This window comes from Rosa chinensis, chromosome 2 (assembly GCF_002994745.2).
Source record: "Rosa chinensis cultivar Old Blush chromosome 2, RchiOBHm-V2, whole genome shotgun sequence".
Classification (NCBI taxonomy): domain Eukaryota; kingdom Viridiplantae; phylum Streptophyta; class Magnoliopsida; order Rosales; family Rosaceae; genus Rosa; species Rosa chinensis.
In genome coordinates, this window is record NC_037089.1 from 74,528,849 (window position 1) to 74,595,365 (window position 66,517).

General features: G+C 36.2%; 3 protein-coding genes, 3 long non-coding RNA genes, 1 other non-coding gene and 1 pseudogene across 9 annotated transcripts in view; 5 read left to right on the plus strand and 3 right to left on the minus strand.

Annotated features, from left to right (window-relative positions):
• Positions 1-4,140: 4,140 nt before the first annotated feature.
• On the plus strand, positions 4,141-6,502 carry LOC112184984 (annotated as a pseudogene).
• Positions 6,503-12,702: 6,200 nt separating this feature from the next.
• On the plus strand, positions 12,703-14,669 carry LOC112189490 (palmitoyl-monogalactosyldiacylglycerol delta-7 desaturase, chloroplastic). Its single transcript, XM_024328830.2, has 5 exons — positions 12,703-12,979; positions 13,111-13,251; positions 13,665-13,811; positions 13,938-14,044; positions 14,323-14,669. The coding sequence occupies exons 1-5, from the start codon at positions 12,743-12,745 to the stop codon at positions 14,537-14,539; spliced, it is 849 nt and encodes a 282-aa protein (XP_024184598.1). The 5' UTR covers positions 12,703-12,742; the 3' UTR covers positions 14,540-14,669.
• Positions 14,670-16,512: 1,843 nt separating this feature from the next.
• Positions 16,513-17,313, plus strand: LOC121051450. The gene is made up of 3 exons (XR_005805760.1): positions 16,513-16,636; positions 16,983-17,072; positions 17,163-17,313. It is a non-coding gene; the product is annotated as an uncharacterized LOC121051450 (long non-coding RNA).
• Positions 17,314-20,836: 3,523 nt separating this feature from the next.
• On the minus strand, positions 20,837-22,435 carry LOC112190436. The gene is made up of 6 exons (XR_002932400.2): positions 22,367-22,435; positions 22,092-22,165; positions 21,892-21,986; positions 21,398-21,470; positions 21,107-21,193; positions 20,837-21,009 (listed from the first exon to the last, which is right to left on the minus strand). It is a non-coding gene; the product is annotated as an uncharacterized LOC112190436 (long non-coding RNA).
• Positions 22,436-44,999: 22,564 nt separating this feature from the next.
• On the minus strand, positions 45,000-49,106 carry LOC121051914. Of its 3 annotated transcripts, XR_005807439.1 has the most exons (8): positions 48,809-49,106; positions 48,340-48,395; positions 47,683-47,835; positions 47,473-47,601; positions 46,392-46,482; positions 46,144-46,266; positions 45,361-45,500; positions 45,000-45,223 (listed from the first exon to the last, which is right to left on the minus strand). It is a non-coding gene; the product is annotated as an uncharacterized LOC121051914 (long non-coding RNA). The 3 variants fall into 3 exon arrangements; XR_005807437.1 differs by lacking the exons at positions 48,340-48,395; positions 48,809-49,106 and having other exon boundaries at positions 47,683-48,278; XR_005807438.1 differs by lacking the exons at positions 45,361-45,500; positions 48,340-48,395; positions 48,809-49,106 and having other exon boundaries at positions 45,000-45,230; positions 47,683-48,278.
• Positions 49,107-52,384: 3,278 nt separating this feature from the next.
• Positions 52,385-57,359, minus strand: LOC112188746. The gene is made up of 12 exons (XM_040513583.1): positions 57,235-57,359; positions 56,663-56,750; positions 55,995-56,084; positions 55,844-55,891; positions 55,638-55,769; positions 54,983-55,150; positions 54,723-54,836; positions 54,573-54,611; positions 54,370-54,483; positions 53,714-53,764; positions 52,794-53,627; positions 52,385-52,410 (listed from the first exon to the last, which is right to left on the minus strand). Exons 3-12 carry the CDS (start codon positions 56,077-56,079, stop codon positions 52,385-52,387), a joined length of 1,611 nt encoding a protein of 536 aa, XP_040369517.1. The 5' UTR covers positions 56,080-56,084; positions 56,663-56,750; positions 57,235-57,359.
• A 951-nt stretch (positions 57,360-58,310) lies between these two features.
• Positions 58,311-58,454, plus strand: LOC112191096. Its single transcript, XR_002932815.1, has one exon. It is a non-coding gene; the product is annotated as a small nucleolar RNA snoR74 (small nucleolar RNA).
• A 7,518-nt stretch (positions 58,455-65,972) lies between these two features.
• Positions 65,973-66,517, plus strand: part of LOC112184985 (palmitoyl-monogalactosyldiacylglycerol delta-7 desaturase, chloroplastic) — a 1,904-nt gene continuing 1,359 nt past the window's right edge. The window contains exons 1-2 of the mRNA XM_024323204.2: positions 65,973-66,338; positions 66,465-66,517. The exon at positions 66,465-66,517 is cut by the window's right edge and continues 82 nt beyond it. Of these exons, the coding sequence (XP_024178972.1) occupies positions 66,114-66,338; positions 66,465-66,517 (278 nt within the window). The 5' untranslated portion in view covers positions 65,973-66,113. The remainder of the gene's footprint in view (positions 66,339-66,464) is intronic.

The following is a 66,517-nucleotide window of genomic DNA, read 5'->3' on the forward strand; positions in this document are numbered from 1 at the left end:
TGAAAGATGCTATAATTATCATATCAACTAATTAGATATTTATCTTTATCAAAATTGATTCCTAACCAAATGAGTGACATACCAAAGCCCATTAGGTGTCTAGGTAGATAATTCATATATTTCCCATTTATTGTAATAAGTTTAATCAGTTTGTTATTATTTAATGTAGATAATATAGAAAATTACTCATAAGTGTCATTATTAGCCATAAGGCCACCTAACTTTTTTTGTACACACAAGGCCACTTAGATGTTCAAATTATTTCATCTCTGACAATTTTACCCTTTCAACTGACAAAACCAATTGCATCATTACAGATCTCTCTGTCTCCTCTCTCTCTCTCTATCTCTTGTCGGCGATTCAGGAGCCGATGCCTTGGTGACTCGCGCTGGAACCGGAGCCTGAGCCTGACCTCTCCTCTTATCCTCCAGTGGCCGTGGCGAGGCCCCATGCGATGGCAAGCAGAGCTTGTTCGCGGCGAAATCGAAAACCCTCTCATTCGTCTTAATGATTTCATCTTCAATTTCTGAGTAATGGATTACAACTACCGGAAAACTTCATCCTATGGCGCAAAGATCCCGCCCTACCACCTGTCCTCGTCATCACAGCCGATGTACAGCCCTCTGCAGCCGTTGTCGTCGTTGTACTCCAAGTCAACACGATCAAATGTTGGTCGCTCCTCCGTCTCACGGCGGTGGACGTCACCGTCCCTTTCCTGTAAGTTGAACCTTCTTTTGTTTATTCTGAATTGATTGAAATTAGTGTTGATTTAGGGTTTCTAATTTGTAAAATTTGTGTTGCCAAAATTGCAGCAGGATTGGGCATTCAAGTTTCTATTGAGGCAGAGTATCGGATCACTCCTCCGGTAAGTTTTGGAGTTTCAATTATAGCAATTAGTGATGGAAAGGTTTCATTGTATTTTGGACAATTGAACTTAGAGTAGATTAGGTTATGTGGTTGAGGTATTTCAAGCTGGTCTCGAAGATCACATTATATATTTGCATTATTTTGTTGAGTTGGAATAACTCTAAATGTCTGATATGATTGGGTTTTGGTTTGGTTGGCGTTGGATGAGGAAACCATATGTCCCAGATCTGAGCTTACAACCCCAGTCACAGATGTTGCTTTTGGAGAAGGTCAGTTTCCTTAGCAATGCCTGGATTGAGTGTTGTTTCCTTTAACCCTTCAACTTGGCATTTTACATATTATTAATTCATTGTCGTCAATTTTGTCTAGAATGGAGCACTCCTATTTTTAATGTTCCACTATCACCAAAAAAGGTTGTCTGTGCTGCAATGCTGAAGAGTACTTTGTGGATACTATTCTGAAAGCTCAACAGAAAAGTCTACTTGATCAAGTAAGCTTCTCTTTTGATAAAAGATCATGCAAGTTCTGTTGGATGCATTAGTTTGCAGCATTTTAGATTAACTGCTTAGGATATTGTTTGCTCTTATACCATTGATTCGCTGAATATTGTTTCCTCATATGCAGGGTAATAGAAGTGATCTACTGAAGATGCAACAAGAAAAGGCGAGATTAGAGTGGAAACAGCGTGAAGGTGATCTAAACATGTCTTCTTCTTATTACGTTTTCCTTTTCTTTTCTCTAAGGACGGCTCTCCTTTAATTTTTGTTATTGAAATCTAGATAATATATGGCCAAAAAATGTTGCAACAAATGGGTGTGACACTCTGCTCCAATCCATTCATCTGCTTGATTATTGTCTTTGAAGGCGATTCTTCTAGACTATATTCTCCAGTATTTCTATGTCTATGTTAGTCTCTTTTTAAGATATTGTCAGTAGCTTCTGTTTTCATTTTAATTGATTTCAAGTCAATAGCTTTCTATAACTAGTGACTTTTCAACACAGTGATAGTAGCTTTCTATTTCTATGTTAGTATCTTTTCAATCTGATGTCAATAAATTTTTTGTTTTCATTTTTATTGATTTCAAGTCATTAGCTTTCTATAACTGTTTTAGTGGCTTTTTAACACAATGATAGTAGCTTTCTATCTCTATGTTAGTATATTTTCAATATGGTGTCAGTAACTTTTTTGTTTTCATTTTGATTGATTTCAAGTGCTCTTTTGTTAGTAGCTTATCAAATTAAAAAAGCATGATTCGAAATGAAATTTAATTTTTTTTTGTTATGATTTCATATCTCTAGCATTTCTGGTTTGGGATTTGTGTTACACTATCAACATGGATAATCAGTTGGTTTTGTGCAATCACTATCTATGTCAGTAGCTTTTTATTACTGATTCAGTAACTTTGTACATGTGTCATAGTAGCTTTCTGTATCTATGTTAGTAGAATTTTAGATTGCTTGTTTTTGATTATATGGTTAATAAAGAGTGCCACTTTGTAGTGCGGTGGCACACTGCTGTTTTTAGTATGTATTTCAAATACTAATATTTTGTTGTATCTTCTTGCATAATTCTTTCCTTTGCGTTTGCAGTAGTACATTTCGAAAATCATGTGAATTTGAGTACTGAAGCCTCCATTGACCAAGAGAACATCCAGCCAACCAAGAAATGTTGAAATGAAGTCTGATGCTGAAGGTGGCAAAATAATGTCTATGGTTAGCTAATGTGGTAGAGTTTGACAACAAGAAACATCAACGGTGGTCATTTGAAAAATGACAATATTACAACATTGATAGCAGTTTTATACAACTATTGTAATAAACTTCCACAACTATGGAAGTAGCTTTTACATGGTTATATCATTGTTGAATTCTGCATACTTTTTGTAGCATTGAATATGTTTTCATTTTTCAATTGCAGTAGCATTTTTATGTTGGTTGTATTCTTTACATTTCCATATCTTTGGAATAACTTTTTCAGTCTCTTAGAGTAGCTTTTGTTTTGCTTGGTTATTACTGTTAGCGTTGTTGATAGTAACTTTTGATGATGGTGAGAGTAGCTTTTGGTATTGGTGATAGTAGCTTTTGTTGGTGGGGATAGTAACTTATGGTTTTGGGGAGCGTAGCTTTTGTTGCTGGTGACAGTAGCTTTTGTTGTTGGTAACAGTAGTTTTTGTGACATCGTCGGAGGTTGCCGAAAATTTCATTAGAGTAGCTTTTATTGCTAGTGACAGTAGCTTTTGTTGCTAGTGATAGTAGCTTTTGTGACCTCGCCGGAGGTTGCCGGAAGTTTCATCATAGTAGCTTTTGTTGCTAGCTACAGTAGCTTTTGTTATTAGCTACAGTAGCTTTTGGTGCTAGTGATAGTAGTTTTTGTGGTTGCCGAAAGTTGGTCGGAAACTTGTTGGAGTTCGCCGGAAGTTGGCCGGAGACCCGCCGGAGTTGACCGGATGCCTCGCCGGAGAGGAGAGAGAGAATGATTGTTGACTTTTTACTCTAGTGGCATTTATGTAAATATGTTGGTTTTTAATATCTAAAATATAACACCATTTTTAATCTAGTGGCTTTATGAGGGAAAAAAACTAATTAATAAAAAACATTTAAATATGCACTTATATGTAATTAACTCTAGATAAATATTAGGTCCAAATAATATTTTACAAGTCTTAAACCATGGAGACACTCATACACTAAGCAATTTTGTGGCAATCCAATTCCATGCAATGTAAATGTCTATTTGTCTACCACGTTATGCAGCTATACAAAACCCTAAGACCAGCAAGAACCATGGCCCATTCGGCTTAGTCTCATTTGGGCTTTACAATATAAAACCACTTGTGTAACAAATTAACACATAGTGCTACTTTGAAAATCTGAAAATGCATTACAACCAAATCTTAATGCGGTTTCCTGCATGCGGAGCAAAGCTATCGTCAAATCACATCTCATATTTTAATTTACCGCCAACGGTTCAAACAAAGGCAGCGATACAAGCAACGCCTGATTACTTGATCTGCTTTTGTTTTTTATATATATACATCAAGCAACGCTTGATTACTTGATCTGCTTTTGTTTTTTATGTATATACATCAGATTCTCAAAATCAGTCTAGGAGAGGTCTTGGCAATAGGCGGCGGTCAGGTGCTCCGATTAATATGACAAGCCACACAAAACACATGTTGTATATACAAGTGAGTCTCCATAACATAAAACTTCTTCTTCATCTAAATTTAAATTTATCTCCCTCACTTCAAGAACAGCACCTTGGAAGAAAAAATGGGCGCCTCAAACACCAAGTTGTTCTTCCTGGCCATACATTGCCTTGCTCTTTTGGGGCCGTTTTATTTCAAGTGGTCTGCGTTTTGGCTGGCTGTGGGACTCTATTTCGTTACAGGTGTGGGTATAACTCTGTCTTTCCATAGAAACCTCGCTCACCACAGCTTCAAGCTTCCCAGATGGCTCGAGTACTCTTTTGCCTACCGCGCCGTCCTTTCGCTCCAGGTTTGTGAAACTGCACCCAAGGACGTACTGTTAATTAGCCCATCTACTTTGATCTGGCTAGCTTGATATATACTCTGAGGGATCATTAATCTATTGCATGCTCTAATTTGTATGGTTTATAGGGAAGTCCAATTGAATGGGTGAGCACACACAGAGTCCATCATCAGTTTACAGACACATGGGATGACCCTCACAGTCCCATTAGGGCATCTCCAACCCTTTAGTCAAAAGCCAAAGTCATTTGGAAAATTTGACACCCCTAATGTCATTACTATTCATTCATATTTTGCATCTCCAACCCCCTTTAGTCAAAAGTCATAGCCATCTCATAATTTTAATTATTTTAGATAATTATTTAATTACAATATGAATTTATATATCATACATAATATATCGTCGTTTAAAATTTTTTTAGAAATTTTTATTTTATTTTTTCAAGTTTTTCTCGTTTAAAACAAAATTACTCTATTATTAGCCGTTGAATTTAATTCATCGCATTTTTCTGACTGTCAGATTAGAAATTAAGTACTTATATATTTATCTTTTAATTTTTTGTATCAATTAATCTTGGCCTTCCATTTTTAATCGAATTCATGATGAGTGAATTAGAGTCGCTCATTTTGAAAGGCCCAGCCTTCTTTCCCTAAGCCATTTTGGCTTTCTACCTTCATTCCTTAGTCATTTTGACTCAAGATATGGCTCAAAAGCCATTTTGACACCCTTTTAATTTGGGTTGGAGATGGTGAAAAAAAACCCCTTAATCATTTTGGCTTTTGACTCCATTGTTGGAGATGCCCTTAAGGGATTTTGGTACAGTCATTTTGGTTGGATCGTTGACTATCATTCTCGGTTTGGAACTGTACGTATAAACATCTCTCTCTCTCTCTCTCTCTCTCTCTCTCTCAAACACAAATCCTAAATATACTTGAGATGCACACTACTATTGAGATTATGGTGTACATGCATATCAGCGTATTTATAGCATATATATGCAGTTACCTCTTGAGTCTTAAAACCCGAGTTGAAGACTTTATTATTCCTACGAAGACCTTACCCGGCCACGTGAATACAATGATTTTTTTTCTTGTGAAATGAGATAAAAGTTGCCTGAAAGAAAATACAGCTACGTACGTAATTGATCGTACTGGAATCATGCATGTAGGTATATATCGATCGGAAAATTAATGGATGTCTTCCCAATAATGTGTTTGTTGAATTTCTGTAGCCCGACGCTCGAGAATTCAAGAATGTCGGAGACTTAAAGAAGCAGTGGTACTATAGGTTTCTTCACTATACGTATCCTTGTCACTCTGTTGCTCTTGGAATTCTGCTATATGCTGGAGGAAGGCTACCATTCTTGGTTTGGGGAATGGTAAGCTTGCTCTTACTGATCATCACCTACCTTGTTCCACAAGAATGAGTCAATTATTTGGCTATGTACATATTAACTTTTCAATGAACCATATCTTACCAACTGACTATGACATATTGGTAAGTTATAATTCCAACACTGTAAAGGTTATGATGAGTTTAATTGTCACTAACATATGATGAGTTATAATTCCAACATAATGTAACGGTGGGGTGGGCTAAGGGTGTGTTTTTTTTTAAATGCTGATTAATTTTAATTACAATTCTTTGCAGGGTGTGAGGACTGTATTTTTTCTCCGCATTACCTTCTCAATAAACTCGATCTGCCACATATGGGGAAAAGCAAGTATGGAATACTGGTGATTTGTCTAGAAACAACTGGTATTAAATGATTGATATATAAATCATTTGGCTAATGAATTAATATGTAGTTATTGGCGTGATTATATATAATTTAAAGTTTGATTTTGACTATAGGTTGTTAGGTTTGCTCGCACATGGCGAAGGTTGGCACAATAATCATCATGCCTTTGAGTACTCAGCTCGACAAGGCTTGGAATGGTGGGAGATTGATACTACTTGGTATATAATAAGCTTCCTTGAAGCCATTGGTTTGGCTACAGACGTAAAACTCCCAACTGAAGCTCATAAGAGGCGAAAGGCTTTCTGCAAGAATAGCAATATCGAATTATTTTATTTGATCAGGAAAAGCTCAAAGTCGATCGGGGTCGTCTATGCAGCAATGTATAAAAAGTGTAATGAATAAGATCGACCGACCGTCTATTATATAGTTATGGTTACATGACTCAATGATGTTCAATTTCACTAATTTTATTTTTGAAGGTATAATTTTATTTGTGATACAAAATGACACATGTTTTGGTAAAATTGAAGTTCAGAAATTGGGCAAAAAATAATGAAATGCTTTTCCACATAGAAAATAGAATTTTCTGTGTTTAGAATGTTAATGATATAATTGATGTCATGAGCATGAAGAATACTATTCTACAGGTGTTTGCCAGACTTGGTTTTTTTTTTTTTTTTTTTTTGAGGTAGCTAGGGTCAAAACGGCTGCCCTTAAGCCTTAACCAATAATGAAAGTATGAAACCATAGAATACAAGGGGAGGACATAGAGCCTAAACCCCATATGACAATAAGCCTGAAAAAAAAGTCCCAAAATAATATCAGGAGTCTTAATTAATCATGTGTATTCTAACACACACTAATTAGCAAAGAATGCACGACTGACTACTCCATTTGCTTTACAATTTTGGCGACATACCAGAAAGACAATGCTCACGCGGAGCCATAATACACTAATGCTCCTATTATGTTGCCACCAAAAAATAAATTCAATGACACTTGGTTTCATTCTGCCACTTGGAGGTTGCAACTATTTGACGATGCAAGGAACTCGCCGCTGTCCTTGGCCGGACCCGGCACTCAAGGTGCACATACTGGGACACCGCCTACCTTGCCCTATTAACTTAGAATAGGACATTATTAAGGGCATGAAGCCACCTAAAGCTAAAAAACAAGCAAAATGCAAAAAAGAAAAAGCAAAATAATTGGTCCAGTAAAGAACTCCCTGGCCTAAATAACTTAAGGCCCAAATGGGGATCTCACTCAATCAGTCACCTAAAGGAGCATCCTCACCGTTGCACCTCGACACCACCACTTGAAGCGTCCTCCACCAGATCCCCCTCCACCCTGGCTGCCAAAACCCTACAACACCCGACCCCCCAAATGCAACTTTGAGATGGTTAGAAACTGGCGACAACCCCCAACACCTGTCACCACTAATCCATTGATCTACAATGCATTGGTCAGAGATCGGATCAGGTCGCGCCACTTATGCATTCAAACCCGCCGACCCAACTAACTGGTATGCTTCCTCCTTTATCGTTGTTGGCCAGAGATGGGAGACACTGCGATCGGGTTGTAGATCACGCAGCCCCACCGGTCTACCACCACCACTCCTCCTCTGCTTTCCCCTCACACCAAAGCTTCCAATTAAGCGGCAATGACAGGGCCTGATCTAGACACCCTGATGCCTTCAGCATGCAGCCCTCACTCTGACTACCAATGATTCATGAGGAACTTCCCACGGACAACCCGTCCTGTCTAGCCCGTCAGACGATGACGTCCCAAGGACGCGCTGCCAGACAAGGCATGAAGAATCGCTGGAGAAGAACAAACCTTGGGCACGTGCGGCGTGTTCTAACTCAACTTTTGTTATCGATTTTTTTGTTTTTTAACTAGCGACAAACTTGGTTCTTAATCCTAGGAAATTCGTTACTTCATTTCTTAGCTAATAATTAAGGGAAGATTAATTGGTGTGATTGATCTAAAATCCAAATACTAACCATAATGTTAGGGAATTTACCTTTGTATGAGCATGAAGATTACTATTCTACATGTGTTTGTGACGTTTCTTAGCTAATAATTAAGTGAAGATTAATTGATCGATGTGGTTGATATAAGTTGATATGTAGATAGAGAATGATCTAATAAATCTAGATCGAGTTTGATTTGATGGGTTCTTCATTTTCAAAAACTTGCTCTCATTGATCTAGCAAATGTAAATGGCTTAGCTCCCTCATTGGAACTTGAAAGCTCTTCAATTCCCATTGTAGAACTTGCAGTTCACCTTTCAAGGCGCATATATATAGGGCCCTTCCATTAAGGAAAATTTTTTTGGCTAATTTGAGGGATTGATTATCAAACCAACTTTTTGATCACATATCAACAAATTCACCATTTAGTATTTAGGTCTATATGAGTAGATCATTTCTGTAAATTTTCAGTCAAATTGGTGACCGTTAAAATATCGAACTAGATTAATTCAATGAGCGAACCAAATTTGTCAACATGAACCGTTTGTGTTCATGAACATCAATTTGGCTGAAAATTTGCATAATTGGTCTACTTATTGGGACCTAAAAACTTAACGGTAGAGATGGTGGTGTATAACCGAAATATTGGTCTAATAAGCTGTCACGCCCCGGACCTGGTGTAGGTGGATTTTAAGCACTGAACGCCGAATCCGAGGTGTGAGTGTTACAAAGTAGAATGTAAATAAACTATTCCTTCTAGGCTCGTCCAACCCACTTCGGCTCGTCAAAATCTAAGTACTTCTCTGCAAAAGGTACTAGAGATAGGTGGGTGAGCAAAACCACGCGCTCAGTGAGTAGATCATGTAATATGCCAATAAAGCCATCTCATTTTACACACGCTAGAAAGTAGTATATCGTATACACAATAATTCACATCAAATCATCACATCGCATCATTTTTTCTTATTGATTATCCTTCAATTTAGTTTACCCCACGGGAACCCTAATGGCTTTCTCTAGCCCTATACCACCGTGTAACACATCCTTACCTCGGCATAATCAATTAAGAAGTTCTTATGTTTCATGACTAGTCAAACAATGGATCCAACACATAATATATATAACTCTGCAAATTTTGCAAATAAACATGCTTCACTTGAAAATAGAGAGATATTTCGTAAATAGATAAAATCATGTTTTTCCATCATTTTTAAAGCAAATAAGAATATTTGAAACATATTATACAACCCACTCACTTCGACAATACAAATCGCCTCTCAGAACACCGATCGTAAACCGAGCCTCCTAAAACGAGCCTTCTAGGAATAACCGTTGGATCAACTCAAACTTCTATGGATAGAAAGAGGGAATCAAGACGAATCCGTAGCCTTTTGTGGATCTTGAATCAGAGTTCTGGATCAAAAGTTATGATCCACCGAAGTTTAAGATAGAGATACTAGAAAGAGAAAATGTAGAGAGAGAAACTTAGAAAGAGAGAGTCTCTTAGAAATTGGTACGGAATATATGGGGCTAAGTTACTATTTATAGGGAGAGAAGACCAATGATAACTTGCCATGTGTCAACATAAAAAACTTCCACCAACTTGAAACACTTGTCAACAAAAGAACAAAGTTTATGTCTCTTGTTGACAAGTGGCAGATGACTAGCCTTTTAGGATAACAGCAACATGGCTGTTGCTCTGTGGTCACTTTCAACCAATAATGAGGCGCCACATCACCAATAAAATTAAATTTCCACATAAATTTAAAAATGTCCTTAAAAATAGTTTGGGAATCCGAAAAATTCACCAAAAAATACTGAGAACTCATGGTTACATCTACTTTCCATTTCCAAACTCAAAAATAAAATTTGATTAACTTTAAAATTCAAAATCTCACATAAGCTATCCCTTAAATTGGCCAAAAAGGATCCCTCATTAGAATGGAGGATTAAGAGAGGACCTCCTTACTTTAAGAATTTGAGAATTTTTACTATTTTACACTAGTATAACATAATTCAATGATTTCAACTGTTGATCATTTACATTTTTATGCAATAATTGTGTATGCAAAAAATCAACCAAATTCATAATCATGTGGTCATTGAAAATTGTGTAAACAAATATAGTTCGTTATTTTAAATTAAAATGAACATTGCGCTAATCAAATGGTTAAATATTTTTCCGATGCTAATTTTTTGTAAGATTCATATATGTGTAGGTAAATAGAGAATGAATGGTTTTCATTATTAAAATACATACTAAAAATAAAAATATTTTCACTTTTCAAGTTTAAAGAGGTCCTCTCTTGATCATCCACACACACACGACCCTTCTAGTGAGAGATCCTATTTTTTTTGGTAATTTTAATGGTTCGCTTATTAGACTCACTTTTCGATCACATATCCACATCTCAATCATTTAGTTTTTAGGTCTATATGAGTAGATTAGCCCTTCAAATTTTCAGCCAAATTGATAATCATTAAAGCATTCATAACTGCGATTTACAATTATGAACACGAATGGTTCAGGTTGGTCAGATTCGGTTCGTCCATTGATTTAATCTTGTTCGATGCCTTAACAATTATCTATTTGCATAAGTGATATATATATATATATATATATATATATATATTATGACCTAAAAATTGAACTGCCGAGATGCCGAAATGAGATTAAAAAAAATGTGGGTCCCAAAAGAGATTTCTTAATAGAAGAGCCATATATATATATAGTGTGTGTGTGTGTGTGTGTCCCCTTTGTAGCTCTCTTTTTCCTTTCAATATATGATATTTTAAAGCCAAATACACACACACACACACACACACACAAGCCTTCTATGCTAAGGAGGTCCTTAACTTAGCTTACGAAACAGATTTCCATATTTTGACCACTTTTCGATCGCATATTCACATCTTAACTGTTCTGTTTTTAGGTATATATAAGTAGATCACTTATGCAAATTTTCAGCCAAATTGATGATCGTTAAGACATCCAAAACTGCAATTCACACGAATGGTTCAGGTTTGACAGATTCAATTCGTTCGCGTAAATTGCATTTTTGGATGCATTAACGATCATCAATTTGACTGAAAATTTACAGAGATGATCTAACGATCATCAATATGGAAATCCATTCCTTAAGTTAAGTTAAAGACCTCCTTAGCAGAGCAAAATTATATATATATATATATATATATATATATATATATATATAGGGGCGGGTTCTGAAGCGGATGTCCGCACTTGGCTAAAGTGCGGATGGCGACGCAGCGGCGGCGTTCCAGGCTGCGACAGCGGCTCGGGGCTTGGCGGATGGAGGCAGGAGGCTTGGCGGATGGTTCTGGGCAGCGTTCGAGGTCGGAGGAGGTCGGAGTTGCAGGTTTCTGGGCAGCGAGCTCACCTGCAACTGCAGGTTTCTGGGCAAGGCTGCAACCACGTCGCCGGCGACTCCACCGACTGCAGACCCGTCCGTCTGACCCGTGGCGTCCGTCCGGCAAGCTCCGCAGCTCCGTCGCACCCCGAGCCGAGCTGCAGCAGCGCCGTCCGCACTTTGACGAAAGTGCGGACGTCCTCTTTAGAACGCGTCCGTATATATATATATATATATATATATATATATATATAATTTAGTAATTAACCAATTCATTAGCTTTATTATACTAGTGACTGTTCCTATGATTAAACGTTATGTGCAGTTTTCGAGTATTAATCTTCAAGGGAAATTTTGCTCGTGTGAAGCAAGCTGTAGTGCTTCAAAAGTAAAAGGGTCAAATTTTCGTATTTGGAGAGATATACCAATGAGTCGTTGGCTTCTCTGATAAGAATAATTGACTACCGACAAGAGAACTGCAGGGGTCTCTTCATGAAGTTTTATTTGGCAGGGTGAGAGGCGGAGAGCTAACCTAATCTTCTCAACACTTTTGCCTGTGAACAAAGCTATCATTCAACGTGATTTACTTTTCATCGATCATCTCAAACATTTTAATATAATTGAATCAAATATATAACTGCACAAGCTAATGCGTGATATCTGCTGCGTCCTTGAGCTTTCTGATGGCCAAGTCATCAAAGCGTGGTTCCGTTTTCCAGGAAGGTGGCCAGAGTTTACACAATCGGAAACCCCGGCCCCGGTGCTCTTCTGGAATCCTTGGTTGGCGTTATAGGTTTAGACGTATCAGAATATGACCTGCTCGATCTGAGGTGTTCAAGTGTTGCAAACGATTCCCTTATAGCTGACATTGCTTCTGAAAAACAGTGTTCGTATTCAGGCGCAGTCTTAAATACCAGGGAGACGCTTAGACACTTGCAATTTTGTGGGAAACCAATTCCATGCCATGTAAATGTCTACCACGTTATGGAGCATACAAACTAGACCAGCAAGAACGAATCTATTCTATTGGGCTTTATAATATAAAACGATGTGCAACGAATTAACGCATAGTGCTACTTTGAGAATCTGAAAATGCATTACAAGTTTACAACCAATCTTAATTAACACGGTTTCTTGCATGTGAAGCAAGCTATCAAATCATAGCCACACAAAAGACGTGTTAATGTTTACAAGTAATCGAGTCCAAATAATATAAAAGCTGCTTCTTCTTCTTCGTTTCAAATTAGACAGAAAAGTTTTTGCTTTTAATTTATCTCTCTCACTTCAGGAACATCACCATGGAAGAAAAAATGGACGCCTCAACAACCAAGTTTTTTTTCCTGGCCATACATTGCCTTGCTCTTTTGGGGCCGTTTTATTTCAACTGGTCTGCGTTTTGGCTGGCTGTGGCACTCTATTATGTTACAGGTGTGGGTATAACTCTGTCTTTCCATAGAAACCTCGCTCACCGCAGCTTCAAGCTTCCCAGATGGCTCGAGTACTCTTTTGCCTACTGCGCCGTCCTTTCGCTCCAGGTTTGTGAAACTGCATCCAAGGACATACTGTTAATTAATTAACCCATCTTCTTTGATCTGGCTAGCTTGATATGTACTTTAATTGAGGGATTATTAATCTGTTGCATGCTCTTAATTTGTATGGTTTATAGGGAAGTCCAATTGAATGGGTGAGCACACACAGAATCCATCATCAGTTTACAGACACATGGGATGATCCTCACAGTCCCATTAAGGGATTTTGGTACAGTCATATTGGTTGGGTTGTTGACTATCATTCTCGGTTTGGAACTGTACGTATAAGCCCGTCTCAATCTCTCTCTCTCTCTCTCTCTCTCTCTCTCTCTCTCAAAGACAATCCTAAATACCTGAGATACACACTGTGATTGAGATTATAGGATACGTGCATATCACCGTATTTGTAACGTAAATATGCAGTTACCTCTTGAATATCAAAACCCGAGTGTAAGACTTTATGATTTACTCCTACGTACAAAGACCTTACCTACCTGAATACAATGTTTTTTTTTTTTCTTGTGAAATGAGATAAAAGTTACATAAAAAAATAGCTACGTATTTTTTTTTTTTTTTTTGAAATGAAACAGCTACATACTTGTTCGTACTGGAATCATGCATGTAGCATGTAGGTATCGATCGGAAAATTAATGCTCGTCTTCCCGATAATGTGTTTGTTGAATTTCTGTAGCCTGACACACTAGAATTCAAAAATGTCGGAGACTTAAAGAAACAGTGGTACTATAGGTTTATTCACTGTACGTATCCTTATCACTCTGTAGCTCTTGGAATTCTGCTATATGCTGGAGGAGGGCTACCATTCTTGGTTTGGGGAATGGTAAGCTTGTTCTTACTGATCATCACCTGCCTTGTTCCACAAGAATGAGTCCTATGTACATATCAATGGAACCATATCTTACTGAAATGATTGATTGGTTGTCTTTTTAATTCTAATTCTTTGCAGGGTGTGAGGACTGTATTTTTTCTCCACATTACCTTTTCAATAAACTCGATCTGCCACATATGGGGAAAGCAAGTATGGAATACTGGTGATTTGTCTAGAAACAACTGGTAAAAAATATTTATAAACCAATCGTTTGGTCAGTAGTGTTCACCTGGTCAGTTGTTGACCAAAAAATTTATGCTCAACAACCCTTAGATTTACATCCAAGAGTGGAAAACAAAACACCTCAACTTAATAATAATTCTCTCTGTAAATCCAAGGGTGGTTGAATATTATTTTCTTGGTCAGCAACTGACCAGGTGAACATTTTCGTCATTTGGTTAATGAATTAATATGTAGTTACTGGCCTGATTATATATAATTTAAAGTTTGACTTTGACTATAGGTTGTTGGGTTTGCTGGCACATGGCGAAGGTTGGCACAATAATCATCATGCCTTTGAGTACTCAGCTCGACAAGGCTTGGAATGGTGGGAGATTGACACTACTTGGTATATAATACGCTTCCTTGAAGCCATTGGTTTGGCTACAGACGTAAAACTCCCAAATGAAGCTCATAAGAAAAGAAAGGCATTCTGCAAGAATAGCAGTACTATCCAGTAATGTTGATAAGGAAAAGCTCAAAGTCGATCGGGATTTAAGCAACAACGTATAGAAAGTGTAATGAATATTGAATAAGATCGAGGTGTAATGAATAAGATGGACCAACATTATACAGTTACAGTTACAGTTAGATGACTCAATGATGTTCAATTTCGCTAATTTTATTTTTTACGATGTATTTTATTTGTGATTATTTTGTGTTTTCGTAAAATTGAAGTTAGGACATTGGGCAAAAAATGATGAATTAATTTTCCATATAGAAGGTTATAATAAAATTTTGAGTTGAAAATGTCAATGATATAATTGATGTCTAGAAATTTTTAAATTACAAAAAAATTTCTTTGTTTTCTTTCCCTTTGAATGAATGCTTCTATTTTTTTTTTTTATCAATGAATAACTTCATTAAAGAACGAAGATTACAATGATATTGAGTACAAAGAGCTCTAAAGAAGACTACTCTCCCCCTAATGCTTCTATTTTATTAGTATGAAATACAGTCGTCTACGTACTTTAAACTTTTGAGATCTCAAATCTAAAATCCTCTCATGACCCGCCATTTAATTATAAAACAATTTTATGACTTAATGATGCTCCGTGTCATGGATTAGTTCTTCAAAGAGATTGATAATCGTTCTACAAATCAAACATGCAAAATAATAGTAAGGAAAATAAAGAAACACACCAACCACTTATTGTATGCATATTTCTTGTCTAGTCATACAAGGGGACTTACCAATGTATCATACGCAATGGTACACAACACTCTAACCATTTATGTGTTGAAATTTATAATGTTTCAAAAAGTCACATCCCTTTCGGTATTTATTTGGCCACATTCCAAGGCAATTACTCAAAAAAAGTCAAACTTTTGATTTTGTTTGCTGTTGTACGGCATGATCAGGTGAGTTTCACATATTTAATTACTCGACACTTGCGTGTGATCAAATGTTATTGCTTATCATTGATTTTGATCTTCGATCTGGTGTGACCGGGTATCTACAATTTTCTGTTAATCTAACATACGTAGGTTCATTTTTTATTGACAAGAAGATACTTTATTAATCATGTGACTAGACTGGCTCATATAATAGAATGTCATTTTAACTTTTAAGGGTTTCGTCATTGAATTCACTTGTTAGGCACATCCCTGATTAATTATTGTGATCATCATGTATTGCATTGCGTAAACTGTTACTTGTTTATTTGCATTACTACAAGCAAAAGTAGGAACTCACACTGATTTTATACATACTGACTTTCACATTGATAAAATATCAGTGGGATTTAGTTTCTAGATACAGACATTAGTGTGAATTGATCAACTGGACCCTACATGAGCACATGTTCACACTATTATATACAGAAATCAGTGTGAGATAAAATTTCTCATAGATGTTCGTGTGTCCCACGTATTTAGCAGATATTGACATCTGTGAGAAATGTTATACACACGGATAATTGTGGGTAATAACAAAAATATTATTTGTTAAATAATTTTTTACTAACAGACATCAATGATAAAAGTTTTACACACAGATATTTGTGAGTGACAATAAAAATATAATTATTTACTAATTTTAAATTCATAGATATCCGTAACTATGATTTTGACACACAGATATCTGTGATTAATAACAAAATCATAATTTAAAAAATATATTAAACAATTTCATACTTATAGATATCTGTAACAATCATACTTCACACAGTCATCTGTCTGAATCTTTTCTAAAATCTTACGATAAGTTTTACCCTAATAAATGCAAAAACCAATCATACTGCTCGCCGTTTCCTTTCTTCACACAATCATACTTCTCGCCGTTTCCTACATCTGTTAGATGGGAAGCTCTTCTTCCACTTTGCAACTTCGATCTCTATGCCTAGGTAGTTGTTCAGAATAGCAGATCGACTCGTTCTCTCTCTCTCTCTCTCTCTCTCTCTCTCTCTCTCTCTCTCTCTCTCTCTCTCTCTCTCTCTCTCTCTCTCTCTCTCTCTCTCTCTCTCTCTCTCTCTCTCTCTCTCTCTCTCTCACACACACACACACACACATCTTTGAACCCAGATCTGATCTCGATTTAAGAAGTAGATCGATTCCAGGTTTGTTCTTTGATCCCTTATCCCAATTCTTTATGTTCAATTTGTTATTGGATCTTGAATTATTTTTCTTTTCTGTGGTTCTTTGCGGAGGTGAGAGAGCTCAGATGAAAACTTTGAGATTTATATAAATTGGGTACTTGGGTTTGCGGTGGTTTCGAATCAATTATTAGAGAAAATGAATTCAAAATCCTTATTTTCAAAATTTTTGCATTGTAAAATTATTTTATTTCTGGGTAATGGAATTATACCACCCCTGAAGTCTGAACCTTTATTAGGCTGCACCTTGTGATTTTTCTGGGTTGTGGGTTATATAAATGATAATCTGCAGAATCTTTGTCGTTCGTAGTAAGAAGTCGCATGGGTGAAATGGGTCTTCATCTATGTCCCGCGCGCTGGAGACAAAGTTTACTACTTCCCTCAAGGCCACACTGAACATGTTCTCTTCTCTTCTCCCCTTACATTTATTACTTGTTAATTATGCTTTCTTTGTTACCCCTTACTCTCTTTTGGTCTCCCGGAGATGCAGCAGACGAATGGGAAGATGAAGAGAAAGGGAAGATGGAGAAATGAAGACTAATTCTGGAGTGAACAACTATATTTTTTATATTGTATGAACAATTATATTTTGAAATGACAAAGAACCTTTCATTGTATTTAATGTTTCGGTTTGATAGGTTTGATTTTGCTTTGCTTGGGTAATTTGCTGTAAATTTGTATGATTACAGTACTATTTTTTTTTACTGTATTGTAAAGCTTTACACATATTTTGATTTATCTGTGTGATTATTGTAATTGTCAATCACACTGATGTGTTGAAGATAAATTTTTTATTAAATTTTAATTTTATCAATTCATCTCATGAGATAAGTGTGGATCCCATTAAAAGACTCACACTGATTTTTATATCAGTGGGGGAAGACCAAAGACAACCCCACCAAATGGAACAGACATAGCATCTGTGAGTGTAGGGTAGCCATTGAGCTTCCCACACAGATTTCAGTAGCTATTAGGTTTTATACACACTGATTTCCATTTCGTTTTTTTTAGGCTACGATATTTTAGATAACTTCCCTCAATATTTCGAAAATATCGCTATATTTCGCGATATTTTCAAAAATATGCGATATATCCGAAATTTTAGGGAATATTCGCGAATATTCCTCAAACAAAATATAAGGAAAACCTTGACAGAGACGGGATTCGAACCTGTCTCCTTCAGTATGAAGTTAAAAAGCACCCCAACCAACTCGACGGGGATTCAATTTAGTACTTCTATGCTTTTTTTATTTATTAATAGTCATTTTAATAGAATAAATTACTAATTTCTTTAGACAATTAATTTAAACCTCTAACTTCTAAGATATAGTTTTAGGCCTTTAGCAATTATAGATTTTTATTTTTTTGACTCACTACTAAAAAAAATTGCTTTTGTGACGGCAAATTGGGCTTTTGCGACGGAAAAAACTTTTCGCGACGGAAAATTGAGCCTTTTGCGACGGAAATGTTGGCGTTGCAATAGGTGGCGTCACAAAATCCATTTGCAACGGTAAAATGCCGTTGCAAAAAGTATTTGCGACGGAAAACTGTTGCCGTCGCAATGGCTAAACTATTTGCGACGGGTACTTTGCCGTCGCAAAAAGATATTTCATTTTTAAAAAAAAATGGGGTGAATTGGTTGCGACGGATACTTTGCCGTCGCAAAAAAAATATTTAATTTAAAAAAAAAAATGGTGTGAAATGCACAACAAAGCTAGTACCATCTATAGCAATTATTATGAACCGAAAAATATCAAATTACAATATGAAACCCATCATCTATAACCAAGCAGCAATCAAGAGTAAGCCAAAACAAACGCACTGCAGCACCTTCACTTCTAAAAGATGGCCAGACTATCAACCACAGCTGCTACCTAAGCATACTTTCAAATTTATATTAGGATCCACACCAGAACACTTCTACCTATGAAACAACTGACAGTGTGATTCACTACAACAAATAAAGGCATAACATGGAACACAAATATATACATCTTCTCTGCATGCTATAAATAAAAGGATCCCATGCAAATTACAATTTATCATTTAACCAAGTCTTTACCGGGAATTTTGTTTAGTAAAACATGCACTTTCTCTGCACGTTTCAAAGTAATATGAGCACATTTTCCTGCTGTATAGCGATTATCATCCTGAAAGCACACAACATGGAAGGACAATGAAGTTAGATTTATTCCTTGAAGATTTTAAGTGGTTAGTATTGACAAAGTGAAACAGAAAGGGCAATAATATGTGAAAAAGAAAAAATGAAAAAAAAAAGAGTAGAATTCTCAACCCTATTGTACTCCTCTAGCGAGGATTCTTCTTGACAAGCAGCCAACCACTTTTCTATCTTTTCTAGTATTTCTTTCCTGCTTAGAGCTTCCTCTTTTGCCCTTGCGATTTGAAGCTCAATTTGTTCCAACAAGCATACTAGGACTCATAGAAGTTGCAGAAAGCAATGCAGCCATTTTTAATGCACCAACACTATCAAACAATAACAAAATTCACCACAGTCAACTTTAGACCTTTTTGATGTCCTAGATCTGAAACTAGATTAAGGTTCTTTTACAATTTAATTTGAAGGGTGCAGATAGTGGACTTAACTTATAAGCAGTAGAAATTCACCAATATAAGTCAACATTGCCCACTTTTTAATGACCAATGGTATTAAGATGCTGTTAACAATGAAATATATATTCTTCCTGTACATGTATAATTCTTCATAAACAATACTGACAAGAATAAATTACAGAGGTTTAGCCATGTACATTTGAACCAATTTCCAAACTACATCTCTGTGACACAGTCTAAGCTCCTCGTTTTAACACTTGCAATCATAATATTTTTTGATAATATAAACAAGGATCAAGGAGCTACTGCAGAAACTTTAATATCTTTGATTGTATTCAAACAAACAAGCAAGTAGATATTCACATAATCACATGCAGGGTTTTACCAATAACTAGTGAAACTTGAGCACCACTTAACATATCAATGTAATGTCACTTTAAGGTAATATTTTAAAGATCAGAAATTGGGATGTACAGAACGATCTGGTTGAAATGAGCTTCAAGCCCTCTCAAATTGTAGAACTCTTCACCGCATTTTGGACATAGGTAATCTCATCAAGATTCAAAAGAGACCCTTTCCTGCAGAATTTAAAGAAGGTTTCAGCTTCAACATACTCTTGTATCTACAAAGACCCAAGAACAACTAGATAAGTAAATTAACTAGGGATAACACTTAATCGACAAATTGGGAAACCAAAATGAAACCCAGAAACTACATAGAATCAAAATTAAAGAAAATCAACCTCCATTAGGCTTCTTCAACATTTAAACTTACTCGAAGAAGCCTAAGATTCAAGGAAAGCAGTATTACCCCAGTCCTCCATATTGCAATTCCTTTCTGTTCTCACAGACAACTATCTGCATATTAAGACATCCATCATCAGAAATCCAAAAACCCACAAACAAATTGGATAAAAGTGGACTAAAACCCCACTACAAAACTAAAATACTTGCAATGCCAAGAAGTGGACTAAGAAAATATAGAGGTTCCCCTTACAAGTATCTAGCAATTGGATATGTCCAACAATTTGACGCCTGCCAATACTAACTGCTTAGGTTCAAATAATATGGTAACCAGATAAATCTTTCAAAAGAGAATACAACATATGAATTAAGAAAGAACAAGTGGCAATACATGCCATCTAATCATGGCTAATGCCTGGACAACAATTTTCAAAAAGCTGGCTTCTCTCCCTATACAAAGTTAGTAGTGCAGCAGAAAACCATAGAACTGAACAAATTAATCAGGCAAATGAGACTTCCATCAGTAATCAGTGAAGTTCATATTTGTAAACTAACCTGTGTGCATAAAAGTATGTACCGCTGCAATGCAATGGCATGGAAAAGCGGCTTCATTTCTACACTTCTGTTGATAAAATCATATCCAATATCATTGTAATTCACTGGAAAGGGAGCCTTCAACCCTGCATAAAATAAAAGGGAAAACTAATATTAAACCTCATAGCAGGTAAAACTAGAAACATATAAACAAACATATGGCTACAAAAACCAATTTGTTACAGTATCAAACATATATAGGCAAATAGCCAAACATCTAAAACTTGTGTAACTCAGCCTACCTTCCTGGCTAAAACCTCTGGTGTCATCAACCTGAGATGAAGTACCTTCAGAACTGTTGTCCACTTCAGATATACGAGATGTTGTAGAAGTGTGTGAGGTATCCAAATTGCAGTGTCCCACATCCAGTAGCACAATTTGCTCCTCACTAACTGAAGGTATTCTTTGTAATAATGCAAATGCACTTCCCTGGTCACTTATCTTAGTTAACTCAACTATGATGCAGAAAATCCATAGGTTCAAGAATTAAAAAGAAAAAAGAAAAGAAAATAATAAAGAAAATCACCTGCCAGAAAGAGTAGCAACCATCAACTAACTTATTAGTCCTCCCCTGAAATCCACATTCCTTCCCTTGTCGAAATACCAACCAATCCTAACACAAGAAAAAAGTTAAATTTAAGAAATTACAGAGCATGTTCATAGAAACCATCACAAGAGGAATGCAACAGTGAAATTATACACAGCAGAGTAAAAACAAATTAAAAAAATTACTTGAACAGATTTTTATATCTATATGTATATTATACAGTTAGTTATTATCCAATCTGAACCACACAAAGAAAAGAAAAAATCTTACAATTAGTCTAGGCAAGTCCAAACAATTGACCTCATTGATCAGAATCATTGTTGCCAGCCCACAAAAGGTGTACCTGATGAAAATATTGTCAGATCTATGTAAATGCATTGCTACAGGAATCCACAATGGGCACACATGACAGGTGAGCAGATGGGGGAAGGAAGCCAAAATACATTTCTCTCAAAGGCCACAAAGATAATTCATAATTGACCTTAGTAAGTTTTTCATTTCGCATATAGAATCTTCTCAACTAATTTTCCAAAGACGTGAAAAAAGGTAGAAGACAATTTGACATGTGAGTGAATGGAAGACAGGAAGCCAACAAGACATAGATATTCAACTTTGTCAGAGGATACCACCCTAAGAGTTTACAAAGATAATTCTATTAGTAAGTGTTTTTTCATGATAAGGTACATCTAATGTCGCATTATTACTCAGGAACAATAATGCTCAAGGACTTTTAAACTAGTTTAAACAGAAGAACCATTACTAACCTTGTATAAGGCTCTGGCCTGCACGCTGCATTGATTGTGATGACTCTACTAAGTTAACTTTCTCCAAGGAATTCGGCCAGACTTCTCATAGTGCCCTACAACATTTGATTTACATTATATCAAAATCACATTACATATAAACAGTAATCCCAAATCTTCACGTCATTCACAATCAAAAGATAACCAGATGAACTTCTCACCAGAAAGCCAAACCCATGCCAGCACCAAAATCCAACACTTCAGCGGGTGAAAAACCCGGCAACCTTCTACAAACCTGTCAAACAACAACAACGCAAACACACTGCTGAACATCAAAGATCAAAACTTCATCAAACTCTCAATCGATACACACCCGAAAAGAACAATAATTTCGCACTCAATTAAAAGCCTGATACTAAAATCAATCTAAGCACTTCATTTCTAGCATACAAAAACACATTTATCAAATTCACAACATAAATCCTTGAATCCATACCTCCTTGAGTACTCTGTGACAAGCAGGCAAGACAACTGGCATTCTGGAGGATTGTATCGATGTCTAAGAAAAAGATATCCATCTATTTACTAAACGTGAAGATTATCCAGGAGGATTGGCCACTAGTGCTCAAATTTGAAAGAAAGCCCAATTAGTTTCATATCAAAATTGAACTCCCAATCTAAATATTGACCTCTCATATACAATAAACTGTTTCTCTAGAATTAACGAGAGACAAATGGAAAGAACAATGGAATTTACCTTATAGATTCGTAAAGAAATTGATCTGTTGTGTCTGGGTAAAGGAGGAGTTGGTGTTACAGTTTATTTGGTGAAGGAGGAGCTGTTCGAAGTAAAGGAGGAGCTCGTCGGCCTCGGTGGAAGGTTCCGGTGCGCGGAGCTCGTCACGTCGGCGGAGGAGCTCGTTGGTGTCGGCGGTAGGTTGCGGTGCAGACCTCGTCGAGCTCGTCGGTTCCAGTTCTAGGGCGAGAGAGAGAGAGAGAGAGAGAGAGAGAGCGCGGGGGGGGGGGGGTGATGTTTGGGAAAAAAAAAAGGGAAAAAGAACTAGGGCTGTTTGTTAGTACGCAATTTGGCCAAAAAAAACAAAAGGAAAAAAAGAGGGAAAAATATTTGGGTTAGCGCCAAGAGCCCAAGAGTAATATGTGTTGCCACAGTTTTTTTATATATATAAAGTACATATACAAATAAGCTTTGCGACGGCAAGAGGAAAAAGCGTCGCAATTGAGTATAAAATTACGACGGCAGAGATTTTCCGTCGCAAATGATAAGGCTTAATCGCAACGGAACATTTTCCGTAGCGATAGGGTATCAATTGCGACGGCAACTGTTGCCGAAGTAAAAAGGCGAAGCAATTGCAATTTTTTTTAGTAGTGACTCTAACATTCCTAAATACTTTTGCCATGTTGTAGAAATATTAATTCATTTGTATTTATTGATTGAATAGCTTTACAACTTTATAAAATTTCTAATTAGAATTATATATTTTTAAAGTACTAAATATTATACGGGCAACTTCAAACATTTATTCTAAATTACTATAATTCACTATGAAATGAAGCTTGGTCACCGTTTGTTTTTTTTCTTTCTTCCCAATATAATAGATAATTGATCAAATAAGTAGTTCACAAAGTTTCACTTAAAATTTCAATGATATTCTCCTAATTTCCATCATTTTTTTCTAAAATTTATCGATATCAAAACTTTCTCGATATTTCCATCGAAATTTCCATTTTCCGAACCATCGATATTTCCTCGATACTCGATATTTTAGTCATTGCTGATTTAATCAATATGTGGGGGAGTGCTAGGCTCACACTCACCTTGAGCGTGGATGAGCCACAGTCACTCTCAGCTTGCCCTGTGTCAATAGACAAAGCTTATAGAAAATATGATACTTCTATTCCATTCTTTACCCCTTAAATTAAAAAAAAAAAAAAAAAAAATCCTTGTCTTCTACATTTTCATAACCAACGGACCAAATAACTCAAGAAACTCCTACTGAAGCTCCATCGACAAAAATGACTGTTTGTTGTTTTGGATATGTTTGCTTCAACAAAAAGTTCTTAGGAATCAACATATCACCAATTCCAGAACCATCTGAAATCTATCACCACATATTCAGAGCCAAGCCCTTGTTGTTTTGAGATCAGACTGAGTGAGTTTTTTTGGGCCAATTATGTTTTTGTGCGAGTGCTTCTATTGGAATCAACTCAGATTTATTCCCACCGGGGACTGAACCCTTCTCGCTGCCTGCTTTAGTTCCTCAATGGCCTCCAGGTGAAGGTTTTGCTTCTGGAAAAATAAGTATTGGAGAAACAGAGGTTTTCAAGATCACCAGATTTGAACAAATCTGGGCCTGCTCTCTGCCAGAGGACGTAAATAAAAATAAATAAAAAAATCCATTGACCAAACCCACCTCTCCAAATTAAAATCAAACCCCCAATTCTCCGACCCAATCCCAATAATCTCTCTCAATCTTTAACCATATCCACAACCTTGGATTTATGATCGAACCCGAAATCTGGTACTACCGATCGAGGAACATGTTGTTTTGAAGATTTCCAATGACTCGTCGAAAATTGGGGCCTCCGTGAGGAGGGCATCAAGGCGGCTTCGGTGGCCCCGGCGGAGAAGTCGACGGTCATGGTGTGCAGAATGGAATGGTAGGCTGTGGTAGCGTGGGAGATCGAGGGTGGTCGGAAGAGACCAGAGGAGGAGGATTGAATTCATGGTAATAAGGAAAGAAGGGAAATAGATCGAATTTAAAGTAGCTTCTTTTGTTTTTTTTTTGTTACAGCTTTTTCATCGGAAAAGTTTTTATTTTTTATTTTAACTTAAGGGGTAAATAATGGAATAGAAATATCATATTTTCTATAAGTTTTGTCTATTAACACGTGGCAAGCTGAGAGTGAGTGTGGCTCATCCACACTCAAGTTAAGTGTGAGCCTAGCACTCCCCCAATATGTATAGCTCTTTTTGCTAGTAGTTCGATCCATATATTATCTTATTTATTTATTTATTTTCTTGGCTTTTAATATTGGTTTTCTCAATGCAGGTGGGTCGCAAGGAGCTACTCTTGCAAGGTTGTTGTTGTTGTTGTTTTGTGATTTTGACGGTTATATTCCAACTTTGACCTTTCCTTTACTGATCTTCAGACTTAAGGTGAAGTGAGAATCATGGGTTTAATTTAATTTGCTATTCAAATAATTTGGTAGAATGTCCTACTGTTGTGGCAAAGGCACCTGTAGTAACAAGAATAGTGAGCCATCTGGTGGCGATGCTTCTTTTGATGAATCCCGGGCCAAAGCGTCAGTGGACCGTTATGAAAAAGTATAAGGATCGTCCGATTAATTTCCTTTTACATGCTGTAGTTTTAAATCTTCATATCCAACTACATACTTTGTTCTAGCTTTCTTGGTTGAAACTTTATCTTATGCATGTGTGAGCATGATTTGCAGGTTGCTTGACCTGTTGTGTAGACCTATGTGAATGCTTTTTTGTGTATTTGTATATAGCCTGATCAGACGGGTTGTTATCTTAGTTTGTTTTTGAACATTTGATTAGATGACCCTTGCTAGCTTGTTAGATTAGCTGTGGAGTTATTATCTGCTACAATAACGAAGAACCCAGAAATCCAAAAAACCTATAAACCAAGAACAAAGAAGCGAGACATCAAGAACAAAGAAACTTCTGCAGGAATTTTGCTCATACTATAATAGGACGCAAACTAAAATGCCTAAAAGTGAACGTGCCCAATTTTGGTACCGGGAGAATCCACTGCAGTTGTCTTCATGAAGTTTTGAGAGCATAACCACATGTTAAAGCCTTTTCTTGTGAAACAGTGTATTGCTAGGGCACAATTCCCAATATAATAGAATCAAATGTATTGCTGCACAAAGCCACAAACTAATGTTTTTCAAGTTCAGAACGTACAGAATCACATGTATTACTGGACAAACTCATGTTTTTCAAGTTCAATATGGGAAGTGTATGCAGAGGCTGCTGTGCTATATTACAATGCATAACCTGTTTCAATTTTCACATCAAAACATACATTGGCTCACAACAAAAGCCAGCTTTTAAGTAGCAGCCTTTTTAACTGAAGGAGGCCTTGACAATCTCTTATGGCTAGAGCCGTCCAGCTCACTTTCATCTTCTGCTTCTTGATGCTTGATATTCGTCCTTCTTGAGCTTTTGATAGACAAGTCATCAAAGCTTGGTTCGGTTTTCCAGGGAGGTGGAGTTACACAGTTGGAAAGCCCTGGTACTCTTCTGGAATCCTTGGCAGGTCTGATATAGGGATGGCATTTTAACCCATGGGTATGGGTACCTGTGGGTATTAATATGGGTATGGGTACCCATTTATGAAGTTTGGGTGTGGGTATGGGTATTTTATAAAATATCCATTATAGAAACGGGTGGGTATGGGTATTACCCATAGGTACATAAAATTTATCCAATACCCAAACTCTATTCACTTCTCTTCTCTCTCCGATTCTTCTCTACTCTCTCTCTGATTCTACTCTCTCCTTTCAACCCAGCAATGTAGCCGGAGATCGGCTACTCCGGCATCTCGGGTTGAGAACGTGGTGGATTTCGATATGTAGTTTCAATTGTTACGAAATGGAGTTTCGATATATTGGCATAAATGGGTTTTGATCTGTGAGGATCAAGTTGTCCGATCGACTTGTAGATTTGATATATTGATCGTAGAAGTGTTCCGATGACTTTGTGTGGTCTCGGATGAGGATCTGACCGTTGGATCGTATAAAGGCGATGGATGCTCCAACCGTTGGCTTTTGACGGAATTGCATTGAACGATCATTTGTGATTTTGGTTGTTTGAGAAGACGCAGTGGGATTTAGAGGTGAGTAAATCTCACATGGTTCATTTACGAACCGAATTTTATTATTTTACATTTAATCGCCAAGTTGTGAAAATTGTTTTATGGAAATAAATATTTATTTTAAACTTATTGCTTCCTTGTGACTAAACCAAAAATTTCCTTCTTAAACAATGTCTCAAGTATTTGAATTGACTATGAAAATAAAAAGAATAAAAAAAATTATTTTTGTCAAAAAAGGAAAGGAAAAAAAAACTGAAAAGATGATTTAAAAAAAAAAAAAAACTACCAATATTCAAAACGGGTAAACGGGTGGGTATGGGTTTACCCGTTTAGAAATGAGTTGGGTATTATTTGATGGGTATTACCCCTTGGATATTATCCACAAACTATTATTGGATGAGTATTATCCAGCAGGTATTACCTAATGGGTGTAAATGTCAACTCTAGTCTGATAGGAGAAGTGGTATCAGAATGACCTACTCCGAGATGCTGAAGTGTTGCAAACAACATTGCTTTGAAAAACTTGGTGCCTGATGCTAAGGCAACAGGAATTGGATGAAGGATTTCCTACATCAGTTGAAGAAAATAAAGATCTCTGATGAAATGCTTAAAGACCTCCTCGGCCGGGGCCTGGATCGGAAGGAAATGTAAAGGACACACTCACATGTGGTCTAAAAACATTATACAAATATGCTCGAAGTTTAACAAAAAAAGAAAAGAAAAAAAGGTTATGCTTTACTCAATCTGGATGAATAGAACAAATGAAATGTTTCTCCAAACATACTTTCCATACTGAAGGAGGCTCCTTAAATGTCTGGCTCCACTGGAAATCGGCAACTGAAGCTGTCAATTAATGCAGAACGGATGACAGCCCAATTCGAAGAGCAGTTGGATCGTGCAAAATGAGGAAAACGAAAACAACCCAAAAATAACTAGGAAAACCAAAACTCGAAAAAAAATAGAAAAACTTAGTTTTGAGGCCCTAAACGACCCCAAAAGCCCGAAAAACACCACAGTTCATGGCAAAGCGATGAGTTTTGTTTCTGGCGCGATTCCCTTTCCGGAAAGGTAAGGCACGTTAATGCTCTATAATCACTAGCAGCTGTTAATGCTCCATAATCACTAGCAGCCTTCATCAGTAATTCAGAGAATTGTTTCTACATAAACTAAGCAAACATGCCAAAACAAGCATTAAGAAAAGTCTTCTTCAACATAATGAGATTTCCAAGAAAATCATAGTCTTCATTGTCAGGAAATTATCCTTTAACTGTCTTCTAAGATAAATATTTCCCAAAATCTAAATAAATACTGTTCATATATTTCATGACTAGAGTTATGACATATAATTGATTTATTAGAACAGTAAATTTGATGAAAATACCCTCTAAGGAAGGATTTTGAACAAATTAAAGGCTGTTTAGACTGAACCAAATAAATAAGACTGATCCTGTATAATCGTAGTGAAGGATGTACAATACTGTAAAGAGTATAATTGGTAATGAAGAAAATGATCTAGAAGTGGACACTCGTTTCTTAAGTCTCTGTTGTTGTGACATTTTAATATTTTATTTATTATTGAAATTAAATTTGGGTGAATTTATTTTGTGTTTAAATTCTGAATTTATCTGTGTGTTTAAATTCCTAATTTATTTTGAATTTTAGTTTGTAACTCATGGTGTTTTATTTTGATTTATTTTGGGTTTTAATTCTTGTAACCTATGGCTTTTGGTTAATATCCTATTAATGGTAGGGAGTGTCCTAAGAGTCTATAAATAGCTCCATTTGTTGCATGTTCAAACATATCATTGCTTCTACGTAAGAGTTTTTCTATTAGAACCTCCAAATTTACTCACTTGACCTCCTTGCTTTTTACACCTCCTATCAAATTTTTAAATACTAAATTTACTCACTAAACCTCACTTAAGTTCCTGAAATAACCTCACTCATATCATTTGCAAACAAACTATTAATTACATATTCATTCCTTAACCATATTACATAAATCTCTTATCTAATAAAAAAGAAAGAGTTTTTCTATTGGAACCTCTAAATTTACTCACTTGACCTCTATGCTTTTTACACCTCCTATCAAATTTTCAAATACTAAATTTACTCATTAAACCTCACTAAAGTTCCTCAAATAACCTCACTCATATAATTTACAAACAAACTAAGATTTTTATAATAAAAAACTTAGTCATTTCAATGATTTAATTACATCTCTATTCCTTAATCAGAAAACATAAATCTCTTATCCAATAAAAAAAAAATCAAACACAAGGTATTGAGTTTTAAAAATTAACAAAAATAAAATAACATGAACTATTATGTGATTTTTTTATTTACTTTTTCTTTTTTAGCTGTGCAAAAAAAAAAAACAGATTAATCATTTTACTTAATGTTTCTCTATTTTCTGTACCTCATGATTAATTATTTAAATATTTTTTTTATTTATTTTTATTTTCTAGCTCTATTTTTTTTTCTTCTTTTTGCAAATATAATGGATAGATTTAGATTTAGGTCATAATACAATTTATTTTGTTCTCCCTGACCAATATGCGTTCAATATGCATATCATACATTTTTATCTTAATCATATTTTTATTTCTTATTAAATATATATGAATGCTTTAATGAGTATGTAGTGAAATTGGAAAATGAAAATAGATAGGGAAAATAATAAAAAATGCAATCTAATATTATTGAATTGGAAAGTCTAGAGAAAATAAATATAACAATTTTTTGGGTATAATTATTGTCCTTAATAGTCATTTTATAGTAGGTTATATATGTCATTTAATAATTCATAATAGAGTGAGGTCAAGTGAGCAGATTTGGAGGTCCCAATAGAAACTCTCTTTACGTAATACTATTACGATACACTACTATTCACCCATAAACTTTCTTTCCAAAATCCCCCAAAGTGTCTTGTGTGTTTTTTGGCCTAAGAAATGTGTTCTTTTGGTGGAGCTTTGGGTTCCTCCAATTTGTGCAGATTGGTGTGAGTCACACAACTTGTTGTTGGGCTGTTGTATTCTGGAGGGGACAAGTCAAGAGATTTCTGGTGCACCGGCATTGTTTCTCAGAGGGCTTGAATCTCCTTAAAGAGAGCGAGATACCCGCGCCTCAGCCTTTTGTCAACGAGTTTCTCAAGAGAAATTATAATTATTATTGTAATTTCACCAACAATTTTAAGGAGATACACCGAAGATGGAGTGTGCACAAGAGAAACCGTTAGACAATATGGGAGATCTCTACTTGAGAAAGATGAGTATAACTATTCTTTTTTATCTCTTGACTTATTTCTCATATAATGTTTATGACTATAATGAACTACTCATTGTTATTCAAATAAATATTGAGAAGTTTTGTAGATTAACTTGGAGAGTGTTCCAAAAATCCATGCGTCACAAACAAAATGAGATTTCCTTGGAGACCTTTCACATCCGCGTTGAGGAGGAAACAAGAGGTCAAGATATTCTTATGCAAGATACAAACAATGACACCTCCAAGGTAAATTTAGTATCTTCCAATAATAATATGCCCAATGGTCATTTTCATAAAAATTCTCTTATGCAGCCAAAGAAGAAAAATATGAAAAAAGTTGGTAAACCTCACCAACAGAGTAAAGCCAAACCAAGCTATGAGAATAAGAACCAATATCCTCCTTTAGAAAATAAGCAACAATATACTTGTTGTTATGTTTGTGGCAAAAGTGGGCATATTGCTCGAAATTGCAATTATCGAAAACGTGAGGCTATTCCTCAAGCTCACGTCATTGAAGAACCATATGTGGCAATGATAACTGATGTAAATATGGTTCAAAGTGTTGAAGGATGGTGGGCAGATTGTGGTGCTTATAGGCACATCTGCTATGATAAAGATTGGTTCAAGAAATACACTCCTTTTAAGGAGCCCAAAACGGTTATGCTTGGAGATTCACATACAACTCATGTGCTTGGAACTGGTGAGGTGGAACTCAAATTTACTTCTGGTAGGGTGCTAATTTTGAAAGATGTGTTGCATACACCCTCTATGAGAAAAAATTTGAAGTCTAGTTATCTTCTTAATAAGGCTGGTTTTAAACAAACTATGGAATCTGACCAATATGTGATCACCAAAAAAGGTGTATTTGTGGGTAAAGGTTATGCTTGTGATGACATGTTCAAATTGAATGTTGAGAATAATAATAAAGCATCTACTTCAGTTTATATGCTCTCTTCTTTGAATTTTTGGCATGCACGTAAATAGTAGATATGTGGGAATCATGAGTAGCTTGGGTTTAATTCCTTCAATGCAAAAGATTTTGAAAAATGTGAGACTTGCAGTAAAGCAAAAATTATTAGAAGGCCTCACAAAAATGTTGAAAGGCATACCGAGCTATTGGAATTAATTCATACAGACTTGTGTGAATTTGAGGGAGTTTTAACTCGTGGAGGTAACAGGTATTTTATTACTTTTATTGATGATTGTTCTAAATATGCTTATGTCTATTTGTTGAAAAATAAAAGTGATGATTTTGCCAAATTTAAAGAGTTCCTCCTTGAGGTTGAAAGTCAATTTGGTAGAAAAATTAAAAGGCTCCGAAGTGATAGAGGGAGAGAATATGATTCTTCTGAATTCAATTCTTTTGTTCAATCTTTAGGAGTGATTCATGAAGTTACTCCACCTTATTCACCTGCATCTAATGGTGTGGCAGAAAGAAAAAATAGAACTTTGATTGAGTTAACAAATGTCATGTTGATTGATTCAGGTGCTCCCTCTAATCTTTGGGGTGAAGCAATTTTAACTGCTTGTTATGTGTTGAATAAAGTGCCACATAAAAATACAAAAATTACACATTTTGAGGTGTGGAAGGGGGGTATAAACCAAATTTGGGTTATCTTAGAGTTTGGAGTTGTCTAGCCTTTGTGAGGTTAACTGACCCTAAAAGACCAAAATTGGCTGCTAGAGCTACTACTTGTGTTTTCGTTGGATATGCTTTAAATCGTATAGCCTATAGATTTCTTGATGTTGAAAATCATGTTGTGATTGAATCTGGTGATGCAATTTTTCATGAAGAAAAATTTCCTTTTAAATCGAAAAATAGTGGGGGTCAAGAATCTAGAGAAAATATTTTTACACAACCTAGTTCTTCTTCTTATAATTTGCATATACAAGAAACTAATGAAAATGAACCTAGAAGAAGTAAGAGAGCTAGAGTTGAGCAGAGCGTGTTGATAACCCTTAAGGATGTCTATGGGTTTACAGGCTCCTTTTTGACATACTTCTTCTCTTCGTCTCTGGGGTCCTCGAAGATATTTGGCACCGCTGCATGATTTCCCAATGTTAAGATTTCATGGCGGCGTGCTGATCGTGCCACGGTTGTGGAATAGCATTCTCGTGCCAATTGTTGGCTTCCCCTCACACAGCCTGTTCTGTTGGGAGTGAGAAACTTCATGAGGAGCATGTACCCGACGATGATGCACTTGAGTTTGTTAAGTGCCAGTCGACCGATGATGGCATTGTATGAGCTAAAACATTCCACGATGATGAATTCTGTATGGATCTCAGTCGTTCGTGGATTGGCGCCGATAACTAGTCGCATATAGTCAGAGCCCAATGGCTGTGTAACGTCACCGGAGAAGCTAAGCAATGGCTCATGATCCTGTAGTAGTTTTCTGTTCCGCCGGAGTTTGTCGTAGCACCTGTTGAAGATGACATTTACAGCGAACCCACTATCGACAAGGATCCTTCCCACTGACCATCTATCGAGTATGGCGTCGATCAAGAATGGATCGTCGTGGGGCAGATGTACTCCTCGTTCCTCCTCCTTTGAGAAGGTAATGGGCTCCCAACCAGATTTGGGGAGCTTGGCGGATCTCTCATAGTGGATATTACATACCTCCTTGGGGTGGTTGACACATGTGTAACGCTTCTTTGCCCTGTAAGACATATTGGTGATTGGAGCACCACCGTTGATGGTGTTGATGCGGCCCAAGGGCTCGATGTTAGCGATCACAGGTGGTGGCTGGTATACCCTGAATTGCTCCATTTTACCGTCTCGGTATAAGGTTTCAATGGCTGTTTTGAGGGCGTTACAATTGCTGGTGTTGTGGCCGCTGTCCTCTTGATATTTGCACCACTTGCCGGTGTTTTTGGGTTTTCCCACCCGTGAGTGTTTTCTTGGGGTGGTGGCAGAATCAGGTCCTTGCACTAGTCGTATATTTTCTCGTATGAGGCCTTAAGGACAGTGAACACTGCGTACCGCTGGGATGACTCCGTTGGTTTATTACGGTTATCTCCCTGGAATGAGCGGTTACCCTTGGTGTAATGTTGATCCTTCTGCCGCTTCCTATGGTGGCTGCTCTATTGCTATTCCCTCTTCTTATCAGTTGGCGGAGCAGCAGAGGTTTTGTTGGCGGTTTCCTGATGGCTGGAGGAGGGTTGGGTGGATTTTACAGGTGTTGGTGGTGATGGGGGGGTTTCTCCATATGTGATGAATTATGCCTGTGCATGGATGACGGCCTCGCTCATGACATGGTCGTAAGCGGCATTGGGATGATTGTAATTGAGGTGATAGAGAAATGACCCCTTGAGGTGTCCCTGCTTGAAAGCTGCCAGCGCCATTGTCTTGTCGAGATCGCGGCATTGGGATGTTGCCGCTCGCCACCTGGTGACAAACTCCTTCAGTGTTTCCACTGCCCCCTGCTTGAGGCTGAAAAGTTAAGTTGTATTGTGGTGGCCGGCAACCAATAGGATGAACCGCGAAAGGAAAGCATTTGATAAGGCATGAAATGAGTCAATGGATCCCAACGGGCACTCAAAAAACCAACTCATCGCCTCACTATCAAGCGTTTCGCTGAACAAGTGGCAGAGGGTGGCATCATCGAACCCCTTGTTATTGGTGACTTTTTTGAAGGTGTTCATATGGACAAAGTGGTCAGTCATGTCGCAGTAATGTGACATCTTTGGTATTTTTGCGTGTGCCGGGTGGATGGCATGCAGGATCCTAGCGGTGAGTGGTCCTGGTCTGGACGCAAAGAGTGGATTTGGTATTGGCGCTGGGGCGCCTGCCTCGGCCTGGATTAGCCTTTATTCTAATTGCTGCATCTGCTCCAGTATTATGGCGGTTGTGTCTCCATCGGGTCCCTTCTGGATGCCCCGCTGAACTAGCTCTCGCCTAGGGACAGGCATATTACCCTAGGTTCTGGCCCTGATTGTTGAGCGGTTGGCATGTGGTTGTGACTCTGCCTTATGCTCCAACATTATTCAGGGTTTAGGAGGTGGTCCCATTCCCCGTAGCTTTAGTGGGTTCAACGGTACTTGCATCTGTATGATTGGTCCGTGTACCAATTCGCTGGTGGTGGGTTGACTACGCCTAATGCTCTGCGACTGCTCCCTTTGCGCTGGGCTAGCGTTCTCTTCCAGCGCCTTCTTCAGTTCGTCAAATTTTGACATTAGCGTGGCTACTTGTTTTTGGGCCTCGGCCTTTTCTCTGCTCTCCTACTCCCGCTCTCTATTTGCCTTGTGAAGTTCCGCTAGTGCCAGCTCATACATAGTGGTGAGGTCCTGCATCGGGGGGCGGCTGCCGCTCGGCTGAGCCTCCGCTGTAGTTTGACCAGTGTGCTGAATAGTGCACGGTTAACGTTACCGCTGGATTAACGTTGGTCGTGGGGTTGGGGTGGGGATTGGTGGGTTGATCCGCCTGCTCTTCAGCGTTTCCCCTGCTACCTTTAGTCATGGTGGATGTGGTGGGATGGCCTTTTGTTCAAGGATTCCCATAGATGGCGCCAATGTTAATGTTTAAAGTTCAGTGGTAGCTAAATCTTTACTAACGCTGGTCCGATGGGCGGACCGCTATCAACAATACTCAGAGTTCCCGCTACCTATCAAGTAAACTACAAGGGGGCGTCAGAGATTTATGTTGACAAAGTAACAGTAGGTAAGTATTAATTGCGTAATCAATGAGGAGAGAGGAGAGAGGAGAGAACCTTTTATATGTGAGGAGGGAACTGATCTTCTCCATATTTTCGATGTGGGACTGATGTGCTTCAGTCCCCAGCTTATGAAGCTACTGATGCCAACTTGGCGTGGCGCGTGGCGGCGTGTCAGCAGCGATCTGGCAATGAGCAGGGACTCAGGCGATAGCCTGTTTGGCTGTGTTTCTGTGGATCACTCCTTTGGTGAGAGTTGGTACCGCTAGTGGTAGCATGAGCGTGGCTCATTATAGCTAATTATGCTTGTGAATGCCTATGTAAGTACATTAAACATGTTTTTTCTTATAGTGCAAGCTGAAGAGATCATAAGGCCCTTCATATTTTTGTTAATTAGATTGCCAAAACAAAACCTCCAGATTCTAGCTTTCCATTCATCTCTGATCTTTTCCAATCAACCAGACAATAAGACCTCAAAACCATTCAACAATGCACAAATATAACATAGAATGATAAAGAGTGAGAGATATGGATATAGTATGTTTGCCACCGCCAAGGGCCTTGTGAATTGGCTTTTCCCTGCCGAAGATCTTGAAAACGTTGGACTTGATAGAATCGTGAAAGGACAGCTTGTCATCGTCCTTAACCTTGTGCTTGACGGCATTGGCCTTCATGCATTAGTCGCTTCAGAAGAGAGGTTATTCTTCCGTTTAGATTTCATATGTTGCTCAAGGGTGAACATATGAAACCTTGAGAGTTCAAAATTCCATTTTAATATCATACATTAACTATGTTGATATCAACCAAATGGCTGAGAAGGTTATTTTTCAATCAGACAACTCTGACGATGCATGCACTAATGAAAGAACAAAAATTATGCCACATGGCTAAGACGTTTATCTTTCTTAAGGCTTCATTGTATGACCTTTTTATCACTAAAAGTGAATGCATATTTTGTTGGGTTTGGTGCCTATCACTCCTTGGTGGAGATATTTTGCATGACATGAATGCATGGTATTAATTGTTTGTGCATTCAAGGTGACAATTTATGCATGGTCAAGTGCATGCATTAGGTATAAATGCATGGTCAAGTTGATGTATTGGGAAGGAATTCATAGTTAAATTAATGTATTGACCTTTTAGTCTTCCTAGGGAGTTAATGTGGGAGATGGGTGGTTGATTCATGAATGAATATTGATGAAGTGAGTCCAGAGACTTCTATCAATGGTATAAATAGATGAAACTTGTGTGGAGGCAAGCAAGGAGAGGAAAAAAGCAACTAAGGGTCTTCGTGTATAGAAGCAAAGTGAGTTGTACGTGTTCAAGAGTTTGAATAGCTCTTGGGGTAGAGTAATCTTCTAGGTTGAGAGAGGGTGTACAAAGGGTATCCTATTGGATACAAGGGTATCCTATTGGATACAAGGGCTTGGGTTGGGCATAAACTTGAGCGGTGTAATCTTGTACTTGTGTAATTCTCTCATTAGTGAAGGTGAAACTCTCCGAGGACGTAGGCAATGATATTGGCCGAACCTCGTTAAATCTTGTTGTCTTCTTGGCTTGGTTATTTCTTCTTTCTATCTCTAATTCTAGTACTTGTGTGGCGGAGGGATTAATTTCCCTAACAAGTGGTATCAGAGCTTCGGCTTATCGGTTGTGGGCTATTCGTCATGGCAAGTTCTAGCGTCTCACATTTCAAGGTGGAGCAGTTTGATAGAAAGGGAAATTTCACTCTATGGCAGAGGAGGGTGAAGGACATCCTAGTTCAACAAGGTCTTGCAAAACCTTTGAAGGGAAAGGATGTGAAGCCGGTGAAGATGTCAGATGAAGACTGGGACGAGTTGAAGTCCAGGTGTGTTAGCACTATTAGGCTTTATATTGCTGACAATATTATCAATAATGTTAATGATGTAGATTCTGCACCTGAGCTTTGGGAGAAAATGGAAAAGCTTCATCTTGGGAAAGGCTTGCAGACGAAGTTGAATCTTAAGAGGGATCTCTACAAGCTCAAGATGGGAGAAGGTGTGAGTCTCATGGAGCACATGAATGTGTTCAGAGGATTGATAGATCAACTAGCAAGAGTTGATGTAAAGATTGAGGAAGAAGATCAAGCCCTTCTACATCTTACCTCGCTTCCCGATTCGTATGAGAATATCATCACTACAATCTTGTATGGTAAGGACACATTAAAGATGGAGGAGGTGGAATAGACTCTCTGAACTCACAAGAAGCGGAGGAAAGCAGATGATTCCCAAGGTTCCATCTTTGTTGCTCATGATCAGAATCAAAGGGGAGGGTTAACTGCCAGGGGATCTAGTGGACATAGCAGGTCTACATCCAGGGGCAAGGGAAAGGGCAAGCAATGCTACAAGTGCAAGGAGTGGGGACACATAAGGTCGGATTGTCCGTTGTTAAAAGAGAAGGATGATAAGGGCTCAGATTGCTCCATGGCTGGTGTAGCACAGGTTTCAAATTATTTTAGGGAATTTCTCACAGTCTCCAAAGGTAATTACACTTGTTCTCAATGTGATTGGATATTGGATACTGGTTCTTCTCATCATCTTTGCTCCAGGAGAGAATATTTTGATACGTTCCAAGAAGTCCAAGGATTTGTGACTTGGGGTAATGGCACAAGGCGTCATGTCATAGGTGTTGGAATGGTGAAGATCAAGATGTTTGATGGAGTAGTTCGCACTTTGGGTGATGTTGTATATGTCGCAAGGTTCCGAAGAAATTTAATATCCTTAAGCCAGTTAGACTCCAAAGGCTGCAGGGTTTCGTCAGCAGGGGGAGTTATGAAAATATCATGTGGCTACATGGTCCTAATGAAGGGAGAAAAGTGTGGAAGTATGTTCCGCTTGATAGGAAAAACTCAGACCTCGAAGGTTGAAGGGAAACGTTGTGCACAAGGATGTAGGTACCTGAAGCGGGTCTCTTTTGCGAGCATAGCAGAGACTCCAGTTACAAGTTTCCATGTTTCAGACGATGGTGAGAAGGTAAATCCTGCTAGGAAAAGGGTCAAGTCAGTGTCCCTCTTCAGAGTCAACAAGTGATAGTTGTCTCGGGCCAGTTACACAAGATATTGGCCGATTGAATCAGGGGGAGTTAGGAAAAATGTAACTGACTCTGATTATATGTAACTGCGCAACTAGAAGGCCAATGTAATGCTTGTGGCTATAACAAGTTGTGTCTCGGATCGAGATGACTTCAGGGATTGAAGTGGTGGTACGAAGCTCTCCACCAAAGTTGGGAGGGGGAGATTGTTGGGTTTGGTGCCTATCCCTCCTTGGTGGAGGTATTTTGCATGGCATGAATGTATGGTATTAATTGTTTGTGCATTCAAGGTGACAACTTATGCATGAAAAATTGGTGCAAGGTCAAGTGCATGCATTGGGTATAAATGCATGGTCAAGTTGATGCATTGGGAAGAAATACATAGTTAAATTCATGTATTGACCTTTTTAGTCTTCCTAGGGAGTTAATGTGGGAGATGGGTGGTTGATTCATGTATGAGCATTGATGATATGAGTCTAGAGACTTCTATCAGTGGTATAAATAGATGAAGCTTGTGTGGAGGTAAGCAAGGAGAGGAAAAGAGCAACTCTAAGGCCTCGTTTGTTTCGAGGATTTGAGGACTTAGGAAAGGAAAGTTATTCCTTTCCTTTATTTGGTAACCACAAAGTCCGGAAATGCTTTCCTGACATAGGAGAAAGTTGGGGGTAAACTCATTCCACTCAAACTTTATGGGATTGAGTTTCCCATCCCATTTCCCAGCATTAATTGTTATAATTTTAGACAATAATATCCTAGCATTAATTGCTTGAGTACCCTAGCATTTTTTTTTAATTTTTTTTTCTCTCTCTTTTATTTCTTTTTTTCATTTCACCTCTTGAAGGTCAGTGGATTGGAACCATCTTGATGAGGAGATGAACAGAAGGAGGCGAGAGAGCTGGAAGAAGAAGAGGTAAAAAGAAAAAAAAAAAGAAAAAAAAAAGAGAGGAAGATATTTTATTATTATTTTTTTTAAAAGTAATTTACGGTATAATAGACTTTTTAGGGGAAGATAACGAAGTTTTTAATGGATACTTAACGATAGGAACCAATTGGGAGTTTAGGGACTTTTTAGGTGAAATTCGAAGGTCAGGGACTGAAACGATGGGAACCATATAAGTATAGGGAGTAAGCAGTATTTAACCCTTGTTTTTATTTTAAAATAGAAGGGTATTATTGAAACATTGATATATTTTTACTTTCCTTTCCTGCACCAACCAAACATCAGAAGGGAAATCAAATGATATTTCCTGAATGTTTTCCCTGCTTTACCAAACACAGGAAAAGAAATCTGACAGGAAATTTAGTTTCCCTTCCCCATGGGAAAGACAAGGGAATCGATTTCCCTTCCGTGAACCAAACGAGGCCTAAGGGTCTTCGTGTATAGAAGCAAAGTGAGTTGTACGCAAGAGTTTGAATAGCTCTTGGGGTAGAGTGATCTTCTAGGTTGAGAGAGGGTGTACAAAGGGTATCCTATTGGATACAAGGGCTTGGGTTGGGCATAAACTTGAGCGGTGTAATCTTGTACTTGTGTAATTCTCTCATTAGTGAAGGTGAAACTCTCCGAGGACATAGGCAATGATATTAGCCGAACCTCGTTAAATCTTGTTGTCTTCTTGGCTTGGTTATTTCTTCTTTCTATCTCTAATTCTAGTACTTGTGTGGCGGAGGGATTAATTTCCCTAACAAATTTGAAGCACATTTGAAGCTGATATATGAAATTCAGCACAAGTGTCTTCAGTATATTACTAAAACCGTGAAATAATTTGTCCTGTAAGTTGTCCCATGGACTATACATATATTAAAGAAACCGCAGTGCAGTAGAATATAGAAAGAGTACCTAATGTTGAACCATAATACGATTGGTCAATTCAATTCGATAATACCTCAGATGGACTAGAAATTTATGGTGCATATTAACGCACATAAAATTTACCCAACTTTGTTCTTAGCAGCACTAAGAATGCAACAAGTGCATGTAATAGATTTAGTACCAAAATCAGGAATATAGAACATCGAGCATCAACATTTTCATAGACACATGGAAATACAGCATAAGAATCTTCAACATATACATTAAAAAAACTAACAATGTACGACCACAAAATGCAAAAACTTTACCTTGTTCTGAATGACATATTTTAAAATCGTAGTAATCCTTGATAGAGTTTCACACTTATCATCCTAAAGATAACACAACACAATGCCAGTTCAACATATCAAAAAACAAAGGGCAATTCATTATACACCCAATTCCTAAAAAATCTAATGGAAAACTCAATTATTGCCAACTAGGATACAATATTAGATTTCATTTTTCAAAGAATTACAAACATATGTCAACTAGCAAGATTAATGTCATCTTTAAATACTTTAATTATAAATTCTTTATTGGTCCCATTATTATCGCAATTTTCATTAAATTCATCATGATTGCTAGAATTATGGAGTTTTTCTTTATATAATTTCTAAATTTACTTTTCGATAATTTAAATTTTCTATTTTAAAGGTAACTTTTTGTTTTACTTGTAATCTAACTTAAAGGTAGAGGTTTAAAGTTTTTAACCCAACTAATATATTGTTTTTTTTTAATTACAACCTAAAAATTAGACATATATGTTTAGCTAGCTAACCTGAATTCTAGAAATTTTCATATCAACCTATTTATTAGAATCATTTTTCATATCAACTTCTTTCTTAGATATTCTATCATTGGAAGTTGACCATGTATATTAGGTTGAAAGTCTCTATATTATACCTATATGCATATACCTATATAGTACATGATCTTCAAAACACTTTTTCTAGTTAATTTGATTTCAAGTATATATCTAATATATAGGAGGTTTATTTTTTTATTTCTTTTTGTATGACACCTCTATATTAGAATCTTTTTTTTTTTGTATCATATACCTCATTGTTAAGTTTTCTACTATAGAGTTATTATCATAAATGAGACCTGAACTTATCATCTATCTTATCGATGGTACCTGAACTTCAATTTTAATCCCAACCAGTACCTGAACTTTTCGATTTCATTTCAAATGGTACATATCACTAACTTCTGTTAATCTTCCGTTAAAAACTAACATGTGCAAAACACATAACCTATATTCAAGAGTAGTTTGATGAAAATACCCATTTAAATAATTTTGTTTACTAGATTTTTTGATCAATTAATATGTTAATAAAAATAGAAGTTCAATTAAAAATGTATCCCTACCCTCTTATGAAAATAAACTTTAAAAATAAGATTTCAACAAAAATTAATTTGTTTTATAGATACAAACAAAACATTTCAAATAAAAATATAAAATATTTTTTTTTTGGACAAACTATAAAACATTTAAAACCAAAAACTTATCAAAACTTTCGTAATTCGTTTTTTTTCCTGTCATTCATATTTTTGATTGAAATTGAAAATTTTTCCTTTTGATAGTGTCATTTTTTTTATAGCCACGTTGCCACAATATAAGTGATATTACAAAAAAAAGAGAGAGGTAATTTTACAAATTTATCCTCGAAAAATAATCCACATGTTTGGCACATGTCAAATTTTAATGGAACATTAACGGAAGTTAGTGATAGGTACCATTTAAAATAAAATCGAAAAGTTCATGTACTGGTTGTGATCAAAATTGAACTTCAGGTACCATCAATAAGATAGTGGATAAGTTCAGGTATCATTTGTGATAATTACTCTCTACTATATTATACCTACGATCGTAGAAGGTTTATGGTACTTAAGCCTCACTTGCATATAACTATTTAGTAGGTAAATTAGAAATATAGTAGTTGAGAGTAAAAAGCTATCATAAGATCAATATGACAATATACCTAAATAGAAGAAGAAAGAAATCCAAGAACAAGATACATACCTTATAAATAGACATTTTTTGAGTATGCAGAGAGGCACTGAATGTGAGCCTAGGAGTGAAAACACAATAACAAAAACTTTTTGCCCATTTCCTGACCCCATCTCCAAACCTTTTCTTTTCTTTGAAAACATTTCTTTAGTTCTCCCTCAGAGACACAAGCGAGAAGTACCATGCGTGCTTGCCTTTGCCCTTTCTTTCAAGCAAGAAAAACATTTTCTCTCAGTGTTTGAATCAAAGTCTTCTTCCATTTTTTGAAACAATAATTGATCCCGTCCAGGAAAAGAAAATTGAAATTCTATTCGGAAAGAAAATACCTATACATAAGGAAAACAAAACCTAAAATTTGTGCACATATAGAAATATATACTCAAGTTAGTAATCACAATATAAAGCAAGGGAGAAATTAATTAAGGATGTAATTGATTATGATAAGGTCAAAACAAATTGATTTTTTAGCTTAATATTTCAAATTCAAATGGATGATAAGATTAAGGAACATACTTAATTTAACTCTCTACAATCAGAAGGGCAAATTAGATATATTAAAAAAATGAGAAAAACTATTAATTATAAACATATACTCTATATGGAAGGTTTGTTTATTTAGAGTGGGTGTAAATTGAAAGAAAAATATCTATTATCTATATATGATTTTTTTTTTCCAATAGAAGCTTATATTTTGGATTTATATATAATTTTCTCAAAAACAAAACACAGATCAGAAACCCTTTTGTAACATGAAGAACACTTGTGAAATCCTGAAACTGATTTTTTTTATTTTCTTTACCTAAGGTTGTTTTTAGAATGAGTTCTTTTATCTTGTCAGTTGGGTAACTTTATCTTGATCTCTTTATTCATTGTTATTGAAAGAGATTGTTAATTAAATTAACTTTATGTTTGTTTGCTTAGCATCAGTCGGTGATGAGATGACGTGTTTGAAACCTAGAAGCCCACCTAGCCTAAATTCTATCCCTTCCACCGTTTTGCCTTTGTCTTCTTTCTTTTTGGCTTTTGTTTCCCATCGAGAAACTGATTTGGGGAGGGTACTACATAGTTCAAGATTTCTTTTCTTTGAGACTGGGGATTGAAGAGAGAAGAAAGAGAGGAATTTAGACCTTGGTTTTGAAAGAGAGTACAAACTAAGCTTGTTTCTGGTTTGGGTATTAAGAAGCTCGGGTACTAAGTTAAGGGTGAGGGTTTCATGTTTCTACTTTGTGGTATCCTCTATCTATTTTCTTTATTTTGTTAATATCCTTATTGATTTTTACTTTACAGTATTGGGTTTTGGATCTTGATTATATGTTCTGTTAGTCATCAACTCAGTATGTGTTTCGAATTGTGAATTTGTTGGTTTTATTGTTGTTTGGCTCCAAAACCAGCTGGTGTGCAAACAGTCTCTTTTGAGCGAGTGATTGCGCAGGCGTGCCAGCACCGCGGGGTGCAGTCGTTGGGGTAGTCCCGTGACCTGACTTCTTCTTCAAGCGCTGTGGACGAGGAGAGCACCAACCTCGTCACAGGGTTCTTTTCCTGCCTTTCGGAAAAGGACTTCTTTGCCTTACGCGGGTAAGGGCTTCAGTTGTGATCTCTTTGCGTTCACCGAATCGATACTTAGTGTTGTAGACTAAGCAGAGCAATCACTGGGAAGTTGAGAGAAGCACGGTTTTGCTAAAGCGTGACTTTAGCTTCGCTAGGTTGCGAGGGCGTTACCCTTGCTTCGCTGGAAGTAACAGTGGCGGTTGTGCTCGCAGTCGGCTCCTGGGGAGACTGGGACTGGAAGTACGGTCGCCGAGTTGATCTGGTGAGGCTGACAGTCGGCTCGCGAGGAGACTAGGACTGGCGGGCGGTCACCGGGTTTCAACGAGGTTGAGGGTTTGCTCCGGGGAGGCTTTGTAATCGCTGGGATTGATTGATTCGAGGGAGTCCTTTTGTATCATCTTTAGCCTCTATATATAGGCTACTGTAGATTCACTTTCCTAATATGACTGGAATACTATATTTTAGGCCACAGTTATTGGCCTTGAATCAAATCAAAACTCTTAATAGTTTTGATATTATCGTAAGCGATAATTAATAATTATCCTCCTCTGTCGCCGCTAGAATGTAGGCAAGAATTACTTGCCTCTTAGAATCCTAGATGTAATCGCTGGATGCGCGCAATAGGATGCGCACGTATTAATTGCAAATATATCTTCGCGCCTTCGCTAGCACTCGTATCTCCACGCAATTAAGGATGATATCTCTTATGGAACACGGGATGAGCGAAACCAAATCCATGTAGCCTTATTTACGGGCCGCAGGTATCGGCCCGCTGGCTCAGACCCACTAAAGGATTTTGCCAAAATTACTTTTGGGCTCAAACAATTGTGCTGCAATTGTTATGGATCATGATTTGAGAATTACCTTAAAATTAATTGTGTTTTCGAATCCTCTAGTCAACAAGAGAGTGGTGTTGGCAATGTGCACATTACATACGACATGACCATGATTAGTGGGCACGGTCATTGAGCTGTGGTAGCTCGGGGGCTTTGGAAGCCTGATTATTTTCATGTATGAGTTTGCTGTGGCAACTGGTTGTGTTGGAGTTTAGATTTTTCTGTGATTAATACCAGTGGGTTGATCATGACTTGGGTGATAAATTTTGGTATTGTTTACTTTTCATTTGGAGTATTGATTGTTAGTCTTTACGTTTTCATTTTTTTGTTTAGCTACTCACTGAGCTTTAGTTGCTCATGCCTCCTTTATTTTATTTTTTGTTTCTTTGCAGATACTTAGGTAGCAGGGTTGTGAAAAGAGTGCCCGAGTGTTAAGAGTTCTGTCTTTGTAAATTTCGTTCTTTAGTTTTGATGTTTTGGTGCCACTGGGCATTATCCCTTGCCGTAAGGGTTTTGATCATGTTTCTATATAGTTCAACTCTTGTATATATGTAATATGTTTCTTTGGAATGGTTTATATACAATGCCATGTTTTTATTTAACTAAGAAGTGCTTATTCTTTTACCTTCTTTTACTGTCTCTTGAGTTGTAAATGGTTGTCAAAGACTCAATGATCTCTACGATTTTGGGATCGGGGCGTGACAACACTTATATACATAGCAAATCGAAAAACAGGAAATAAGAGAGACTCGAATAGCTCACTTTTATCCTTGATGTTCAACTTGCAGATCTTCTATTTCCATTGCGCACTGGTAAGTTCCCTCAGAACCCTTATCAAGTCATCACCTTTCTCACCAGTACTACTTGACCAGTTCTGAAGATCCAACCCTAATTGACTTTCAGTCCCTAATCATAATAAAATAGTTGTTAAGCACCCTGCATAACATTGTGTCATCATTGCTGGTACATAAAAGTGAAGTCCGATTATAACTAGCAATAGTGCCCGCGCTTTGCTGCGGGGCTGGCTGTTGCTAATAATTTACAATAATGACAGAATGATAAAATGAGCAAAACTTTCATCTGTCTAAAATTGTTGGGTTTACATTATCGCAGTTTACAATAACATTCTATCAAACAATTCTATGACAAAATCAAGTATTGCCCATCATTAATTGTAGCAGCTGCCCATCATTGTGCACATAGAAAACCAAGGCCTGCATTGTTAACTAAATTGACGATACCATTTGTAATTGCAGCATACAACTTGGCAATTTTACCTGCAATCTGATGGAGGAACATCATAAGGAAAATTGGATGGAATGGTATGAAATTTTGAGATAGTACATATATATATATAGAAAGAACAGTGTACATACAAAAAGCTTGCACATAAATTCCAATTCAAACTGCATACCAAGTGATCTTTCTGAACATCGTACTTCAGGATAGAAAAACAGTCCAGGCGTTCTTCGAGATATGTTGCATATAAATGAATGCAGGTACAATAGTCCATGCTTCATGTCAAAGAATCTTCATGGTCATTTATTATTCTTACTGAAAAGCAAATGAGATATGTTCAGAATATGATCTCTACTCCAGCTATACTTAATTAGAGCATCACAAAATGTACCATCAACTTTCCTCAAAGCATGGTGTATAACCATCACGGTTTTCAGTGCTACCTAGGTATACACTGTAAGATCTGAGATTGTTTATGTGTGTGTACTAAACGAATAAGGGTACAGTTTATTATAAAGAAGAATCATAAGGGTACAGATTCAATGAAACCATTCTACGACAATCTAATTCAAAATTCCATTTGATCATAGGCGTTGGTTTGCAGGGAAACTTTCAGTATTTTATTATTTAAAAGATCACCATAGTCCACAGTGTGGAACTTGACATTATCATAAAACTGAAGAGCTGAATCAAGTTCCAAACTATTGTAAGAAACATACAGAGAAGTCATCCAAAAGAACAATATAATTCATTATATGCTACTAAAACGTGATAAGCGAACAATATTTCCTATTATACTGACCAGATGAAGAAGCAGAAGAGTTTTTCTATTTACAATGATACAAATGAAAGACTTTAAGCGAACAATATTTCCTATTATACTGACCAGATGAAGAAGCAGAAGAGTTTTTCTATTTACAATGATACAAATGAAAGACTAAAAGAAGTAGTATTTCACCTCTTTCGTAAACTTCGTTCAAAAAGATGGGTTGGTTCTGAAATCTTGGATGTCTTTCTTCTCGATCTGCATGAAAACTCTGAATTGAACTGAGGGGCTTCAGTTGAACAGGGATGAAGGCCACTGCATATCATAATCCTTAGAATGTTACTAATCATTTGGTTTTAGTAGAAACTATGAAGAAGCACATGAATTAAAGTAAACTTTCATTGTACACAATTCTAGAATAGTGTAAAGTGATTGCTTACCCTCAAGACCCACATTAATCAATTTCACATAGACCCTAGGCTGCAACAGTTTCCTGACAATTCTGTCTGGCTCACCCAGGTCTCATCCTTCCTGTAACAAAAGGCAAATTCATGAATAACTCAGAAACTCAAATGAGAGCATTCCAGCAATGATCTGAAACCTAAATGTAATGTACTTTAGGTTATTAATGCTTATGTAATTAACCACTCTGCTGCCTAAGTTTTCTGAAATGTAATATACATATGTTCTGTCTTGCTGCTAATTGTAAAGAATGGATTTTTAGATACCAAAGAGCAATAAGAAGAAGGGAAAAAAAACAGGAATCAACTTATATCTATTGAAAGAAGCATGATCTTTTTGTACTATAAAAAATGTTGCAAACCAAATCATTCAATTTGATAATATCATGAAGCATCTAATCCATCACTAACTTATGAAATGTATAAAAGCTTTAAACATATATGAAAGGAAACAGAGTCACGCGGAAACTGTCTGTAGCTGGAATTACATTTAATAGCCTATAAACTGATCTTTTAATGTTGTCTATAATCCCTAAACAAAAACAGAACAAAGAACAAATTAGATTCTTCTCCCAAGGTTTAGTGAAAGAACTAAAGTAAAAAAAAAAAAAAACTGATCTTTTAATGTTGTCTATAATCCCTAAACAAAAACAGAACAAAGAACAAATTAGATTCTTCTCCCAAGGTTTAGTGAAAGAACTAAAGTAAAAAAAAAAAAAAACAGTCTCTCTCTCTCTCTCTCTCTCTCTCTCTCTCTCTCTCTCTCTCTCTCTCTCTCTCTCTCTCTCTCTCTCTCTCTCTCTCTCTCTCTCTCTCTCTCTCTCTCTCTCTCTCTCTATATATATATATATATATATATATATATATATTAACAGTTTAAGAAGATTACCAATTGACTTGACTACTCTCCTTTTTAGAGAATACATCATTGTTCTCAGTAGGATCATAATCATAGGAATTGTGATCAGATCTCTCTCTCTCTCTCTCTCTCTCTCTCTCTCTCTCTCTATATATATATATATATATATATATATATATATTAACAGTTTAAGAAGATTACCAATTGACTTGACTACTCTCCTTTTTAGAGAATACATCATTGTTCTCAGTAGGATCATAATCATAGGAATTGTGATCAGAGCAATCACCAATAACCGTTTCTTGTTCTGTTGACCTTCTTCTTCTTGAGCTGTCAAAGTAAACATATTGGTGACCTATCTTCTTATCAAAATTAAACATGTCAAATACCTGGAAGCCACTATCAACCTACCTGGTGTCCTTGATGAGTGATTTTGGGATAGGACAAAAATCCAAGTACTACCTTGTTCATTACCATCTTTTGCAGGAGAGCAGGTGGGTCGAATTGCAGTTGTTATGTTTGCTTATAGAGACTTGACCAGTGGGCCACAGTATACTGTATTTACTGAGAATATCAGTAGAAGAAGCAAATGCGAACAAAGTCAGTTCATTGTTTTGTTGTAAGAACTAAATGCATTGTTTGGTTCAACCAATAGCTTTCAGTACAGTTTTCATTGAGAATAATTCATTAAGAAAACAATAAGTGGAGAGAGTGTTCTAAAAGGATAAGAAAGATGGCTGTGAAATGAGCTAAGCACATAAGGATAACAACGTATGAATAATTGGTCTTTTACTTGCCTTGTTTTTAAGTGTAGCCGATAATGCCTCCACCAATTTCATAATATGTTGCATAAGAAAAAGCTACATCTAAAGCAAGCTTCTCTAACTCCTCCCCCTGTATTCACATAAATTTCTTAATCTAAGTACCTTTTATCTACTCAACTATTGATTAAACCAAGCCTAAATGGTTCGAACAGAGAAAGCTTCGACAAACAGAAACAATTTCAGATGCAGATGCCAAAATTTCTGGTAAAAGCATGATGCTCGGAGCAAAGCAAGAAAAATGCACCTGTCAAAATTTCCCTGATTGATCTCCTTAAGTGTTTATGATCATTTTTAATCGACCTAAATATACAATTGCAAAAAATTGTTAATTATCAACATTGATATGATTTATATAGAGTACTTTAAGAGTACATATTCAAAATCCTGAATTAGGTTCCAAACTAAAGTAGTTGATCTACCATTAAATTATCAGCGTTCACTCAGCATTGATAAGATTTATATAGAATAAGCAACTGATAACTGCTCTTTCAAAAATCCAGACCGATTAGCTGTCAAGGATAAAGTCGCGATCTTTAACTTCAAATTCAAACAAAGCTAGGATCTTGTACAGATTAAACTCGAGAAAAATAATTGTATAGCAGATCTTGCCATTGACTTCAACTTTCTCAGACAACAGAAACGCTATTTTATAGTATAGCAAATGGATGACTCGAAGCAAACAAAAGCGAAAGACAATGGTTGATGATGCTAACCTGATTTTTGTAAAAGCTGATGTTGATTGCAGATCTGAAACAGTGCAGCAACTGCCGTCGGTTTAAGGACACCTTCCCAAAGAAGCTATTGAGTCAATGGCACGCTTTATAGGATTAGAGTAGATGGTATAAGTGTAAATAGCCAGAGAACTTTGATGAGTCTAGAATCCGACAAAGAGGAGAAAAGCAGATATTTTTAGCATGATCTGGAAACATCAATCTAGAAACTAAGGCCATATTTTTCTTGGAAAGTGAAATCTGTTTCAGAGCTTTTGTAGTAACACTGTAACTCTGATTCAAAATCTGACAGATCGAGAGGTTGAATCATATATTGGCATTGTCTTGAAGGGCTTTTTTTTTTTTCTCTATCTCTTGTGTTGACTTTTCTTTTGACTAAATGTTATACATTATTATAAAACTATAAATAAAAACTTAAGTTGTCATATAGTCTATGTTACATCATTTGTATACTGTACCAATATGTGAAGTGTACAAAGTATGTGTTTTTTGTATTTCAAATACAAAACTATCGTAATAAAATTTTTCATTATTGTACCAATATGTGATGTAATATGTATTTAAATTTATATATTTTGTAACACGTCCTTGTAAACAATATTTTTAGTATATTTGTTTGGTATGTCATTGCTATTGTTTATCAAAACTTTTAAACCGTTTATTGATGTAACTCTTGAAAGTGCAACATATAATTGTCCATGAGTAAAAACAGGTTCAGGCAAATATATACCAACTTGATTTAATGATTGACCCTGGCTTTTATTGATTGTCATTGCATAACATGGTCTAACTGGAAATTGACGTCTTTGAAAAATAAATGGCCATTTATTTTCAGTTGCTGTAAGAATAATTCTTGGTATAAAAAATTTTGTACCTGTATTATTTCCTGTTAATATTTTAGCCTCTATTAATCGATCAAATAAATTTGTAATTATTAATCTTGTGCCATTACAGAGACCAGATATTTGATTTAAGTTTCTTAATAACATGATTGGCATTCCAATTTTTAATGTCAGTTTATGCGATGGTAATCCATTAAATTCAAGTTTATTTAAAAATTCGATTGGATATAAAAGATCAATATTTTCATTAGTTTTAGAATTCGATGAAATAGTGTCTGAACTAAAATAAGTAGTTGTATTTCCAGGTAACAAATTTATTGCATAATCATTTATATCACGGACTGTAGCATTTCGTGGTGTTACTATCGCACGCTCTTTTAAATATTCGAATTTGTTGTAATTGGTATTGAAATTTGAATACGTTGCAAGAAATATTGCTTCTATTGGATTTATACAACTATTAATGAGTATATCGTATGGAATTTCAATCCAAGATGTATCTTTATCATTTTCATAATTAACAGCATGTATTTTACCTTCTCCGATTTCTAACAACCAATTTGCAAAATTTGAAATATTTTCTCTCTCTTGATCAGTTAAATTTTTTTTCAATAGTCTCATATTTTCTGTTAAATGAAATATTTTAAATGATTGCCAGAGATATGAATGGTTTAATGAAGCTTCAATTATTTGCTCTTTAGTTCCTCCTGCAATTACAGGTAAAATTTGTCTAAAATCTCCACCCAATAAAATTGGTTTACCACCAAATGGTTTATCAATTTGTGTGTTATTTGAATTTGATAGAATATCACGCAGAGATTTATCTAATGATTCAAAACAATATTTGTGGCACATTGGAGCTTCATCCCAAATAATTAATTCTGTTCTCTCAATTAGTTTTGCAAGCTGAGTACCTTTTTTTATTGGACATATTGATAAATTATTTACTGTAAGAGGTATCTTAAATCTAGAATGAGCAGTTCTGCCATTTGGAAGTAATATCGAAGCAATTCCAGATGAAGCAACAGCCAAAACAATCTTTCCCTCTGATCTGAATTTGCTTATTATTGTATGCCATAGAAAAGTTTTACCAGTTCCTCCATGACCATGAACAAAAAAAGTATTACATGTTTTTTCTTCAATTGCTTTAATGACTTCATCGTAAACAATTTTTTGACATATATTTAATTGAGTCACAAAATTTGTATGTTGACGTTTTAATTCAAGGCAATTATAATCCAGCTCTTCTCGTAATAATTTATTGTTTAACTGTAACATTTTATTTATATCAGGCATTGGTAATTGATGATCTTTTAAAGAGCTTGATGACAAATTGAATATTTGTTCTAACTCAAATAACAATTCATTTTTTAATTCCAACTCAGGTAAGTTTAGATTTGGGGTTCCAATTTCGTTTCTAGCTTTATATAAAATATCATCACACATATTTACCCAATGTGATTCTAATAACTTCAAAGGGTCTGCAACATTGCAAAATAGAATTATTGTAACAAATAGTTGGCGTATTTCAGAAGCTGTTCCAACATGTGAACAATTTGCTAATGCTTCAATCCATTCTTTATCATCACCCAATAAACCTAAAGATCGACATGCTTCTTGATAAGAAGAGTGCACAATACCATTAACCGTTTTTATTGAATCAAAATTGAAACAACCTTTTTGAATATTTAATAACATTCTCATAAAATATAATTCACCTGCTACAGGATATATATATCTTAATCGACCAATCGTATGGTATTGTTTTCTTGGTGCCCAATAATTTTTATCACTATGCCAGACAAATTTAGTTGGAAATTCTACATAGGTTAATTGACGTGCCTCTGAATAACTTTGATTTGCTCTAAACCATCCGGTAAGCATAGTATCTTTTGTACTTTTATATTTAATTATAGATTCAAGAGATTCTGATTCATTAAAAACTATATTTTGTTCTGAAGGCATATGGATTTGTAAAGGTTGAACAGCAGGATGTCGTTGATGAATTGGATATTCAAATAATCTCCATACAGATTCATGAGGAGTTAAATAACGACAATTAAGATAAGTTTGAATTTCATCATTAAAATCTTCATGCAGTAAAACTCGAGCTCGATCTGGTCCTTTATTAATATATTTAAATAAATATTTAATTAACATAGATTGAGAGCATGACTCAACATTAATGTGAGCATTATATTTTAATAATAAATGTGAATTATAAGGCACAACAAAATTATTACCAATATGAATACCATTTTTTATCACAAATTTTGTTTGATTATCACGACGTCTATAAATTGGAGGTGAATTTGCCTCAAATATAGTATTTTCATTATATGGTTTTGGAAAAAATTTAGAACATTTTCCATCTCGCATGCAAGGAGATTTTGAATTTATTTGTCCGCAAGGTCCATGAATCATAAATTGACTAACGATTTCAAAAAGTTCTGGGTTAATATTTTTGTCTGGTAATTCTGCTGAAATAATAGAATCTATATCAGTTGCTGTATAACATTTATATTCTTTTTTCAACCAAAATAACATATGAGCATGAGGAAGCCCTCTTTTTTGAAATTCTATCGTACAAACATCTGCTTCAACTTGTCCAAAAGGGTCTCCAGATTTGATATAAGCAATCATATTTTGTAATTTTATTCTAAAAATTCTAGAAATTATATCAGGTCTATCTTCAGCTTTACATTTACTATTTCTTTCAAAATATCTTGATATTTCTATCCACTTAACATTGCAAGTAAAAGTTATAAATAAATCAGGATTACCATATTGTCTACAAATTGCCATAGCATCATGATAATTATTAATCATATCTCTAGGACTTCCAGTGTGAGAGCTTGGTAAAATAATTTTTTGTCCCAAATTATGACCTTTATCAATTCCAGCTGAATATGCAGTATTAATATCTTTATAAGTTTCACTTCTAAGATTGTTTTGATTATTTCTGATCCAATCTAAACGACTTTCTTCAACTGTTGCATATGAATCAACTAAATATTGCTGAAACAATCGTCCACCTTGTAATAAAGTATTTGATTCATAATTTCTATCTTGAATTTGATATGCAACATAACTCCGCATTGATATTTTTTCTCTTTTTTGTTTACTATTTGGTCCGATTCGTTCCATTCGTAAATCTGGTTTATATCCATCTTCACCGTATGGAAAAAGAATTGGATATTGTAACGACATATATTTTGGATGTATTTTAGAAACTCGTTGTAAACATCCATTATTTGATTCGATAATTATATCTTTATTTGAATTATATTGTCCAATGTCACCAACAATTAAACCACCAATTTCTTCACTTGTTGGTTTTTCATACTGTTTACCATCAGTAGATTCGCAATTAAGTATGCTCATATTAAATGAAGGTAATAAAGGATTTTCAATTTTATCTCTCATTATGCGATATTCTTTTGTTAATTCATTGATTTCATCAAACATTTTAATAAGTCCTTCAACAATATCCGGTTTGATATTTTGATTAACATGAGAAGGATCAATAGCATTAATACGATTTGAAATTTCATTTTTTGTATCATATACATATAATTGAGCATATTTAGGAGATTCACCTTCAGATGGTAACATGGAACCTATTAAATGATGTACTTGACCACTGATTTTAAATATATAAGGACCAGATCCACTATTTATTTTATGATCAATTGCTGCTCCCATTGATGTGAAACAAAACATCGAGTTATAAACTCTAATATTTTCTTTAAAAAGTTTGTCATTTAATAACGTTTTCAGAAAGTCGGGAGTTGGTCTAAGCTTTGGAAGTTTGACTTGTCCTTTTTTACAACAATTTGTATATATTATTTCAGCATTTGTAGATGATTGTTTTATAGCTTCTTCAAACCAAAAATTTGCATCACAGTAAGTACATTTACCAATATTGTCACCGGAATCTTCATACTCCGTATTGAATCCTGAAATCACAATTTTTTCTTTTGTTAGACAATTGGTACAGTTTGTGATTGTTAAAAACCAATAGATAATATTCAAAAGAAATAACCTTGTCTGATTCTTTGATACATTGCTTGACCAATTGAATGTGAATATTCACCTGTCATTCAAAATGAGCCACATTATTGATCAAAGGAAAAATGATATCATTATTATACAAAAATAATCAAAAGTCATATCCTATGAAGATGCAATCAACAGCCAAAATCTGAAATCTGAACAAACGTAAAACAACTTTGAACTAAAAAGGCTGCGATCCTACCATGTTTTAGACTCTGGACTAATCACAGTCACGAAAATGTAATGACAACAAACAACAATATGATTGATATTAAACATTAATGATCATGTATAACCGCCATTCAACTATACGTGGCAGCAGTTGAGCATAACTCATCTACGCAGACTTATTAATGTGCAGTTTTGTAAATGCTCAGAAGCTCATTATACATATTAATCAACATCAGAATATAACCAACTCCAATCTGCATATATACTAAGCATGCCATGACATAACAGAATCAAACGACATGCACATTCAAATTAAATTGATTTGATTAACAGTCGAGTCAAATACTCAGGAACATGATTAATAAACTAACATCATAATCAAAGCGATACACTTTGTCTAGCAGTTGCAACCATAATGTCTTTCAAAGTAAAAAATGCATGACTACTATTGAAAAAAAAAAGATTTTCCTTTACCGATTCTGGCTAGATCATCAAGATCCAAGTTTTCTTGCGGAGAGAAAGTTTGACTTGTAATCAGCCGAGAACATTCTTGATGATTTCTAATCCGTTTATTGCGATGGTCAGACACTATAAAAATCATTTCAATAAACAGTAAACACATTTTATAAAAATCATTTATTTACGGGAACAATGTAAAACCAATAATACATACATACCTTGCTTCGACTTCCTTGATCTAATCTCACAATCTGTGTCTACATTAAAAACAACAGCAAAAGTCTGATCAGTAAACATTTCAAGTATACATGACAGATCTGATCACTTTTTTTTTTCTTGAATCAAAGATCTGATAAATTTTTACTTACCCATTCTAACTGTATCACTAACATGCAATCTTTCTTGGTGACAGAAAATTTCATTTGTAATCACCCAAGGATTTTCATCATTCGTATCCAAATTCTTGCTCCAGTTCATCATCACTGGTTCACACAGTATAAAGAGCATTTCAATAAACAAATTCTTGCACCAGTTCATCATGACCGGTGGACACATTATAAACAGTATTTCAATAAACGACACACATTTGACGAAAACTATTCATTTACGTCAACATTGCAAAACATACCTTGCTTCCGCCTTCTTGATGTAATCTGGCAATCTGTGTGTACATTAGAAAGAGCAGCAGAAGTCTCAACAGTACACATTATCTCCGTCCTTTCAATATTTTTGGCTTCTCCATTATCATCCTGTAAAATTGTTTTGATCTGTGTGTTCCCAGTTTCTGCTGCCATCACTGCATCACATATGCAACTATAACTTTATAAACAAATAGAGGGATACATAATGTTGCCCTTCACACTTTAAATACTAAATGCAAACAGTGTTCACAATGCATAGACACCTGTACCTTAACTCACACTATTAACTATTCTCACATTTAAACACTCATTTATATTTAAACAAATGCCACTGAATACTAAACAATGAAGGATGCAAACAAACATCTTTCCCATACAAAATGAACAGCCAATCTTCACTATTCTATCATTTAAACACTCATTCACATTTAAGTGATACACTTTGTTCCGCTATGGTAATTAATGTGATACACTTTGCATACAAAATGCAACTAAATATGCATACTATGCGTGAGGCAGGCATCCAACCAATAAAAAAAAAGGAAAAAAAAAAGAAGAACAGAATTAGTATAAATTATAAAGAATTTTTTACCAAAATCAATCATTTAGACCAACATAGTAAAAGTGATAATAAATACTCACGCTGTCTCCACCTTCTTGATCTAATTTGTCGATCTTTCTCCATATCAGAAATAGGACCAGAAGCTTGGCCTTCTCCATTCTCATGACGTAAATGTCTCCTTATTTCTGTTTCTTCAGGTTTTGCTGCCATCACTGTGTTAAAAAATTATGATATATCAATACACTTAAAACAAACACCAAGTCAAGAAACAATCACCTAGCCATACCTGTATCCAATGCAGTTGGGAAATTGAATAACACACTGTTTCCAGTATCTGAATAATCAAACAGTAACAGTTAAAGAATTGAACATTACCACAGCTATAGACATTGTGAATTCAACACAAAAAACATCTAATTAAGCCTTAGCTGATTTACCTGAATAAAAACAATAGACCACAATACTACCAAAGCACAGATAAAGGAGTGGCAGCAAAAAAATTAAGACAAAACCTTTTTGCATATAATCTGCAAAAGAAAAACAGAATGATAATGAGATTATGAAACTAATAATGACATTTATGAAAAATTCTATCAGATATTACTTGTACTTTATGATGCATACTTTCCTATGCAACAATCAATTAACAAAAAAACATAAACATACCAAAAATCAATCATAATATCATACCTTAGATACAACACAACATATTATCAGCAATGTATGAAATGAAGGTGTTACTGGTATTTGTCTTATTATAGGAAAATGACGATTAGTCTATGCCAATCTCTAATGATCCCACCAATACACCTCAGAAAACGATTAACCAAGCACTTTAGGTTTACGTAAAGAATGGAAACGTTTTATCAGCTCAATATGCATTATTGAAAAAAAGCACATAATAGTTAACTTCATCAATGCACCAACCACAAACTAATTTGAAGTCATTGATTCAACATAGACGTCAGCAAATTAGTTGAATTGAAATCAGTTTGCGCAAATCACAACATTATCAGTCATCAGTGAAGAAAATACTCCACTCAAGGAAACCAGTCATGACAATTAACTAAATGATATCAAAGATGAGTCAGATTAAAAACCAAACCTGCTTTATTTCTTTTTAACCGAATCCTTTTCCTTTAGAATCTCCAAAAAAGCTGGACCTTGGAATCGTTGAAAGGTTATAACCCAGGCTACAAACACAAACCAAATCGTATACGTCAATAATTCAATCAAATAAGCTTTAATTAACAAAAAAAAGATTAACAGAGACCAATCAAGACCAACTAATCTGATAAAAATCACAGAATAAATCCATGAAATCAAGCAAGCCAGAGGGAAATTCAATTGAGGTTACAGGGCCAAAATTTATCAGATATGTCATTCAAGAAAAGAAAAAAAAAAAACTCTCTTGGACCAAAATTCCCCTGCAGATCCTAGATTGTGGAAACCCAGTTACTATGAGATCGATGTTGATTACGTGATTGCAGCAACAAAAACCCTCAATCAAAAACCAGATTCTCTAGTTTTTGTTAGATGGCAGATTCTGCTAACCCAGTTACTATGGAGATCGATGTTGGTTATGTGATTCCAACAACAATCGATCTCTCTATCTCCTCGCACAAAGCAACCCAACAGACAATGACAGAGGAAAAAGGAGGGCAAAGGCGACGTTACCTTGTTTTCGCCGTCAATCCTTCACGTCTCTCTTCCTGTATTTCTCTCTGTTTGTTTTTGTTTTCGAGTTGTTGTTCTTTTGAGGATTGGTGAATAGAGAAGAAGATGAAATTGATACACCGACCGACTGTAGAAGGAAAAGAAGATAAGAACGACGCACAGCAGTACCCAAACAAAATATCAAAGGGGGGCAAAACAGCCAATTTACTGTCCTATGAACAGTAACCGTGTGAACAGTCACAGGAAAAGGAGGGCAGAACCGTACTTTACTGTTCTATGAACAGTACCCACGAATGAACAGTAAACCCATCTTTGGTATATAGTAAATATATAAATTAATAAAATAGTTGTAGAGCATGATAGGACGCATGGGTGGATCATCCGATATGAATGTACGTAATATTGAGTTGGCGAGTCACTGAACCCTATTTTCTTTTTATAAACATGGTATTATGGCATTGTTAATTGTGACAATCTGGCACCCCTCATCCACATCACAATTAACCAAACAATCAACACAATATTTACCAGTACCACCCTACCCTCATCGTCAACACAATTCCCATCTATTGCCAATTACTGATATAATTTCTGTGTTGTTCAAGTAATATGTGTCTGACCTAAACTTTAGGTTACTTGTGCAAGTTTTAATAGGGTTAATCTTAGAGATAATCTCGGAGATATCTTCGTAGATATCTAATCATTGTACGATTATGTTTCTATGTACAACTCTGATTCTGTGCTTGTAATCCTCTATATAAAGAGGCCCATATTATCAATGAAAGACACATCAATTTCTATTTGGGTGTTGTTTCCACTGAAGACTATGATGATTGTATTTTTAGTTGGATGATAAATTACTGGTTTTAGTTGGATGATAAATTACTGGCTTTCTGAATCTTCAGAATCTATAGCTTTCTTCTTTTGAGTATTGAAAATCTATTTCGTTTTGCTAGTTTCTAGTGTTTCTCTAGTTTGTGCAATTGGTACCTGTGAATGTGTAAATTGTCGAGTTACATTCACTATCATTGAGTGTTCTGTTGCTGGTTTAGTATGCGAGTATATAAACCTGATGTATAAAAGCAGGGTCCTGTTGCCTTGTACGTGAATTGGTCTCTCGTAAACGTTAGGGAAATAAAATAAATTGCAACATTATTGGGTGAACCTATTTTTCTTCTTTGTGAATGGTGGCTCAAGGTTCAGTAAATGATGCAACATTTTCAATTACATTTTGATTCTGATATTGGAGGGAGCAGTAATCAAGTTAAGAAGTCACATGTGAAGAATCCGCAACATATATTTATGTGATCGTTGCTCTAGTAATGAAATGAGCATCTTCCAATGAAATTACTATAGTAGGATTGAAGATGAATGTGTATTTCCGTTGCAATGGTAACTATTTTGAATTTCCATTCCAATTATCTCTGTACTGAAAATCATTTGTAGATGTTCTGAATTAGAATGAATTTGATGGATTATTGTGTCTTTACATTGGAAATAAGATTTTAAGTTGATGAGCCAGTCTCTTCACTTTCGATATTCTTCTCGCACAATAGTGGTTGGCAGCCAAAAACTATATTGGTTTGAATGTGCAATTGAAAAGAACGTTTGTCATTGGTAACAGTAGAGATTTCCTAATTTTTGAAACATTAGTCTGAAAAATAAGCAAAAGGAACGTACAAAAGCCTCCCAATTTTGTTTGCAGATAAACCCTAAAACCGTAGTCCTGGAGCTTGAAAATAAATATAGATGGAGCTTTCAAAGTTGATAGTGGTGTTGGAGGTATTGGTGTGGTGGTAAGAGATGATTTGGGTACAGGTATTGTCGCTATTGCTAGGCCCTTTCTGCATGCACACTCGGCTATTAATATGGAGGCTGAGGCGTTCAGAGCTGGTCTTCTACTTGGTATTCACCAAGGCTGGACGGAAATAGTTATTGAGAGCGACTCTACCATGCTGATTGCTGCACTCAAGAGTGAGGAGGAAAATTTCTCGGAGGTAAGTCAGGTTTTTAATGATTGTAAGGATTATATGACTACTTTTTAATCAGTAGAAATTCGACATATTTTCAGTGAAGTAAATGGTGTTGCGCATAGGCTTGCACACCTTGCTAGTTCTGATTGGCTTGATGATGTTTGGATAGATGAGACTTCTGCTATTATTCAAGATGTGCTCTACGAGGATTATTGTACTTGTTTTATTGTAGCACGGGGTTCAGGTTTTATGTCTCCCCCCTGGTTGCAAAATTCTACTATTAATATAATAACTGGAACCGAGTGTGGGGTTGAGCCTCCCAACCTTCCAAACCCCTTAAAAAAAAAAAAAAAAAAAAAAAAAACCCTAAAACCGTAAATTGAGTGTGCTAAAATAAATACACACGAGTCATATTCATATCATCCATATTCAAGAACTCCGTATGATTGAAGAGTTAACGCAACTTATCCAACATGGTTCCTTAAGACTACCAAACATGGGATAGGTAGTACTTTTCCTTGTCAAAGCTTAATATCCATGAGACAAACAAGACCTAAATCTAACCACAAATGGATGATATGAAGGGGACAATGATATTATGACATGTTGAGTAGTCCCAGAAGAGCCTCCTCATTTTCACAAATGGATCGCCGGGTTGGGATCTCCGACTCGGTGGATGACAGATCTTTGATGGAGGCTGGCCTCGTTGGAGGTCAGCAATGGTACTGTGGGAGAGAATCGGCCCAGGCCAACCTGTGGATATGATTAGTACCAGCGCTGTGACTGGTCGGCCTCCTGGCAAAAATCTGTGGCTCTAGCGGTTTGTTCCGGTGGCTAATGGAGAAGGATGCAGTGGTGGCGGCTCTGGCGAAGTTGGAGGCGGCCATAGACTGCAATTGGTGGAATCAATTTGGGCTAGGTCTCCTCCTAACTTCAAGGGCCAGATCTTGGGCTTGGTTTTATTGGATTGAGTTGGGGTTGATTTTTTAATGTTTTATTTTAATTTTAATTTTTAATTTTGTCAAGAATCCTTCTGTTTTTGGGAAGGAATTGGTAGCTAGGTTCTCAGAGCTGAGGAATGTAGTTAGGGGTACCCACAAAGCCTACGCTATTTTTTTTTGCCTCGTAGGTAGTGTAGGGTAGTTTAGAGATGAGTTTAATTGTTTCCTTAAAAATGTTGAATTACTTAAGTAATGACTCTATCTAATAGTCATGCCTAGGTGGGTGAGTGGGTTGTTATGTGTCATTTTACTAAAGTTTAATGGAGTTGACTATTTCTTTATTTTTTGGTTTTTTATTTTTCATTGCGGCGCACTCAATGTATTTGATGAAATGTCAACAAGAATTTAGTTCGTATAATGGTTTGTATTAGTTGCATACCTAACTCAGAGATTCATTCAATATATACCATACTTACAATACACATACTAATTTGGGTAAAACATCTAACTTTCAGGTGACAATTGAAAAAAAAAAGAAAGTAAAATATGTGACTTTCAAGTTATAAAAATTTAATGCCTACCGGCTTTTTTTATTTTATTTGATTTTTTTTATGCTATGAGTTTCATTGGTTAGCTATTCCAATTGGATATATTTAGTGATGTTCATGGTTATGAGGTAGGTTGTTTTATGCTATAAGTTTTTCTGATACCTTGTCAAGAGGTATATAATTTTAGATATCTCATTGTTATGTGATCTATTGGTTCCTTATTCTAGAGGTATATTATTTAATTTTATGGCTGTAAAGTATGTTTAATGTCATGGCTATAAGGTAGTAGGCGTGACTGCCAAGTTCTAAAAATTTAATGCCTACTGATTTTTATTTTATTTTTTCTTATGTACTAGTTTTCTATTTTATTTTATTTTTTCTTATGTCGTGAATTTTATTGGTTACTTATTCCAAATGTATGATATTTAGTGATGTTCATGGCTATAAGGTAGGTTGTTTATGCTATGAGTTTTTTTCAATACCATGTCAAGAGGCATATAGCTCAATTAGATACCTATTCTAGAGATATGTTATTAAATGTCATCACTATAAGGCAATAAATGTGACTTTCAAGTTCTAGAAATTTAATGCTATCGATGTTTTTATTTTAAATTATATTTTTATGCTATGAGTTTCATTGGTTAGCTATTCCAAATTTATATTTAGTGATGTTCATGGATAGGTTGTTTAATGTTATGAGTTTTTTCCGATACCTTGTCAAGAGGTATGTAGTTTTAGAGTAATTAATAATTATCAATGGAAATATTATACAAATATACAATGAGCAGGACTTATGGGAGACAACGAGAGATTTTCTCCCTTGCTAAACCCTAGCACCGCTGTTGATAGGTGGCTTCTTCAGAGGCCTCTTGTGCCTAATTTCCAACATTTTCTCAAGCGTACGAGCTTTCCCTGACGTGGCTGCACATCTCTCATCATTCGACGGAACTTTCATTCGACGATGATGAGTGATCTGATAGGCTGGGTTTTCTTCGCGATATGGCTTCAGGGCTGGGGCCTTCTTAGGCTGTGGGATCCTGGCTGTAATTTGTTCGGTGCACTGATGATCCTAGATGGCTAGTGGTGGAAGAAAAATCGGGTGCAAGCGCGATGTGGATTGCTTGTGCTAGGATTTACTTGCATCTGGTTCAGGCGTCAACATCCGGAGATGGCAGAGACCAGATGCAGAGGTTGGAGGGCAGGTCTACTGGCGCGGGATCTAACGGAGGTATTCCTAGGCAGTAGAGGAAGGCTCCTATTCTGGTGGCAGGGACGGTTGCAAACGCATCTTGGCCACAACTGGCTGGGGAGTTTTGGTGCCCTGCGCTGGGTGCCCAGAGTAATCTGGGTTTCCCAGATGGGCTGGTGTTGGACTCACGTCATACATACGTTGGGCCAGGCCTTCCCATGGGTCTGGCTTTGGGACCCTGGTAACTCTTTGCCTGACTCTCTGTTACTATGGACTATCTCTCTGAGTATGTCGTGTTTATTTTTAAGTGGATTGAGCCTTTCTATATTCTATAAAAAGTCTTAGTATAGTTACGCTGTGAGTACCACAATTGCGTGCATTGGTGAGCAGTGTCATGACAATGATTCTATTGTTGGTAATTATCTTGTGGATGATGAAGATCTACCTTCAGAATTTGTTAGTGTTTCTGGAAAAGTTTAAGAACAATTGGTTGATGTAGTACATATTCTAGTTTGCTCTACCTTAGTTTTAAGACCTAGGTGTTTCTGGCCTTTGAATGCTCCCTATTGGGATGCCCTCTTAAGCAATTTCAATCGGTAATTCAATGAACTTTTCGTTAAAAAAGAAGAAGAAGGTATATAGTTTTAGATACCTCATTGCTATGTGATTTACAAGTTACCTATTCTAGAGGTATGTTAGGTAATGTCGTGGCTATAAGATATGTTTAATGTTATTTAATATCATGGCTATAAGGAGTATAAGGTATATTTAACGTCATGACTATAAGGTAGTATGCGTGACTTTCAAGTTCTTAAAATTTAATGTCTACCAGCCTTTTATTTTATTTTTATTTTTTTATGTTATGAGTTTCATTGGTTACTTATACCAAATGTACAATATTTAGTGATGTTCATAGTTATGAGGTAGGTTATATAATGCTATGAGTTTACCTTGTCAAGCGGTATATAGTTTTAGATATTTCATTGCTATGTGATTTATTGGTTACCTACTCCAGGACCTCGTTTGGTTCACATAAGGGAAATCATTTCCCATGTCTTTCCCATGGGGATGAGAAATTTAAATTCATGTCAGGTTTCCTTTCCGTTGTTTGGTAAAGCAGGGAAAACATTCAAGAAAGACTATTTGATTTCCTTTCCTGTGTTTGGTTGGTTCAGGAAAAAAAAGAAAAAATATATCAATGTACCAATAATACCATTGTATTTTAAAATTTATCATCATGGGTGAATTTGGCAATAACACATTTGAGTAGGGATATTGTAGTCCTAAATTTTTGTAATAAATGCTAGGAAAGAAGAAGAGAAAATCAATCCCATGAGTTCTGAAAGGAACCACCTTCCACCCTATTTTCGCCTTTGTCAAGAAAATAGTTCCCAAGTTTGTGCCTACCAAACAAAGGAAATAAATAATTTTCCTTTCCTGATTCCTCAAATGAATGAACCAAACATGGCCTATAGTTATGTTATTTAATGTCACGGTTGGAGGTGGCAAACAGGTCTATTCGTGCTTCGTGCTGTGCCGGGCCGACCCATTTATTATCGTGATGGGCTCGTACCGACGCATTTACTTAAACATGTAGCACGGTTTGGCCCATGGCCTGAGCTCATATCGTACTAGGCTCATGCCGGCCGATTTACTTAAACATTTAGCCCGGTCCGGCTCATCACTTGAACCCATATTGTGCCGGGCCGTACTCATATCTGGCCAATAAATGGATCATGCTCGTGCCATCTCATTATAGGCATGATTTAAAATTTTAATGTAAGTAAATAAAAATTGATTTTATTTAACTATTTAGAAAAGGAAAAAAAAATTGCAAACAGTACCTAACCTTTGGCCAATTAGTAACTTTAGTACTTGAAAAAAAAATATATATATATCACTTTGGTACCTAAAGTTCGGACTTCGACCCAACATTAGTTGTTGGAGCCGTTAATTCCATTACGGCGTTGGTCAACTGACATAAGTTGAAGGACATATTAGTAATTTCAACTATAATGTTATGTTATTTTATTTTTTATTATTATTTTTATTTATAAATTTCCATGCACTATCTTCTTCTTCCTTTCTCGCTCTTTGCAAATTATGGTTGATTTGGATTAGAAAGTAAAATGGTCTCCTCACTCCTCAGATATACCCAGCAAATTCCCCAGACACTACAACAAGCTCCATCATGTCTCCATCCCCAGTTCCTTCTGCGCCGCGCAAATCCAATCTGATATTTCCGCTGCCTACCGCCGTACTTGAAGAACTCTTCTTCGTTCATATACTTGTACTGGAGCGAATCATCCATATGACGAGTCATTAGGATGATGTCTTTCGTCTTATTTGCCTCCAAAGCTACACTATTTGCTTCCAAAGCTTGAACTTGCTCAACAGTTAGTACGTCCTGGCTAGGCTTGAGAATTGTATCCAGGATTCCATCGGCCTTGAGATGCTGGAAAATATCACGAACCCACTTGTGTTTCCAGAGCCAATTGTTCCCAATGGAGCGAAGTCCAGTTTGTTCAGGTTATTCATCATGAAAGAGAAAAGGAAATTAGGATTAGTTTCATAGCGTAAAAGGCTACCACGAAAAACATATAAAATTTATGAGCATAGTCGCTCCCAAGAAATTATGAATTTCCGAGCGTAATCCCTTCCAAGAAATTAGGGGTTTCCGAGCGTAGTCGCTTCCAAGAAATCCGATTCCAAGAGGTATTGGATTAGATAGAAACAATGATGTGTTTGTGGTCGATCATAACTTCTCAACAAACTCTAAGTTTGGAGGACTCTACAAGCTCCAAACTTGGAGTGAGCACGAACCCCCACAGTTCTGCTTTTGGTCTCCCCTATGAACAAGAAAGGGGGATAGAAGAAGGGAGGTTGCAAGTCCCCGAGGAAAAAGAAGAGAAAAACAATGTAAAAAAAACCTCAAAAACGGGAACTTTTAGTAAAAAATACCTCGAAATAGTGATCAGAAAATTACTGGAAATCATGTCAGAAAATGTGGCCGGAAAGTGGTAGGAAAATTGTTGGGAAAGTGGCCGGAAGTTGGCTGGTGGGCTGCCCTTCTCCCTTTTTTTTTCTCTGCCCAGGCCTATTTCTCACCTCTTTTTTTTTTTTTTTTTTTTCGGCCCAGGCCCACACCTTGACAGTCTTCCCTTGACTTCTTCTTCTGGCCTTGACCGGAGCATGGGCCACGGGGGCTTCTGTCAGCACTTGGGCCACGTGGGCTTCGTGGGCCGCCTCATTCCTTCTCTCTTGTTTCTTTTTCTTCTTCTTCCTTCTTTTGGTTTTTTTTCTTTCTTTTCGTTGGCAGATCTGCTACGCCTGTCCTGTAGCTTTACGGCTGGTTCTGGGGGATATGATTATGGTTCCAGAATCCTGGAGTCGAGACGCTGTTGGTGGCTAATTTGGTGGTAGGGGCCAGTCTAAAAGGCAGTGAACCGGCCAGGGATCAATTTCTTCTTCTGTGGGCCAGTTCGGTACTGTTATGGCTGGTTCTGGTGGGTTGGCCACCCGTTCTGGGATCCTAGGATTGAGGGCTACTCGATGTGTGGCGAAGGAAATTAGGGTTTCAAGGTTTTGTATTTGGATTTAGGGTTTTGGCTTCTTAAATCAGGGTTAGAGCTTCGTGCTGATAACGTGTTTAAGAAAAACTGAAATTGTGAGAAAATTGAGTCGTGCTTTCATTGATAATAAGAGCCTATTTCTATAGAGAATTACAAGCGTAGAGATAGAGTTGTACATGGAAACATAATCGTCAATTGATTGGATATCTACTAAGATTCTCCGAGAATATCTCTAATATAAACCATATTACAACTAGAGCAAATAACCTAGAGTTTGGAACATACATATATTCTGGATTTACTTGAATAAATTTAATTATATTTAATTTTCTAAAAAAGAAGTCCTGATTTTGTGCAAAAGGATAAGTTGCCAAAGAATGCGCAGCCTTCTAACATGTACTAAAATGAACAATTTCAACTAGTCATGAGTTTTAAGTCTTCACATTTTTAATCAGCTACTTTTAGCTGTCTAAAATTGAGGCGCAAAAATATAGGGCGGAGGGTGGTCCAAAGTCCAAACCCTGCATCCATGAACATTGTTCTGTCCCCTGGAAATAACATAAAAGCTTCTTCTTCTTCTCTGTTTCATATCAGACAGAAAAGGTTTTGTTTTTAATTTATCTTCGGCCTTCAAGAACAGCGCCGTGGAAGGGGAAATGGAGGCCTCAACAACCAAGTTTCTTTTCCTCGCCACACATTGCCTTGCTCTTTTAGGGCCGTTTTATTTCAACTGGTCTGCGTTTTGGATTGCTGTGGCACTCTATTTTGTTACATGTGTCAGTATAACCCTGTCTTTCCATAGAAACCTCGCTCACCGCAGCTTCAAGCTTCCCAAATGGCTCGAGTACTCTTTTGCCTACTGCGGCGTCCTTTCACTCCAGGTTTGTGAACTGCATCAAGGGACGTTCTGTTAATTAGCCCGTCTACTTTCATCTGGCTAGCTAGCTTGATACTTTGGGGATTAATTCATTAATCTGTTGCCTGATCTTAATTTGAATGGTTTGTAGGGAAGTCCAATTGAATGGGTGAGCATACACAGAGTCCATCATCAGTATACCGA

What these genes read in the sequence shown, in the direction of transcription:
- LOC112189490 (XM_024328830.2), top strand. Translation starts at nt 12,743, where the DNA reads ATGGAAGAAAAAATGGACGCCTCAACAACCAAGTTTTTTTTCCTGGCC. An exon ending in GCGCCGTCCTTTCGCTCCAG is followed by an intron (nt 12,980 to 13,110) that starts GTTTGTGAAACT and finishes TATGGTTTATAG; the next exon opens with GGAAGTCCAATTGAATGGGT. An exon ending in CATTCTTGGTTTGGGGAATG is followed by an intron (nt 13,812 to 13,937) that starts GTAAGCTTGTTC and finishes AATTCTTTGCAG; the next exon opens with GGTGTGAGGACTGTATTTTT.
- LOC112188746 (XM_040513583.1), bottom strand. Translation starts at nt 56,079, where the DNA reads ATGCAAAAAGGTTTTGTCTTAATTTTTTTGCTGCCACTCCTTTATCTG. An exon ending in ATCAAGAAGGCGGAAGCAAG is followed by an intron (nt 54,837 to 54,982) that starts GTATGTTTTGCA and finishes TGTGTGAACCAG; the next exon opens with TGATGATGAACTGGAGCAAG. An exon ending in TAGTGATACAGTTAGAATGG is followed by an intron (nt 54,612 to 54,722) that starts GTAAGTAAAAAT and finishes TTTTTAATGTAG; the next exon opens with ACACAGATTGTGAGATTAGA.